Consider the following 72,089-nt stretch of genomic DNA (forward strand, 5'->3'; position numbering starts at 1 on the left):
AGATGTCATGTCTTGCAAATCATCCCTGGCCTGTGCAGGCACCAGAAATGCATCTTCAAGAGATCAGTAGCACTCTCTGTGTATTGCACTTCCTGCCAATAACCTTAAAGTGATTCGGGTGCTTGCATCAACTTCACTGTGACAGTAGTCAGTTGTGCATGGACTGTGGATTGATCTGAGAAGCTAGAGGAATAAAGGGTAGACCTTGGGATCCATTTAAGTTCTGCTTTCCTGAAATTTCTGAAGGGTGAATCATTTCACTGGCAGGAAGTGTCAAGGATAAGTTCAATACTCAGAGACTGATGGATAGATGGAATGTCCTGCCAGGGGTGATGGTAGAGTCGATTGCATTTGGAGCATATAAGGAACTCTTGGGTAGGCATGCAGATGATAGAAAAATGGAGGGCTATGCAGGAAGTAAGGGTTAGATGATCACACCCCCACCACCACCCCCCATTCTATATTCTCCCACAAGAGTGAAAAAAAACCTCTCGATACTAACACATCCACAATCCCTCAGGAGTTTTATGCTTCAGACAATTCACCTTTTGTTCATCTCAGCTTCAGCCCATGGTAGGCAATCAACTTACCTTGTTAGCAACAGGACAGTTTGGTGTCTACATTTCTGGCCAATTGAAAGAAAGCATCCTGTGTTCAATGACCAGGTTCTGAGAATATTCCGTATAGTGCGAATGGCCACTTTTCTCTTCCGTGAGTCTTAGTTTGCTCTAGAACGTGCTTTACAGTTTATGAAGATTTTTATATCATGTACGACTGCATAAATGATTACTTTCAATCCAAAATGGACTCCATACAATGTTTTTCTTCTTCTCTTTCAATGTGAAACAAGCACAACGCTTAACACAGAAAAACTGCAATAAACTGCAGATAGTTCAACATCTGGTTCACTTCATTATGTTTCCCATGTCCCCTTTTAACATCATCAGGGCCTTGTTTCCACGATTCCTTTTAAATTCATCAAGGCTCCCTTTAAACTCACTGGGCTCTTGTTCCCAAGCTCCCTTCAAACTTAAAGGGGTCATGTTCCTCAGTTCCTTTTAAACTCATGGGAATCCTGGTCCCATGCTCCTTTTAAAATTACAGCATTTATTTCCTGTGTTCCATCAAAATTCATCTGTCCGCCTGAAAAAAATATTGTACTAGAAATTAGATTAAAGATAAGCTTTATTTGTTTCATGCACATAAAACCATCGAAACATAAGTGAAATCCACTAATGACCAACATAGTCTGAGCATGTGCTGAGTGGCGCTGCTGGCAACTGTTGCCGTGCTTCCAGCGCGATCAAAGCATGCCCACGGTTTACTGACCTGAACATTTCTGGACTGTGCGAGGAAACTGTACACCTGGAAGAAACCCAGAGGGTCACAGCAGCGGCAGGAATTGAACGTGATTCCTGATTGCTGCCGCTCTAATAGCATTATGCTAATTGATACACTACTGTGCTACCATGTAGTATCTGAAACAATATGTGAATTTAATGTATTTCGGTATATTTATAGGAACAGCAAAAAATAACATGGAAAATCTGCCATTCTAGCTCCAGTAAAGTTCCAAGGGTGTCGGATAATCAGAGTTTTAAAATCTATCTGTGTTTCATTATAGTTACATCGCAGTGAGTCCCTGTGCATGATATTCTTTCTGCATTCTGGGTATTATTTCTTTCTCAATACTGTAATTAATAGCACCCATCATTCAGTCAAAATAAATCTCATCCAGGTTGCCATCATCCATACTTCAGAATCCTATGATGCAGTCTCCACGGATACAGTATCCAGAATCATTTGAAATGCTGTGGGGCCTGATCCCCTTCCACAGGGCCTTGATCCAACTCAATAGCTTTCAACCATGTGCAATATTCCCTAAGGTTGCATTCCAACCTTTTCCATAGTGTAGGTAGTCTCTGAGTTATTTCACTCGCCGTGAAATTTCTAAGCCACAGCATAAACTGGAAATCAAACAAAAACTTTAGGTAAAAATTCAAAGTTCAAAATAGATTTATTGTCAATGTATGGATATGTCACCATATAATACTCTGAACTTAATGTTCACAATAGAGCAAAGAAATACAGTATAATCAATGAAAAGCTACACACAAAGACTGACAAACAATCAATGTGCAAGAGGTGACAAACTATTTAAATACAAAGAAAAATAAATAGTAAATAAATAATACTGAGAAATGTGTTGTACAGTCCTTGAAAATGAATCAATAGATTGCAGAATCAGTTCAGTATATTTGATCTGAGCAGTGATTAATAAAGCTATTATGAACATCTGAATAAAAGCTGGTGCTATTTGGTTTTCTATAGATCTCAAACAAAAAAGGCTTTTTTGAGCCTGTTTCTCTTACTTACAAAGTTATTAAAATAATATTATATGTTATATATAATATAACATAAATAATATAGTTTCCAAAAATATTAAATATTTAGCTGTTTGTACAGTTAAAATGGTATTTTGTTGCAGAAGATTCTATTAAAAATGTATTTTAACCTTGCTTTGTGGGAGTAGAGAATAAATAATTTGCATTTTTCAGCATGCTAATGATGCTTAAATTTGCTTGCGACCATTGTTATTATTTTTTGCAAAATGGTCAGAATGCCATTGAAAATTATAATTTTTCTGGACTTTTCTCCTCACTCTCTATGACAGATAGTAAAATTAATGACTGGAATCAAGCGCTTATCAGCCAACAGCTCAATCTCTTTGCAGTCAGAGAGTGAAACAGTTGGTTTTTCTTCTGCAAAAGGACAAACAGAGCATGTTGGGAAATCACTGCTGGATTGTTAGAATCTGAAAGCATGAGATAATTTAACATTTCCTATGCCTTTTCATTAGAATTGTCATTGTCAATCTGGTGAACTTCTGATGAAGAGTTTTAATTCAGATATGATACCTGTTTTGTCTTTCAAGTGCTCAATGTTCAGTAAGTTTTCATTTTACCAGCTAATAGCCTTTTTACTGCATGGAGGACCGAGTTTGGTTTCTATTGTAGTTCTCCATCCTTCTCCAATTCATAAAGAGGAAAAGTTCAAAGTTTTGCGGGTGTTTGTAGAGTGATCTGAACTCTCAGCAACAGAGAAGCTTGTTATTTATTTATTTAATTAGCAATAAAGCGTGAAGTAGACCCTTCTGGCCCTTTAAGCCAGGCCAACCCAGCAACCCCTGACAAACTCCATCAGTGCATTATGCTGACTTTGAAATGCTCCCAGAGGCTTTGGAGTTTTATCAGAGGCAACTCCACGGCCACTGTCATATCTTGTGCTATGGAGTGATTGCCACTTGGACACAGACCCTTAACTGTCTTTGGTAGAATGACAAATTCTTTTATTAAAAATTTCTACATGCTAAATTTCTGTCCAGATTACTCAATTTAATCAAACTCCACGTTGACTGAAATATAATTTTGTCCGAATACCGCCCACTGCCCTGAATAGAAAAAGTAATCCAACTGCAAAATAAGTGAACAAGTCTTCATATCCATTTGATACAAATTTAGACCCTAACCATTGATCCAATAACAATTTTTTCCTTGAAATAACTAGCCTTTGGATACAAGGCATTTCCTTGAAAGGAACGTTGAATGTTTTATCATGGCCTGGCCCAGTAGAGTGTTTTAGAATTGACTTGGTTTAGATGCTGTCTTCTCTCTTTGGTTGTAACATCCAATCAAATGGCATGATACATTTTATCATTGGCTCTTAACATCCTGATCATGCAGTGGTAAACAATTACTGTACCATTATCACAGAAGAGCAAGCAAATACACTTCCTGGTTTTAAACGGCAGGCCAAGATAGACAAATAATCAAGTATATTTAATAGCGTATTCCAGTCAGAATTGCTCTATCAGAAAGGCCTTTCCGTAAGTCATCAAACCTAAATGAAATTTACTCTTCTCTGCCATGGTCTATATGCAGTGGCTCCCCTTTCTCATTAGACGGATCAAATTCATACTGGGTTTATGGGGTAGGAAGCAATTGTTGTTCCTGAACTCAGTTATATATCGGAGCCATAAATTGGGTGGGCGGGGTGGGGGAGGGAACGGGGAACTCAGATTGTATTAAGTTACAGCCCACGTGTTCTGTGCCGTAAAAAGAGACAGAAGTCCAACAAGGAAGTTAAATCATGCTGTGTATTCTGCGCGTTGCAGCTGCTTTCAAGCTGACAATGTGAAGTGTGTGTTTTTCCTCATGATTAAAATAGTGCAGAAAATAAATGTGTGTTTCCATGGTGCATTTTAATGGGGAACAGCTGCAAATTCAGCACGACTGAATTAGTAACTGCCATGTGGACAGGTCCCGACTCAGACTGGCATTGCCTTCTGCAGCAAGAGAGCAATGCTGGGCCCTTGTTGTGTGCTCTCAGAAAAAATACAGCTCCTTCATAAATGTCAAAGATCCTTTGAGCTTGAAAACTACTTGTATGATCCTCTAAGCTTTTGACCTATTTTCTGGTCAACTAAGAGTTAGGGAAAAAATTAAAAAGGCTAAATTGACTCTTGCTGTGAACCCCAATATCAGATCTGTAATTGTTTTTTTTCCCTGTAGAATTATGACATGATTTACTTGGATATCTACTGGTGTCTGTAGCAAAGTGCCAAAAATCCATTTCTGAGGTCAGATGCAACAATACATGTTGGTACATACAGTGCGTTTAACACATGGCAGTCATCTTGTTTAAATTGTGGAACTCCATTAGTCAAATTAAAATGGTCATAAATTGTAAATCAGCTGTATCAGTTAGATTAAAAGATGCATTTTATTGGACTGTTTCCTCAGCATGGGTGTGAATATGGCTTAAAGCAGGCCTGCTTCACCCTAGATCATATCCTGTTGAAGCCTTTTTTTCTAAAGCTGATTATTTCTTTCCCGTACGTGCCTTCAAGGCTTAGAGGAGGTAATGTTTTCTTTCCATAGCACCTTTCAGGGCTGAAACTCAGAGCTGTCTAGTAATTGTGCATTTAAAGACGACTGGGTGAATTCACAATACCCTCCAGAATTAAACGGAAAAAATTTGTAAATCATAACTGTGCGTGTTGGAGATCGTCAATGGTTTTCTTTCTTTTCCTTCCCCCGGGTTTCTCGTCTTCCCCTCTGAAGTCGCTTTCTCAAGGTTAAGGTGCCAGCTGTCATCCTGCACTTCATCAGAGTGTTCATTTTTCATCTGTGAGTGCAGGCGGTGTGCTTGGCTCCGAGTCATTCGGATGTGAGTTCAAGTCTCACTCCAGAGGAATGAGCATACAAGCAAGGCTGCATTACAGCAAGAAGGAGTGTGTTCTACACTCCTGGGGTCAAATGGCCTGTTTCTCGGAGGAGAGGCCAACCGATACAGGGTTCACAGAAGAGCAGGGAAATTCTTCCTGGTCTTGGAACTGACCCTTCCATAAGTATCAATTAATAAACAGAATACCTGGCACCACTGTGGTCTCCGAGACCTTGCTGTGTGCAAATTGACTGCTACATTTCTTACATTATAACAGTGACCAGACTTCAAAATAATTAATTGGCTGTAAAGTGGTTTGGGGCATCACTAAAGGTGCAGATTTTTGTTTTAGCAAGCTCTTGGACCATGAAAAAAATCTTTTATGTCAAAATGTCTTGTTGCACTTCATACAATGAGCTATATTTGAAGTACAAGAGTTGCCACTGCTCTGTGCCAACGGCATCTCACAAGTAGCAATGATATGAATGAGCTGTTAACCTGTAATGTTTTTGGTGATATCAGCTGGAGGTGAGGCATTGGCTAGGCACCAAGAAAGCACAGTCTTTGGTTTTGTACAGTTTAAATGGCTGGGTATGAAATGAAAGACAGGAGACAAACAGGCTACAAGAAAGAGCAAATTCCCTTTAGTTCATGTAATTGTTTAGATTAATTTGCCTTGATCTGGGTGCAGATTGAATTGCATAGTATCTTTTAAATTTTGTAAGCAATGATGTGTGCTTGGGTCACAAACAGTGATTTTAATAATTATATTAAATTGAAGTTTTTAACTTTATTTTGTTAGATGCAAGATGTCCTGAAGTCTGAAGAATGCTAAGTAAAATACCTTGTTGCCAGTTTAGCTCAATCAGCCATGCTAGGATAGGAGTCAGCAGAATGTTTTACAGTGCCAGCACAGGGGTTCAATACCTGCTGCTCTCTGTAGGAAGTTTGTACTATCTCCCAGTGACCACGTAAGTTTCTTCAGGGTGTTTCGGTTCCCTCTCACATTCCAAGGACATCCGGGTTAGTTTAGTGCAAGGTTGGCACTGGAAGCATGAATTCACTTGTGGGCTGCCCCAGCACATCCCCAGACTGGGTTGGTTGGTAATGCAAAATGATGTATTTCACTTTATATTACATTGCTTCAATGAACATGCGACAAATAAAGCTCGTCCTTCATTTTTAAAACTTTATCTTCATTTTCTTGGCTTTTATCATTTACTGCCTTTTCTTTGACAGTATTGCTAAAGGACCAAAGGCATAGAAATTTTTCTGGGGGTGGTAGGTGGCACCAAAGGATAGTTAAGGTTTAAATATTATACTAATAAAATTGAACCCCAAATTCAAGATTTCAGAACAACAACTGCAATACAAACTAACTGTTAAAGGATCGTTCAAAGGAGAGGTTATTAATTCAGTATGGCTCCATTCCCATTCTTTGGCATAAGCTTTGTGCTGCTATGTATTTGCTTGAGCACTTTTGTTTTGGAAATCATTTTCTTATTGGAAATTGATGTAGACAGAAGTATAATGTGTATTTATGTGATGACCTTTACCAAACTGGCAAGGGTTGAAGAGAGCCTCTCAGATGTTCACATGCACCAGGAAAATATGTCCCATAATTAAGGTCAATTATTAGAACAGGGCCACATTAATTCAGAGCAGCAGAAAGTAAAATGAATTATGCAATTCAAAACAGGCTTACAATGCTTATGGAAACTGTCATCGAGCATTTAAAGTAGGAGTTTAAGTAGGAGTGTTAAAAAATTCTAAACTGGAAAAGGGACATCCAGCAATATATTCTTCTTCGGTGCTCTAAAGTGTTAGCTAACCATTACGCTACCATGCCAGTTGTCCTAAGCTGGTAATAAGGTATTTTACTGCTTCTTCATCCATGAAAAGCATAATTTCATATTGAGCTGTAGGTTTTCTATGCTTTATGTTCTATTTCCCTTTCAAATCTTTTTAACTTACAATAACACACTTGCACTTTCCATCAATAGGCAAAGAGTAACAAAAAGAAAGGAATATCCTGATAGGTTGTCTAGCCAAGGAGGACTGGACTCAAGTAAGGCTCCTTAGAGATCAGCTGATTCAATAATGTTCATCCATTGACTCTGCAACCTCTCTTTTTTGTTTGAACAAGTTAGCACCATGGGAAATTTAAGCTATTTGAAATGTTTAACAAAAATGTTGCCTTGAAGAACACTCTTTTAGATCTTGTACATCATTGTTGATTTAGCAAAGTCCTTGAATAATACTACATCTCCATTCTGCCCACTACTGAGAAAATGCAATTTATCCAGATATTTAATTTCTGTTTGAAACAACTCCAGTGGTTGTCAAGAATAAATATTGAAATTAATTCTTCATTCTCTGCATTATGGTTCTTGATCATGACAATCACATTGGAAGATTTTCCAGAAAGAAAAATCAGACAGGATATTTCCATTCATTTTATCCATCACCATTCTTCAAAAAGAATACAAACTATAGATGGCACTGTACTCACACTTATGGCTGCTGTGAATCTACTGATTCTGGTAAGAGTAGAAGGTGAATGAAAAGCTGGTAAACTTATTAGAAGGAGTTGACTCAGTTAACAAGGGATTTGACTTAGTTTTAATCAATAATTTCCGTACAGATGTTGACAAACTGGTTAGTTGTCATTGATATTTCTTTTGGTTACTTGTACTGTACTTTTTTATGTTACCAAATATGTTATGTTAAAAGATGTATTTGCTTTACTTTGGTGGAAGGCAATTAACTTCACACTATTACTGAAGCTAAGGAGTAAATCTAGAGCCACAGACCAGTTCTCAACAGAGCAGTAGATTGAGACAAATCAGAGGCTTCACAATACTTCAGATTAACCCCACTCACATTATGACCCTTGGTCCCTCAAGGTACTTTCAAAATATACCTGCACTCATTTTACCTATTCTGATTCTGTGGAGGTTGCTACTTGCTCTCAAAATACTTCGAAAGCATGAAAATTTCGGTCTACATGTGCATAGAGCTTTTCTTTGGGTAGAAGAATCAAAGCATTGTTCAGGTTATTTGAAAGGGCTGCTGCTTCAAGATACATCTCCGCTAATGCTGTTGTCAAGGAAAAATGTTCAATTTAGTATCATAACGGTTAAGACCTGCAGCATCAGTACAAAGCCATGCAAGAGTGCAGGGAACCATAGCTTCAAAGTTACTATGAGACAGGTTCCAAATTCCAACTGGATTAGCATACAGACAACAATGGATAATTCTCTTGTTCTGTGCCAATCTTCCATTAAAGTGCAATTTGTGGATTTCAAGTGTCTGGAAAACTGCCTAAAATTATTTCTTTGGGCACAATATAATATATGCTTATTGCTCAATGAACTCAGCACTACAGCATTTCCCATTTTTATCCTCTTGAATTTATCAAAAATTGTGACTTTTATCATTCTGGTAATATAAATACACCTCAAAAGAGAAAATAAATGTTAACTCATTCACATGTATCAAACATCAAAACTTACTTTTAAAAGTCCACATTTTTTACTAGAAGGGTTCCTATTTTAATTTCTATAACAGGTAGTACATATTTTAGATTACCTTAAAATAGCAAATTAAACATTAAAGTATCATACCCATTAAAAGGATATTATTTGTTTTATTTAATTTTGTTTCCTATTAATTCTTGATACCTAACGATCAAAATAAATTCTTCTGTTTGAGCTAACATATATATTTCTCATAAAAAGAGGAAGTCTGGTAAAATATTTGAACAGTGCTTTACTAAAATTACAGATAATTGAAATAACCTATCCTATCAGTAGTTCAATTTCAGTAGATTCCATTTTTCTCTCATTCTACTTTAAATACAATTACATTGAACAATGCAAAAAAACTGCTGTCATAAACAATGTATCATAATAGTATTAAAATTCGACTTATTCGTCCTTTTCTTTATTATATTGCTTTGGAGTAATTAATTGAGTATTGCGATCTCTATCTCTGGTATAATTAATTTGAAAGTAACAGAATGCTAGCGATTAAATGAATCAAACAGTCAAAATTATTACTGATCAATTGTGTTGTAAGCAAAAATTTACTCCTGGTATTTGGTTTATTAATTTCCGTAGCAGCATTCACATCTAGTCTAGTCTCGCGTATTTCCTGTTCAACGTCAATTTACAGTCTTGTGAGGATATTTATAAAAATACAAATAAGCTTGTAGCATAATTTAAAGGGATAGATCGATATAACAGAAACTTGCAGTATTGACAGAAAATCTCTACAGATCTATTACCTAAATTCGCGCTCTTTCAGCAGAAGATTGAAATCTTTTCCAAAGACTTGTCATTTTTCTCCTTTTGTTCTCGACATCAATCCCATGATGGGTAAACGAAAATTTATGGTGGCAATTTTCGTTTTAACGTTTGTTTTAGTCTGTTTCTGTGACGGAAGAGATTTAACTGTTCACCGCCTTTAACACAAGATTAGTGTCGGGGAGGATCATTAGATTCCTCAACTCATAACAGGGAGATAATATAAAAATACTACCTTTCGTTCAGATTGGGAGTGGCGTTCTATGGAGAAGCGGGTGGATACTAATTGCTAATTATATCAACTATTTATGTTGTTGAACCAGAAATTGTTTTACACCTGACGTGGTTTATGATTTTATATATGAAATAAGAATGCAATTCCAAACAACGTTTCAAAAGGTCTACATTGTTGCCGGCAGTGGTCGTTGGTTGGTTGTTCTCGCGAATAAATCCAGGTTGCTTCAGCAGTACATCCCTTCACGTCAGAAGAGAAAGAATTAATCATTCTTGCTTGTTCTAAATAAGACCTATGGCTGATCGATGCAACAGATTGATTATTGTGACGAACTATTCCCAGAGGTGTGATATGTCTGTTTTAATAAATTACCGATAATACGTTTTGAAAACAAATAAAGCTGAACTCAGTGCCGTTTACGATGTAGGTTCGCGTTTGAAAGCATGGGCAAGGTTAACGATTTGTCGAGGTGGATAGTAACAACGTAGACAGCTGGACTTTACGGTTTCGGTGGGATTCGTCGACACCTAAAGCTAAAGATTTTAGTGTCATTGATCTATGGAAAAGAAACAAGGCGTGGTTCCCCGTGTTTGAAGGTAATTTGGAAACGCTCTCATAAAATACAAAATGTCGAATTGTAAGAATTAAGTGGAAATGTTCTTTTTTTACGGTGCCACACTGAAAAATAAACTTCGAAAACACAGATATATGTAATTGTGATTCCTTTCATAATTAGCGCTTTGGTATTTAATTTCTACTGCAGCAGATAGTTTATCCTCAATTGGCATGTCCGCGGACCAGAAGACCTCTGTCGCAAACACCTCTGACTTTCTGTTTCTCGCAATCAGGGTTGGAACCAGAGGATTTCTCTGCAGCATTCATATCTTTGGTCATCTAGACGGTGAGAAGCGGCCCGGGCTGTAACTGAAGAGCTCTCAACTTTATTGCATGGAAATGTAAAATACCAAAAGAAATGACAATGGGTTGAAATGGGGCCAAACGTGACTACGGATAGCCATGAATTTTAAAGTTTAAATAGTAATTTCATCAGGTGCATTCTTTTTTAAGTGTGTGATTTTATTGGTCAAATTATGCCCAAACTCTTGGAGTTATAAAAGCTTTCGTTAGACCGACAGTCACTTATCTCACGTAGGCTGAAATTAATATCTCACGTATATTAATTTCAATAGCTGCAGCCTGACCTGCTGAGGTCCTCCAGCGTTTCATGCGTATTGCACTGGATCTCCAGCATCTGCAGAATTTCTCGTGTGTATCACGTAGGCGAAGTCCGGAAGCAACGCTAGGGTCTTAGGTCACTGGAGATGAGCTGCGAACCGGGTAACACCGTGTTTTTGAGTCGGACGGCAATCTTTTTCATCGTACCAAAATAAGATTATTTTCAATTACTGTATCTTTGAACTTGTCAAATGCTTGATAAAACTGTAAAGACAAAAGGTTCTCATCTTGGCCAATGTCCTGGGTTTGGCGAAAAATAGGAGGCTTTCTATCCGCCACATACTGACAGAGGAGCGACATCCACCAGAAATCACAAAAGTAATTTGCTGCACCAACTACAGACTCGAGATTTTAAAAAAATACTTTATGAAAAACTCATCAGAAACGGTAATTGAATAAATAGTAACGTTTTCGGCATCTGTGTGTCATTTCCAACGTTCAGGATATCAAGTCCACAAATAGAAATTACTGAACACAATTTCACCAAAACATTCCAATGCCTCGTTAAGATTTAAAATTGAGGAAAATATTATTAGTCCCTAAGTATACAATTTTTGAACTATTCGTTCAAGTTTCGTTTTCCATTTCAAGGAAGTTTCCTAAAAGTGACCTTTTTATTGCAGACTCGCTCTTCGTGCTGTTGGTATCATCCACATAGCGAGAGACAATTAGGGCCAATGTACGTGTTATTAACTAAGTTTAAGTACGTTCCGTACAACATAGATCCAGCTACAAAAGTTTTCTTTTTCTGTCATTATATTTTGGATTACATATAATCATTTTGTTTACCGTGCTGAGAGGAGGCGAAATGGGGCGGAATATAATTAATTGTATGGACAATGTCGGATCCAGTAAAGTATCTGATCCCAGCTGAAGTGCCCACTTGTTCCGCAGCTCCACTCCTGATGGAGCCCTGCTATCTTTCAGACACACTGGAGAAAATAAACTACCTTATTCATGGCCTGCTAATTAACATTCTGTTTTAATTGAAACAAACATTTCAACACTTTGGTTGCACCGACTTCTAAATGCAAGATTATTGTTTTTAGATTAATACCACACCGGCGTTGATTTTAGAGGAAACCCATAGCCTGTCAATGCAAAGACGAGTTGTCTGGGCAAACAGGGAGTGATGTATCACGATGTTAACAGTAGGTGGCACGATAGGCACCAACTCCCTCTTCATAAGGCGACAGACAACTGTCGAATGACAGGAAATTTTATTTTTATATTGAATCTGTAAGCAACGATTGTGCGTTTTGTCGGATTGTTGTTGGTTGTTTCTTTATTTCGTTTGAGGAAGTTGTTAAGTTGTTATGACTTGCAGAGATGAATAAAACCTGCTGAGAAACATCGCTGATTGAATTCGCACCTTATGAAGGTCCGTTGTCCCCGTCATTGATTTCCGCCTCTCTAAACCTCGTGCGCGATTTGTTTTGTCTGTATCACAAATCGAAGAGTCGATTTCAACACAACTTTTCAAAAAGAGTTCTACTTCATTATACTGTCCGCCACTAAGGTCCACAGAAATGCTCTTTGACTAATAACCCACGGGACTGAATGAGTTAATCGCACTGACTGACGGAATTAAGCAGACTGGAGTTATCATCCTCAGTAGAAGAAGGGTTCATAGAATACCGAAATGTATCATATTTGCGGTGCATCTTTAAAACAAGGCGTTGATCGATGGAAATTGTGTTATTGTGATAAAGAATTGTTTTGAATTCATTTCTTTAAAGATTGGACGTGGTATTTTGAAGGTTGATATAAGTAGAAAGACAAATTTAGATGCAAAAATGATTTATTACAGTGATTTAACCACTGGAACTTACACTGTTAAGTCTAAATTTCTTTCTCAAAGCAGTTATGAAATACCTCAAGAAAACAAATATATTAACCGTGAACTCTACACAGATAAACAAAAAAAAACATGATGTTGGCTAGTATCTGTGGATGGCAGACGCAGCATAAGCTTATAATAAACGCCTGGGACAAGACACAGGCACACTTACACCCAGTTTATCCCTAAATTAGCGGTCTGTCTTTTCTGAGGTGGAATTTAGAGACAAAAATATTTTCCTTACTTAGTCAGATTCCATCGAATCAATATTTCTTTCGCCGGAGCTGATACCCAGGATAAAACGTTCGCTGTTTGTTTTCCAGTTTTACTCTGTTAAATAAACACAATCGAGATTTCAATCACAAATAAGAGAAAACCTGCAGATGCTGGCAATTCAAACAACACACACAAAATGCTGGAGGAACTCAGCAAGCCAGGCAGCATCCAGGGAAAAGAGTACAGTCGATGTTTCGGGCCGAGAACCTTCAACAGGATTTCAACAGAAAAAATACACCAATATTTTTTCCTATGGAAGTCATCCGGGAGAGTTGATATTCAGAATTTACTAGAACCTACAAATTGCCCAGTGTTTCAGCTGCGTTCTATTAAGCCTGATGCTGTTTCTCCTTCACCCAAAACAAAAAGGGCCATATAGGTATTAATGTAGCATTTTATATGAAGGCTTTGCTTGCATAATGAAAACCGCTGGCTGTCAGTCTGTTGGGATTCCAATCCGTGGCACTGCGATCAGTTTAATTTATCAAACCGGTGGCTAGCAGGATCTAGCGGAACACACACAACATGCCAGAAGAACTCTGCAAGTCAGGCAGCACCTATGGAAGTGAATAAACAGTCGACGTTTCGGGCCGAACCCTTTCATCATCAGGGTCCCGCGAGGGGTCTGTGTATATAAGCTATCTCGTGTATTTGTACTTTGTCTTTTTAAAAAAAAATAATATTGTGTTCTTTTGTGGGGCATCGGATCCTGAGCAACAATTATTCCGTTTTTCTTTACACTTGTATACAGGAAATTACATTAAAAAATCTTCGCCAAACTAAAATATTTTTAATTTAACATTTCTATTTTTTTTTCAAAATTAACTGTTAACTTCTCCGTGTCAGTTTAAGATAGGCTTTAAAAGCTAAATATTCCAGGAGGGCCCAGAGAATCTTCAATATCTGAGGAATCTGTGAAGCCTACGGATAAAATCGAGGAAGACCTGCTAAGTGGAGAAACTGTTTGGCAATTTGTGTTCAATCAACAGAAAAAGTAAAGCTAATTGTTCCTCCGTTGATTTGGTAGTGCAGGCCGGTTATAGGTCCAAGTAGGGGATTATGTATTTTGGGTTTTTCGTGATTCACTTTGGGTTTGGTGGAGATGGTTGGTTGAAGCTATCGTTGCTGTGTTCCCGAGTACCGTGGTTTGGAGCTGACCATGGATTTGGCCGCTGCAGAGATGTCAACGTAGCTTCCATGCCCCGAGAAGGTGAGACGGGCTGTAAAGGGCTATACAATGAGTGAGTGTTGGAAGTGGACAGGGCACCAGGAGAACGAAGAAAAGAGGGATGGTATGGGAGGGGGGGGGGTGGGTGGGTGGAATCGCACCGCATCTGAGCGAGGAGAAAGTGTGAATGCCCGCAAGAAAGTGAATCTCAGGGTTGTATATGGTGACATATCTGTACGTTGATAATAAATTGACTTTGAACTGAGATTTGGTGTAATTACATTTAATTAGAAGGACGCTGTCTTTATCAACTCGTTTATCAAATTTCAGTCATAAAGTTGGCAATTAGCTCTGAGAGAGACGGCTGAGGCACGGATGGGGACGAGGTTGAGATTAGGGTAGGCTAAGATAAACTGAAAAGAATGCATGAAAAGAAAAATGAAAACACAGAAAAAAACATTCTGTGACGCGGCAAATATTTAGAAAAACAAAATTATTCGATACATGCAAGATTTATTTTAATTCTGCGCGTTATCTTTAGTATACAAAAACTTAAAGAACTTCAGTTTATTACAATTAATTGTTTTCAAAACAATTATTGATTTCCTTTCGAAAAGAAAACTTATTTGAAAGAATGATTTCTTTTAATGTTCCGAAAACCGCTTTCTACGTGCGATGTATGTACATATACAATGAAGATACAAGCAAATATTAAATATTTTCCCATAGCGCCTGGAAATTGTAGGGGATGGAGGAATAGATTGAAAAGTCAGTGGGTTGTGAGGGTTATGAATTTACAAAGAAGACTACCGGAGTGGGGAGATGGCTTAGAATAAATACTCTTTCGCAGAAATTCAGCAGATCGGGACATTGCCATGGGAAATAACTGCGGCGGAGACCTCGCATTTTCTTAAGAGAACATTGTATATTTATTTGAAGCAGTGAAATCTTCTGCGAGAATGCACGGCGGTAAGAGCGGTGAAACAAGAAGCCTGCGCGGGCATCATGGTCGTGTATCGTATGTTGTAAACTTAGCTGGCGCAGTATAAGACAACTGGAAATGTTCACAGACGCATTAAGATGTTTCTACCCTTATCGAGTTATCGGACTTCAGCTAACAACCTGAATTAAGTTCCGATATATTGGACTTGAATAACTGTAACATTATCTGGGTCCAGCTGAAGTGACTTAGGCATTAAATTATGGGAAATTCTTGAACAATAGTTACTGAAATATTTCCTCCAAGACGCGGTTTGCAAACGGGACACTGAGAGCTGCTAATGACTGAATGTTGTCAAAGCAGATTTCTTTGGTTTCTTTATGGATCCACATTTGGCTTTTGCCATTTGCAGGGTTCATGTGCTATTGACGGCGCGTTGAAAATCAACGGATTGTTTGGGAAACTCTCTGCCTCGTTACTGGTTTCAATTTAGATCATCGCGCGCACACATTTTCTTTTAAACTCGTCTCTTATCCGTGAAACGCGAAAATATCTGCTTTGTCTTAATTTAAATTGTATTGTTGGGCCAGAATTTTTTTTTGTTAATCAATCTGACTATTTTTCTGGTAATTGTCTTACCACCAGCATTTATTGCTCCGAGTATTAGGACTTGTCGACATATTTTGACACACTACGTTATTCTATAAAGACGTCTCACTAGGCATCTGCCGATGATTCACTACCCACAAAATATATTTTCCGCTCACTCAGTATACGTCTACAATTGAAAAAAAAATCACCTCTGGCATCGTGGAACACGCTACTTGCCACAGAAGGAAATCCTTCTCAATTCTTATCTGGACTTTTTTTTTAACTTCATGACAAGTTAATTCAACAAAATAATAGGGATGTATCATTTTAGGAGAGTCCGCTATTAACCACTGAATGAGACTTTTTAACCCCCCCCCCACCCCCACCCCCACCTTGACTCTTACCCAACTAGGACTTTGTTCTTGTTATTGGATTTATTTGAAACTTTGCTTTGCTGAAACGTAATTTTTGTTTACACTTATTAATAACGAAGGCTTGTGTCCCGCGCTATCAAAACGCTGCTGTCGGAGACTTAATGGGAAATAAAAGTACTGCTTTGAATCGTTAAAACCATTAGAACACTCCAAAAAGCGGACTACAGTGAAGCAGAAACCTGTTGACTGATACTTAGACCATGTCCCATATTAGGACAAAAGTAGAAAATGATAATTATATGTGCACTCACATTGGTCCAGGAGGACAATCGCCGCCAGCTGATAGGGCGCTAGCGGCGTGATTGACAGGTTACCGCCTCCTGCCGTCTGTAACTGACACGCGTGTAGCTGGACGGGTGAAGTATGTCCACCGCTCTCCTGCTTGTAAGTGCTGACAGATCAAGGCAACAAAATTCAATTACCAGCCCTAATTGCGCTCAGAGTCCACCCGCGGCGTGCCCAGTCCATGTCACTCCATTTGGCCCATTGGACAAGACGGAACCCCCGTTTCTTTCTTTCTCTCTCTCTCTCTCTCTCTCTCCCCCCCTCCCCTCTCCCTCTCTCCCTCTCTCTCCGTCACTCTCAAAGCCCTTATATATTTTTTTCAGTAATAATCTTCACACTGGATTCCGTCTGGGAGTTTGGGGAAAAGAAACTTATAAAAAAATCTGTCTCCTGCACACATACAGAGCAGAGCCCGACGTGGAATGGCTGAGAAAAGGAGGTCGCCGTCTACAATGAGTTTGAAAGCTCACGCTTTTTCAGTGGAAGCGCTGATCGGAGCGGAGAAGAAGAGGAAATTGGACGATTGCTGCATGAATGGTGTTGAGATAAAAGATGTAATAACAAGCCAGCCTGTGAATGCGTCGGGGAAGGACAGGAACTCAGACGACGAGAGAAACTGTGGCACAGACTACAGCGAAAGATCGGGTGAGTTTTCGCACATTAAATAGCTTCCAATTTGCCCGTGATTCGCTCTCGACGGTGCAATTAAAGGAAGTCACCCGGTTACACGCCGAATTGCTACTTTGGCACTCGAATTTTGTTAAGATTTCATCAAAGAAAATCTGTTTTTTTTACCTTAACAGCCATCGGTTTCAGATTATAGAAAGTGTAATGTTAGCCACTCGTTAGTTGCTAATAAATCAACTAAATCATTTGCAATATAGTCCTTGCTAGACTATAAATACAATTGAAATATATATGCGTTTACAATGCCCATATAATTAACTTATACTATATAATTTTTGTTTGCATTAAGTATAATTTCAGTCCTATCGTGTGTTTCATGTTTGACCCTTTATGCTTTAGTTCTGAACGGGGACGATACACTGGAGTGTCCTTCCCCTCCAATAGTCACTAAGGCCTATATGCCGCCCAAGTGCGGCACCGCTCACGAGGATATTCACGCCGAACTACAAGGTGCTGACCTGTGGAAAAGATTTCACGACATCGGCACGGAGATGATCATCACCAAGGCGGGAAGGTCAGTCTGACAGCGGTTCGCGAAACACCCAACAGTCAAGGTGCACTTTTTGTTGGTGGTTAGTTGACAGTTAGACCTAGAATGTTGGTCCCTTCATTATAGAGAATGCTTTGTGAACTCCCAGTGTTAACTCTTTCTCTTTCGGTCTCGTAATTGTTTTAAAATATTTAATGGACCTCACTTTGCTTGATATTGCACTGAAGTTTATGCTATTTATTCTGTATCGAGGAACGCACATCGTGATTAAACCCACATGTGCCCGCTTGTAAACGTTTTAAAAGAGCTTCCTTGCGTATTGCAAAAGGAAAATCGTAACTTAGTATCGGAAAAATCCATATGTTAGGAACCCTTTTTTGTTGTTAGTCTGTTCACGAAGCTCGGTTGAGTTACTTAATTCCCGCGCAGGCTGAGTGAGAATCATTATTTTTAAAAGCTGCGTTTGGGATCCGTTCTCTGCAGTTAAATTGTCTTCTTCCCTTTTTGGAATGGCGGGTGTTGGTTCTGCTGTCATTTGCTGACTTACTATTTGTGCGGCTCAGGGTTTTATGTCCGATTTAGCGTGGTCTACACTATTAGCAATAGCTAACTGTGATATTTTTGATCATTTCCCGCCTTAACGTTGTTATGTTTATTCTTTTTTAATCGATTCCAGACGAATGTTCCCAGCTATGCGGGTTAAGATCACTGGCCTGGATCCCCATCAACAGTATTATATCGCCATGGACATCATTCCAGTGGATAACAAGCGTTACAGGTAACCAGCTTAAAATTCAGAGTGGAGTGTGTGTGTGTGTGCGTGTGTGTGTGTGTGTGTGTGTGTGTGTGTGTGTGTGTGTGTGTGTGTGTGTGTGTGTGTGTGTGTGTGTGTGTGTGTGTGTGTGTGTGTGTGTGTGTGTGTGTGTGTGTGAGAGAGAGAGAGAGAGAAGAAAGAGGGAGAGAGGTTGCGATGGGCGCTAACAGTTGGAATTCGCGCCCTTATAGTCTGCTGCCAAATGAAACAGCCAAATTTTAAAAAGACATTCAAGGAATATCAAAGTTTTAAGTATGTTGTTTTTGTGTTGCGGTTAGAAGACGCGATTGGACGGATGTAGGTAGTTGCACTGAGGGGCTCTGGATATACCTGAGACTGCCAGCTTCGTATGCTACTGGGCATAAATCGGAAAATATAAGTTGTGCGCATAGAAGCTTTGCCAAAAATCCCAAATAGCCGGCTGGTTTGGCTTCTCGACCCTGGTCGCACTGTGACGACCACGACCATTCAAAGAACTCAATCAAAAATAAGAAATAGACACCAAGAAACTGCCTGCAACAATACCAGTCCTCTCGCGTTAGGATGCATCTCTCTTGGTACTTCCTTCCGGGAGTGATGAACATCTTGCAGCCGCTGTGCATCATCCTCGCTTCTAACCATCTCGGACTGTGAACGCCGAGCAGCAGTGGTGGTCGTCTACTCGAAATCTTTATTATAAGATCACCCCGATTCATACACATTAGTGGGTATCTCTAGACTTCCTTCTCTAACTCCACGCAGAATTGTGCATGTCGGCTACAGTTCACATTATCCAGTAATTAATCTTAAGTTCATTCTTCGGTTGCAGCAATAGCAGAATGAATGATTTATTTTCTACTTAAAATTTCCGCCCGGATATTGACCATGAAGTTTAATTCAGTGTAGCCTTATATTAATAAATTGCGACAATGTGGTATGGAACCTCGAGTGATGATTAGATATGTATATTTTTTCAGGTAAACTGGAAAGGCTGTATATCGAGATTGCTTTTAACCAGGCTTCGTGATTTTGACAAAGATTCCTTGATAGTTTTGAAAATGATAAATTGCAAGCTCGAAAAGAGGAACAATAAGGAAGGTGTTTGATGATGTTTAATTGGTATTTTATCAATGAGTTTGGAAGCAGTAGGCCATTTTGGATGTGGGCTTAAACTATCGACATCTTTTCAGTCTTAAAGATTTTTTTCGTATTCTGGGTTTTTCGCCCGATCTTTCTCGTTTTATTTTTTTGTGTGGGGGTGGGGGATTTAGGGTCGACGTGCTTGTTCTACTTTCGTTCGATTCTTTGTGCGGGGATTTTGGGATTGATGATCCTGCTGCCGTTCTTTTTCTTTCTTGGTTTCGTGGCTATCTGGAGGAGACGAATTTCAGGGTTGTGCACTTTGGTAATAAGTGAACCTTTGAAAGACCCGTTTCTATTCTGTACGGCTCTGACTCTTGCTCTGGTATCTTCCCCCGATGCAGATATGTGTACCACAGCTCTAAGTGGATGGTGGCAGGAAATGCTGATTCTCCAGTCCCACCTCGGGTCTACATCCACCCCGACTCTCCGGCCTCGGGAGACACCTGGATGCGTCAGGTCATCAGCTTCGATAAGCTCAAACTGACCAACAACGAGCTGGATGACCAGGGACACGTGAGTGTTCACTCTCCGTCCACTCCGCTTCCTCTTGTATGTACTGCAGAACAGATTTGTTTTCGCGTAATTCGAAGCCACCGGAGATAACTGCTTATCTTAAAAAATACAAATCGACCTAGTAATTCTGTAATCGATTGCGAGCAAATGATTCCTTGCACTTTAAACCGGCAAAAAAAAATCGGTTGCTGCCCTGTTTCTGACGCCTCCTCTTGGCAGAGTTTATTTAAAATTACCTCGAACTTTATGAGATGGATTCAGATTAGGTAATGTGTTTATTTAAGCAAGGCCAGGCTCATTAAATAGACATCCAATCATTTTTAAAAGGACAAATAATTATTTAGAATCGACTATTTAATCTACAAGCAAATGTGGCACAAACTCCGGTAACAGACTAGAATCGAGATAAGAAAGAAGTTTGCGTATTATTTTTAACATTCATACGATAAATTTACATTACGGAATATTCTGCAAAATATGGATATGTGAATCATTTAATGTTTGAAAATTTAACGTTATCTTGCGAAATGAAAAACCTAACTCAGCAGAGAAATATGCGATATAACATGAACAATTCTAAATATATTCTGCTCTGACTTCTGAAAACCATCTTTACCGGAACCATATTTTATGATTTGTATTTCCAATTTTAGCAAGTTGGTTCCATTTTACAAAGCCTTCCATGAAATCATGAACATTATTTTGCTATTCGCTTGTTTTTGCACTATCCTGTCATTTATAGTAATTTGCATGTCTTGGCACTGTACAACAGCGCAGACGGCATAGTTCACGACAGTAGCAGTCAATGATAATAAACCTGATTCGGATTCGAACTGATCCGAATAAACGGGGATCCCAGGACGCTATGGGGTTGTTTGAATAGTCGAGGCTGGCAGGGCGTCACAGCAGTGAGGTGAAGAAACGCGGGGAGGGAGGTAAATGGGTAACCCGGAATCTAACGTTGAAGACATTGTATTACTGAAAGCGGGCTGCTATTCTAACCAATGCAGCTAAAATAATAAAAAAAATACGTTTTATTCCGAGAATGCGGGCATCGATTGCGAGGACGGGATTTGCTACTAATCCGTGGTTATTCTGGGAAGATTGTGGGGGACCTTTTCGAACAGCTGCAGACCTAATCCTTTGTAGCAGTCTGAATCAGTTGCGTGGTTTAATAGGCCAGTTCAGCGAAGAGTTAAGAACCAACCACACGTAGGCCAGATTGGATAAAGGCGGTAGGTTTTCTTCCCAAATAAACTTTTTTTATTCGCAATTGCAAATCTTTCAATTTACACGTCTAACAATAAAGTAAACTCACATTCAAAAATCAAGCTCACGTCTTCCGAATTTTTAAACTTAATCTCATCAATATTCATATGATTTTTAATCATTATGTTTTGATTGCTACAATTGCCATGGTGGAGTGGGAGAGCTTTCAAAACCAGGTTCTCTGTCGAGGACAACTTTACACTGAAGAATCCTTCAAAACGCTTTCCGTTTATTACACAGTAGTGCAAACTTTACAGTTTGAAAGCGCTGTTCCTTGATCAGTATTCCTCTCGTCGCATTCTCTGTATATGAGAAGCCCTTTGCTTCACCTACGAAGTGCGATTGATGAATATTTTCACTTGATTTACGGCAATTTTGTTGAAGGCGGCTGGGCGATGTTCGGAAATAAAACAAAGTCGCTCTGGGTAACCGGCAGTTGAATATGAGAACTAAAGACTTAAATTTTTTTGGCTGATCGGTTCCCATCTCGTGTTCGATTTGAGATTCTGTGTGTAAAGTTAACAAAACGGTTATCATATTAGTGTGCTGATATTTGTTTGAAAATTAAATCAAAGCTTTACATTGAAATATAATTCTCGGGGAGGTTAAGTTGGTGAACTTGTAACATCGCAGAGGGAAAAGTTGGGTGTCGAGCTGTACTGTAGTACTTAAGGGATATTACCCGCGAATGTCTGACTGAACACATCGTTTCATAACAACAGGGTATCCAATTCTGTATTTACCACTAACTATTGGCATCTGTCAGATTACCGATGCTACTGAAAGCATGCGGTAAAATCAAAGTTCAGCAAGAACGAATAGAGGAGTACTTTGGGGAAAAAAGTTTATTTCACAGGGACATATAGGAGAAAATTTGGTTTGGGTGGAACGCTGAACGAAACCATTGCATCTGAAATGATCAATTTTCCTCAACTTTACAATGTGGAGACAGGTAATTAGTCCTGCTCTGGATATTTGCCCAATGGGTCACGAACAATGAAGCGCTAAGGATACTGCCTGATTCCGTCCTAAATTAACCATTTCGTTTTCTTGTTGTTGAAACAGATCATTTTGCATTCGATGCACAAGTACCAGCCCCGGGTGCACATCATTCGGAAGGAGTGTGGAGAGGAGCTGTCCCCCGTCAAACCCATCCCAAGAGGAGACGGGGTGAAGCACTTCTCTTTCTCAGAGACCGTCTTCACCACCGTGACCGCCTACCAGAACCAGCAGGTGAGAAGCGATCGGAAAATCCACCCTTACCCTGGCACCGTGCGCACCGAGTAATGTTCTCCGGTACGCTCGGATCCATCTTCGCTGATTTGGAGTTTTGATTTAGAATTTCTGTTCAATTTCCTCTGACCACGTCTTTACAGAATGGTGTGTAACCGGAGTCCAATGGGTCCGCTACACACAGTTTCCCTCATTTTAAAAATATCGTTGAGAAGGTGTTATATTTTAGGTAGTTGTGTCCAATGATTAACAAAGCAAAACTGCTGTTCTGATTTTAAAAATTTCCCATTTTAATGGGTCAAGTATACTAGAATGACTTAAACTTCTGTCTGAAGTAATCTGTATACGGTGTTACTGGTGTAAGTTTAGCTGACGTCAGTTAATTGGATAACTTTTCAGAAAACGCTCGTCCCACTAGACTTATTAACTGAACATTAACAGACAAAGCCGGGTAAAAACTCAGCAGGTCTGGTGGCATCTGTGGAAAAACAATTTTCGCTTTGAAAACACAAGGAATTCTGCAGATGCTGGAAATCAAGAGGCACACACGTAAAATGTTGGAGGAAATCTTCTGGTCAGGCAGCATCTATGGAGAGGAATGAAGAGTCGACGATTCGGGCCCTCCCCTCAGCTGTCGGACCTGCTTAGTTGTTCCAACATTTTGAGTGTGTTAGTCAACATTTCGGCATTTCCACTCTACAGTGCTTTGGTCAGTTCTGGTAAAGTGTGTGTGTGTGTGTGTGTGTGTGTGTGTGTGTGTGTGTGTGTGTGTGTGTGTGTGTGTGTGTATGATGTGAGAGAGAGAGAGAGAGAGAGAGAGAGAGAGAGAGAGAGAGAGAGTGGGGTTACCTTAGAGTGTGTGAAAGAAATAGAAAAATCGAGGCCGTCAATGTTCCGTCTGCTGCAAAATACATGGAAATAATGTGATTCGTTTTCATTTATAAAGAACTGCGTTACGGAGCAATGTGCAAACTTAAACCGACTCTTTAACAATGATGACCCTAATGCCAATTCCCATTCTATGTCAGATCACCAGGCTGAAGATCGACCGCAATCCGTTTGCAAAGGGTTTCCGTGATTCCGGGCGCAACAGGTAAATCGTTTCATTCTACTGAAGGAGTTATGTGAAATCTGTCTGCCAGCAGTGTAAAACGCGCACGCGATATTAAAACCTTGAGTGCTACAGTAAAATTTCAAACCGACCTCACACTTCCCACGCGTTCCATACATCGAAATAATTAGAACTGGCACCGCAAGCCCTTTCCCCAGAGCAAAGAAAAAGATGCTGAGATCGACGCAGCAGTTCCCTTACAGTCGGATTCCTGTGTTTAAAGTTTAATTTTCTTTACCAGGCTTTGGTCTCTTAAAAAGTACAGGAAAAGATGGTTTTATCTGCTAAACAAACTCGACTATTTGATAGCCCAAGCGCTGCAAGTGATAAAGTAGGAAAAGCTCAAGACATCTTGTGTAAATTATCGCCTTAGCAACATCTCTCCAGGAGGCGACTTTTATCTCGACACTAACTAGGACGCAAAAGCTCTTATTCCTGGGGAAAGTGAAGCCGAGGTCCGCCCAATAAACTTTTTATTGTAGCTTCTTGCGAAACGTCTGTAACCCCCCCCCCCCCCCCCTATAAAGGCAGGGTGTATTGGCGAGCAAACAACTCGCCCGACTTCTTGGTCCTTTCACGGTCCTCGTCTCGTTCAACTTGGGCCAATTACGCTTTGATTTAATTCCTTTGCCAGATATAGAGAGGAGACGGTGACAGTTGCCTCCGTATACCTGGCCCACTGGGATGTAAGCGTGTCCAAACCGCTGGCTCCAGGTTTTGCGGGCAGTAGCAGAGTCTTGTTCGCGCCGCGGCGCTCAGTCTGGAAAGCGCTGAGACCCGTTGCTGGGAAAATGCTATACTGGTGGCAGAGTATTTGGGAATGTTTCCGCAATCTACGATCCCCGCAAAATTAGCGTGGACTGCAGGTGTTGTTCCTTCTGCGGCGAAACACGCAAAATGCAGGAGGAACTCAGCAGGTCTGGCAGCATCTATGGAAATGAATGAATAGTCGCCATTTCGGCTGAGACCTTTCATCAGAACAAGCTGGTAAAACGCTCAGTAAAAATTACATTGAGTCTGTTGTCAATCTGCCCCCCCCCCCCCGTTTTGTTCTTCAACCCGTGCAATGGAAATGATAACTGAAAAGAAAATTAATTTTCAGTAAAACATTTCGACAAAAAATAGAAAATGCTTGAAATATTCAGCAGGTCAGACAATGTCTTGGACTTAGAAACAAAGTTAACACGTTCTGTCCTGGTGAAGAATCCAGGCCTGAAATGTTGACTACTTATTTCTCTCCTGAGATGCTGCCCGACAAGTCGAGTACCTCCAGCATTTTGTATGTGTTACTCTGGATTACCAGCCCGATGGCTGGTGCTTATGTTCAGGTATATGCTGGCTTTAAAACACTCATCTCCATCCATTCCACAGTTTGACGACAAATATTGGAGGGGAGGAAAGTCAGTGGAGGGTGGAGCATGGTATTGTCACAGTTAGAATTAAGTTAAAGACTTTTCCTTATCTCAGCATCCTCCCAGTTGTAATCTGCTCCCTGGAAATGGCCAGATCAACACTTGCAGGAAGGTAACAGGGCTCCTTCCATGTAAATGTAGCTAGCATCCTCTGCTGATTTCCTCATCATTTTCTGCTAAACCATTTACTACCCTCACACACCCTGAAGAGAACAGAGTACTATTCATTCCCTGCTTCTGCAGTCTAGTGACTGCAGCCCCAATGTGTTTTTGTGTGTATTAACCCCAAGTCGTGCCTGTTCTTATTCTGTCTTTTGCTCCCCCCTTTTTTTTCTTATTTATGATAACAATGCCCCACCATTTTCCCTTGCTATTTCCCAAGTTCATAAATATTTTCTTGTAGCTCCCCTCTCCATCTGGAACAAGATCAGTTCTATTCATAGGCTGCTTAGGTCTACACTATCACCTTGGGAGATCTCCAAGATCATAAGACCTTTTCTAATCAATCTCTCCTCAAATACAAATAAGATATATCATCTCCAGAATCAGTCCAGTGAACAATCCTTATAATACAACTATAGATTTTCACCAATAAAGATATCAACATTCACACATTTCTACCAACTCACATCACATACCTGTGAAGAAAGAATTTTTGTATTTGAATTCTTTTATAATAAACATTAACAAGTCACCTGTTTTCTTCATCCCTTGCTATTGCTGAATTTGGACTTTTTTAGATCAAGTACTTCATCAAGATCCCACTGAATTGCAATCTTGAAACCATTTAAATGTTATCTTGTGTTTCTCCTTTTCTTATCAAATCTATCTTTCCTCCACCTTGTATTTTACCTGTCATGTTATTTCCCATCCAGTTAACTAACTTGCCTGTATTCCTTTACAGCATCTTTCTGTCCTTCCTGCATCTGGCTTTATATTGTCAGTAAACCTGGATTTTTTATATGCAATCTCTCATTACAGTCATGAATGTAATTTGTGCTTACCTGAGGTTCAAACACAGATTTGTCCTGACATTATTGCTCTGCCATTTCAGTTCAAGCCTATGTTGTCTCTGCAATATAAATCCATATTCTCACATTCAGCCCTAATATCAGCTATAAATTCCTTTGGCCAGTTCCAGAAAAATCCAAAATTAGCATTAGCTTTAGACATTTTACACTGAACTCGTCTCCTGTATTGGCCATTGTTTCAGGCTTCACATATCATATGAGGGTTCTATTATATTTTTTACTAACAGTATCATAAAAAAATAGCACCTATCTCTATCTCTTATAGTATCACTCCTTCTATTGATCAGCTCTTGCTTAAATGAGCAGCCAGTCCTTCATCATCTCAAAATTTCAAAACTGAGGAAATGTCTTTATTTTGTTTATATATAGCAAATCTCATCTTCAAAATTCTACTGTCATTGCTCAATTACAAATCAAATACAGTTACTTAGCACATTTGGATACTTGCATAGGTATTTATCACCAGCTGATGGCTCACACTTCCCTATTTGAGTCACCTACCCAAATGATCCAAAATCACCTCTCTGATGTAGCCCTTCACTGATTTTCTCTTCCTTTGGCTATTTGGAAGACTTGTCTTCTCTCAAGGAGAAAGTAGGTCTAGACTACCAATAGAACAGAAAATAGCTCTAGCTGAATATCATCTCCTCATGCAGCTCAGCAGTAGGTTTATCCTTTGAAGCTAGAGACTGCTGGTCTGGTCAAAGTCAAAATCAAGTTTATTGTCATATGCACTGATACATGTGTGTACCAGTCTAAAGAAATTCTAAATGCAGCTGCATACATTGGCACATTGCATCATATACACAGCACTCACAAGAAAAAGATAAACTAAACAGAAATTATGCACAATTTTTACAAGAAAGATCGCAAAATAATGAAGTCCGTTTTAGTGCAAAATGATCAAAATAACTGTTCTTGAACGTGGTCATATGGATTGTTAGGCGCAATGCTAGCTGCAAGAAGTTGGTATGGCCTGATGGTGGGGATCAGGGGTGCAGTGCTAGCTGGAGCACATCCGACACATTTTTAAGAAAAAAAACAAACTAAACAAGCTAATTAATTAGGTGCCGCCCAGGGTGGTTTGTGTATCTCAGAAACTGCTAATCTTCTGGGATTTTTACACACAACGGACTCTGGAATTTTCAAACAATGGTGCCAAAAACAAACAAAAATCTAGCGAGTGGATTTAACAAGATGTTTTTGCTCACAGAACAGCAACTCGCTGGATGTATTTTTGTTTTTGGCAACATTCTTTGTAAACTCCAGAGTCTGCTGTGCGTAAAAATCCCAGGAGATCAGCAGTTTCTGAGATATTCAAATCACCATGGGCGACACCTAATTAATTAGCTTGTTTAGTTCGGCTTTTTTCTTAAAGATCTGCCAGGTGTGCTCCGGCTAGCACTACACCCCTGGTGGGGATATTTGATGATGTATGCTGGCTTCTTGAGGCAGTATTTCCTGTAGATACTACCAATGGTGGGGGGGGGGGGGGAAGGGGGATGTGTCTATGCTACTGTATGTTGCACAGAGTCCACTTAAATTACCATGGCAGACCATGGTACAATCAATCAGGATACTTTTAACAGTGTATCTGTAGAAGTTTGTTAGAATTAGGAGTTTGGTTTGTTGGGATCAGGGCAGCCTACTACCAACCTCATTTGTTAGACTTGACCATGTTTAAGTTTCACGATTTTATGCCCACTAGCTTGCTGGAAGTGCAAACTGAAATCTTTGCACCAAAGGCAAGGGAGAATCTGGTAAGTATTGGTTGCTAACATTGAAGAACTTCAGCTAAGTACTATCCACATTTTCCTTGGAAAATGTGGTTTATCACTCCATTCATTTACCAGGTTATAATTGATCATGTTTGTGGTCAGCCAGTAGAGGCTGGCCAACGTTAGTTTGTAGGGTTTGAAATAATGTGCAGTATGGCAGTCGTATTTGACAAACTGAATGTGGAATTCCTAAGGCCTGAAGCACAGAGATTTGGCACATAATTGAATAAAAGAGATTAACAGGCAATCATTAACCATTGATAAGCTGCTCTTACATTTTTAATAAATATTCTAAATTTTCTAAAGTGATTTGATTATTTGGTTTTAAATGGTGAAACCATAAAAATTGTGATCTATGTTTCATAGCTCTAGTGGATTGAATTTATTGAGGAATAATATGATGAATAACAATGTTCATCACTTTTCCTCACTGCATGTTGCTTGCTGGTTGCTCATTAAAATGATGAGTCATTCCACTGCATTTACTAGTAGCCAAATCTGTGCCTGTGTTCATCTGTTTAAATCAAATTAATTTTATTTTCCATCATAATAGAAAAGCAGCTTGCAACTACTTTAACAGCCAAATGCAGAAATACAAATGCACATGAATATCCTAGGAGACCAATATTGGTTGCACACTTTGGAAGGACTTGATTACAATGAAGAGGAAGTAGAAGATGGATGTTACAGTTATAAGGAGAGACCGGATAAGATTAGGGTTGTTTACCTTGGAGTAGAGGAGGCTGAATGGGTTATTGAGAGAGATGTACAAAATTATGAGAGGATTAAACAGAATAGATAGAAACTTTTCGCTTTATAAAATGTGCATAAGGCAAGAAGGCATAAGTTTAAGTTGAGGGGTAAGGGATTGAATGTTTTTTCACTCAGGGTATTTGCTGTCTGGAATACACTGACTGAGAAGCTGCTGGAGACAGGTATTCTCACAACATTTGTGAAGCATCTGGATGAGCATTTGAATCACTGAAGTATAGTAGGCCATATGCTGGCAAATGGGATAAGTATAGATCAGCGATGGCCAACCTATGGCACATGCGCCAAAAGTGGCGCATTGGATGATTAGAAGCGGCGCATTGCACTCCAGTGATAATAATAAAAAAGTTAGCCTGCTCATGCAAAAAGTATTAACCAAAAACCGATTTGTAGAAAAAAACCTGTAACAGGAATTCAAGTAGCTTAGAGCTAGAAATGGGTTTTACTGAGAATAAATCTAAAACTTAGCAATTATTGTTAGAGATTTTATTATTTCATGCACATCTTTTGGCAAATGTTATCTTCTTTCACATTAATCTGTTCTCAATTAAAAAAAAATTTCAGTGAGTCAAACTAGGAAAGAAGGACTTTTGTTCTGCAGTCGTTCCATAACTGTTCAATACATGTTTGGTACTTGTTTGATCCTGAGGCGCCAGGCGTCTGCACCAGCGGTGTGTCACAGGTTTTTGCCAGTCAGTTTACAATTGACACTCGTGCGCTACAGAGTTGTGCTTTGTTCGTCCTTTATGAACATTTGCAGTTTTATACTTTTTCAAAAATTAAGCCATGTTTTAACATTCAGTTACCCATTACAGTGCTAAAGAAAATGAGCAAAAGAAAAGCAGAAAGTGATAGTAAGCGTGAATTCAATAAACAGTGGGAAAATTAGTTCTTATTTATAGCGGGTCCATCAGGAAAACCATTGTACATTGTTCGTGAAAACATTTTCTGACATAATAGAAAACATAATCTTAATAGACACTATAAAACACAACATCAGACTGAAATAAAAGGAAAACTGAAGCTAGTGCTTGGGTTTGAGGTATGGAAAGAATATGTGATTAAGAGAAAGGAAGAAATCAAAAGAAGACAAAATATATTTGTTAAAAGTCTCATTAAGGTAAGTAATGTTTACCTTGTTTTTATATTAAATCAATATATCATGTAAAAATGCTAAATATGTCTATATTAACATATTTTTATAAGAATTGAATGGGGGTACTAGAGTAGTATGGCGCATCTGAACTCATGCGTGAAAAAAATTGACGATGGAATGTAAAAGATTGGCCACCCCTGGTATAGATGGATACTTCATTGTTATGAACAGCTGAAGGGTCTGTTTCTCTCTTTGTAACTTAATGACTTTAACACAGGTATCATAAAAGAAAAGCTGAATTTGTACTGTGGCTGTATAAACGATGGCAGGCTTATATTAAACTATAACTGGCTAATGCTAATTTATATTTCTGTTGTCAATGAAAATCTCATTGGTTATAGTTATATTCTCCAGCTGACTTTACTGGAGCTATTTTTTCATCTAACAATATTGCATCAGTTTTGCCTACCAGACTATGTTGCGGCAAAAACAATTTGGATGTTGCTTTTAAAATCGGTGTAGTGTCTGAAAAGTTTGCATGTGAATGGTGCTAAATATGATGTTTAAACCATTTGTGTGATATTGCAACATGGGCTCCTGATGGATATAAAATTACCAGCATGAAATGGAAAAAATTAAAAGTGATTTATTCTCATTTCAGTTTTGGGAAGAAAAATACCAGAGGTTTTGTTCCACTGTTATTTAGATAAACAGACATAGTGCCTTAAAAGCTGGATTACATTCACACATTAGGAGGAAGAATGCAATTATTTCCCTGAATGACTTCATGCAAAGCTAATCTTGGTGAAATAGTAATATGTTGGGACTGGCTTAAATATTAAGAACTTTTTAAGAATTGAATGATGTTATAATTTTACATTAACTGTCCCAAAGGCCATGAGCCAAGAGGCAAAGATAAAAATAAATTTTAAACAATTAATATATTGTTCAAAAAGATTAACAAATCAGGAAATAATACTGTATGTATAAACATAAATCTAGCTGTTATTTGTACCATTCTTACTTTGTACTGATTTTAAAATGACTATCTCTTAAATTGCCTTGTGAATGTTCCTCTGAGACTGGGAGAGAATACGTCCTTATTTATTTGTGGTGGTAGGTTGAAGGTACATCTCTACCAAGGGAGGTATAAAACACTTCGTCATTCCAATAGCCTGCAGGTTGCTTTTGGTCAAGGTGTAGCACCCACTTAGTCCCCCGATCAGGGTTCATATGAAGTCATGTGAGCAGGTGGTGGGTGGTCCTTTGAGCAGCTGGTGCATATCACAAGTCCTGGTTATGTGACCACTGACGCCAGGCAGACAATCTTTGCAGAGTATTGATAATGGCTGGGATCACTTGTCTTTTAAAGGCGATGCCCAGAAGAAAGGAAACGCAAACCACTTCTGCTGAAAAACTCCCCAAGAATAATCATGGTCATTGACCATGATCACCCACATCATACAACACAGCAGATGATAATAATGATGATGATCTGTAATAACAAATCAAGCTAAGCTTCATTGCTTAATTATTAGAGATGGCTTTTTAGAGCAGTTTGCGTTGAGCCTGTTAGGGGATCAGCTATACTGGGTTGCGTGTTTTGTAATGAACCGAGGGTGATTTTGGAGCTTGAGGTTAAAGAACCCTTAGGAACCAGTGATCATAATAGTATTGAGTTCAACTTGAAATTTGAGAGGGAGAAAGTAAAGTCTGATGTAGCAGTATTTCAGTGGAGTAAGGGAAATTACAGTGGTATGAGAGAGGAGTTGGCCAAAGTAAATGGAAGGAGCTGCTGGCTGGGATGTCAGCAGAGCAGCAATGGCGTGTGTTTCTGGGAAAAATGAGGAAGGTGCAGAACATATGTATTCTAAAAATGAAGAAATACTCAAATGGGAAAATAGTATAACCAATGCTGAAAAGGGAAGTCAAAGCTATTGTAAAAGTAAAAAAAAGGGCATACAACAAAGCAAAAATTAATGAGAAGATAAAGGATAGAGAAGATTTAAAAAAAAACTACAGAGATCAACTAAAAAAAAATCAGAAGAGAAAAGATAAAATATGAAAGCAAGCTAGCAAAAAATATCAAAGTGAATAGTAGAAGTTTTTTCAAGTATGTTAAAAATAAAAGAGAAATGAGAATGGATATAGGACCGCTAGAAAATGAGGCAGGAGAAACCATAACAGGGGACAAGGAGATGGCAGATTTACTAACTGAGTATTTTGCATCAGTCTTCTCTGTGGAAGAGACTAGTAGTATGCCTGATGTTGTAGTGTGTGAAGGGAGAGAAATGGGTGCAGTTACTATTACAGGAGAGAAGTTGCTCAAAAAGTTGAAAGACCTAAAGGTACGTAAGTCACCCGGACCAGATGAACCGCACCCTAGGGTTCTGAAAGAGGTAGTGTTAGAGATTGTGGTGGCATTAGAAATGATCTTTCGAAAATCATTGGACAGTCTTTAAGAAAGGAGTAAGGAAGCAGAAAGGAAATTATAGACCAGTTAGCCTGACCTCAGTGGTTGAGAAGATGTTAGAGTCAATTGTTAAGGATGAGGTGATGGAGTACTTGGTGACACACGACAAGATAGTACAAAGTCAGCATGGCTTCTTTCAGGGAAAATCCTGCCTGAAAAACCTGTTGGAATTCTTTGGGGAGATTACAAGTAGGATAGATAAAGGGGATGCAGTGGATCTTGTGTATTTGGACTTTCAGAAGGCCTTTGACAAGATGTCACACATGAGGCTGCTTACTAAGTTAAGAGCCCATGGTATTACAGGAAAGTTACTAACATGATTAGAGCATTGGCTGATTGGTAAAAGGCAGCAAGTGGGAATAAAAGGATCCTTTTCTGGTTTTCTGCCAGTGACTAGTGGTGTTCAGCAGCGGTCGATGTTGAGACCACTTCTTTTTATGCTGTATATAAATGATTTAGATGATGGAATAGATGGCTTTGTTGCCAAGTTTGCAGATGATACTGTTATGAAACCCCGTAACTGGGTCACTTACCAACAAAGATAGAGAGGTCTGTTGAAGAATGATGGTACTATTTTTAAAAGTATGTATTGATAAAGGGGCACAAAATAAGATTAATGCAAACATACAGATAGTATACGTCGTCAATAGTAAATCTAAAAGTGCGGGTATAATAAAAACCAATAAGAAATAGCTCTATCGTTGTCCAGGGGTTAATGTATTGTCCGATGGAAATATAACAGTCACTGTTAGTTCGTTCAAGCTGCAGCATTTTGGGTTTAAGAGAGAGGCGGTTTAAACTTGCCCAGGTCTTTTATGATGCCAATCCTTTTAGGCAGGGGAGTGGTTTCCCCATCGTTAGCTAAAAGCCATTTTCCGTGGTTCCAGCCATCAGTTCCAGCAACGGAACTGAACGCACGTGGCCTCCTTCAGATGACTTCCTGCTGTTACGTGGTCACTTAACGTTTCTTCTGGTGCATCTGAGGGGCTGTTCCTACAGACCCTCTTCTATCCTGACTTGCAGGGTCATAGATGTCAATCAGGTTGGGGGTGATGCAATCTCTCCCTCAACCAGCCCACTTTGCCTGAGGGCGTTCACGTAGCATAGTCGCCAATCCACAAATTCACCTTCCAGAGACAATGGCCATGTCCCGTAGCTTTACATCGCCAGGGAAACTAGACATTCTGCATGTCTCTCTCTCATTTCCTGGGCCCCCTGACCCAACCCAACAGTGATCTTGTGGTTCTCACAAAGGAGGTGGCTGTGGTACATTCATAACACCCCCTTTCTTCAAAGCGTTTTCACTAACGGTGAAAACAAAGTAGTACAGAGTCTTACAGGATTTTAGAATCTAACACAATACAAAAGTGGTTTTTTTACAGAGTAATACAGTTGTCCATTCAATTCAACATCTAAACAGTTAATGATTACAGTGTCACTTCCTTTAATATCTTAACGTCTTGTACCTTACTAAAGTCTTGTAGCATCAGACTTCAATTTAATAAGCACCTATTTTTATTTCCTCCCCTCAGCAACAAAACTAAGGAGTTGTGATCTTAGCTTACGTGCATCTACAAAAGTTTATGTAAATACTAATCTTTCAGTCGTTTCAAACTTAACAGGCAGGCTTCCATGGGGTTGTCTTTATTATTCACATGCTTTGTCGAAATCCCATACAACCGGCTTTTGCTATTTAAAAATGGTGCCCCCATTAACCGTCGCCTCTTTTCCGGTGAGTTCCCATGTGGGGAACTTGGGTAATTGGGCGAGGTAAACTCCCGCCCGCCTCTTTCATAGGGTTTATTTTATCAACACCGTGTCCCAAACTTAGACCATCTTCTGAATTTCCACCCAACTCTTTAATTTTACACAGGTGGCTAGCCCTCTCGTCAGGACCCTTCAGGCTATGTGTTTTCAGTTCGAGCTCTTTGCTCAAGCAGCATTTCAAATTCTGCCTTTTCACACCACACTCTGGAATAACAATAGCGTGGGGGGCCCCCGTCACCTCCCGGCTTAATCTGTAAGCGATCTGCAGGGTTTAAAACTTCTTCATTTGATTTGGGAACTACAGATTTCTCGTTTCCTTCAATAATATTTATCTCCTCATTTTTGAGCTCCGCATTAACTTTTAACACACCTTTGAGCACAAACACCTGGGAACTCTCACCTCTCACTATTACCAAGGTTAACCCTTTCTTCACTGAACCAAGTCAATCTGACCCACCAGGACGGCCGTCTCGTTCCACTGAATCAAATACCTCAGACTTTTTCTGAGCTCCAGTACTAGGTTCAGTACCACGTGCATCCCCATCTTGGGCACGCTCAAATGGGACATTGGCCTCTTCCCAGCTTTCAATACCCGTACCCTTTTCAAATTCTAAGTTCCCCCGATTCTCCCAGTTACTTTCTGGGCAATTCCCTTCCGGAGTAAACTCAACCCCGCGGGCTGAAACAACCTCATCTGCCAACCCAGCAGACTTCTTCAAGGCAAGGGCACCCTTTTCATCTAGGACTGCCCTCATTTCATTATCGGGAACACCTTTAGAATTTTAAACTTCTTCAAATAGTTTTACCAAACCAGACAGATCATCCCTGTCTAACTCCGAACCTCTTAACCGCTCTATCGGTTCCTCATCTTTATTTTCTGCCTCTAGGACCTTTCTCCTCGCTAAGGGCAGATCTACCTCCTCTCCCTTACCCCTTTTCACTTTACTACTCTTCGTTTTACCACCCTCTATATCCTCGTGGTACAGGGTCGGTAGAAACATCTTGGCCAAATCGAAACTGGCCAGATTTAAACTGCTCTCGTTCTCAGCTGCCTCTCTCGACATGCTGGGAGTGACCGCGCATGCGGGATAGGTCTTGGAATCTAGGGGTGGGGCCGCAACACTCACCGGCTGGCTTGTCATCGTCATTGCTGCCCAAACCTTACCACCTGCTAAATCGTTACCGAGAAGGACATCCGCGTCAGTTTTCGGGAATTCTGATCGCACCCCCATTTCAACTGGTCCCGACACCAGCTCACAATCCATAATGACCTTATGTAAGGGCACCATTTCTGTCCCTTTACTTATTCCTTTCACAGCTACCATTCTCCTCTTGCGACCAAACTCTAGTACCTTACTGCTGATCAACGACAGCTCAGCCCCCGTGTCTCTCCAGATCCGTACTGGTACTGGTGTGTCTCCCTCCCTCACAGACATGGTTCCGTGTGACAGACAAGTCTCAGACCCTTCTCGTACTCTGTCTACCCAGGGCTCTCTTGTCTGATTCACTGCCACCTTTTCAAAAAGCAAGAAATAACTATCAACATCCGTCTCCTCAAACGGAGGTACTAACCTCAACTCTCGAGTAACATTGAACCACTCCTCTCGGTCTGACCCCGGAACTTGTGGCTCCTGCCGTAAATTCTCCATCTCCAAGTCATGCTTCCTCTGTTTCTCTGCCTCCCTCTCCTTCTCAGCTCTTTCTTTCTCTTTCTCAGTTGCTTCCAGCTGTTTTAACTGAAGTTCATGCTCTCTTTTTTTTCTCAGCTCTTTCCTGCTCCAGTTTCACCTCTAACTCCTTTAGCTGGAGCGCATGCTCCCTCTCTCTCTCGGCTGCCTCCAGCTGCTTTAACTTAATTGCATGTTCCAACTTTAATTTCTCCAATTCTACCTGAGTTGTCCCACTTGCGGGTGCCTATTCAGGGATTTTCTCCAATACCGCAGCCGCAAACACATTCTTCCCAATATAATATTGAGTTATTGCCCTTCGCACCTCCCACTTTTTCATTGACAACCTCACCTCTGCGAGGTTTAACCCCTTCGCCAAATTTATCAAGTCTGATTTGGTGGCCGCCTCTAGCGCCTTCAGAGTCGGGTTTTCTATAAATTCACCCACGTCCATCTTTGCTGGTTTCCTGTCTGGCTACTCGCGTAACCAGATCCAAGTTTTGGACTTACAAGCCCGATTCACTGGCATCCCAATTTGGTGTCAAATCCCGAGACGAGAACCCCAATTTTGTTACGAAACCCCGTAACTGGGTCACTTACCAGCAAAGATAGAGAGGTCAGTTGAAGTCTTATGCCACTATTTTTAAAAGTATTTATTGATAAAGGGGCACAAAAATAAGATTAATGCAAACATACAGATAATATACGTCGTCAATAGTAAATCTAAAAGTGCGGGTATAATAAAAACCAATAAGAAATAGCTCTATCGTTGTCCAGGGGTTAATGTATTGTCCAATGGAAATATAACAGTCACTGTTAGTTCGTTCAAGCTGCAGCATTTTGGGTTTAAGAGAGAGGCGGTTTAAACTTGCCCAGGTCTTTTATGATGCCAATCCTTTTAGGCAGGGGAGTGGTTTCCCCATCGTTAGCTAAAAGCCATTTTCCGTGGTTCCAGCCATCAGTTCCAGCAACGGAACTGAATGCACGTGGCCTCTTTCAGATGACTTCCTGCTGTTACGTGGTCACTTAATGTTTCTTCTGTTGCGTCTGAGGGGCTGTTCCTACAGACCCTCTTTTATCCTGACTCGCAGGGTCGTAGATGTCAATCAGGTTGGGGGTGATGCAATCTCTCCCTCAACCAGCCCATTTTGCCTGAGAGCGTTCACGTAGCATAGTCGCCAATCCACAAATTCGCCTTCCGGAGACAATGGCCATGTCCCGTAGCTTTACATCGCCGGGGAAACGAGACATTCCGCACGTCTCTCTCTCATTTCCTGGGCCCCCTGACCCAACCCAACAGTGATCTTGCGATTCTCACAAAGGAGGGGGCTACCCCGCACCCTTTGACCCCTCAGAGCTGTGGTACATTCATAGCAATACAAAGATTGGTGTAGGGGCAGGTAGTGTTGTGGAGACAAGTAGGATGCAGACGGAATTAGACAGATTAGGAGAATGGGCAAGAAAGTAGCAAATGAAGTACAATGTTGGAAAATGGATGGTCATATACTTTGGTGCCAGCAGGCTGGGTGGAGAGCGAGGTGTCTCCCAGTGGAAGTTGCTTGTAGGGGATTTGCAGCCCATTTCTTAGCCAGAGCCTACAACAATTTGGGTATCGAGGGAGAGAGGAAGAGGAGAGCCATCCGCAGTACCACTGATGCGGCAGACAGGGCTTCAAGGTGGCTGTGGCTCAAGAGAGGGGAGCCATGGAGTCATGTGTAGCTAGCCATCTGGACACAAGCTGGGGTCTGATCAGCCCCGGCTGGGTCACCTGGAGAAGGGTGTATGATGTTGAAAGACCCGAAACACCCGATGATTCCAGGAACATCACTGATGATGAGTCCAGAAGCATCAGTAGATGTATGCACACAGCGGTAGTAGAAATAAATGGGGAGAAATAATTTCTCCAAATGGGGAGAAAATTCCAAAAGCTGAGATGCAGAGGGACTTGGGAGTCCTCGTGCAGAACATCCTAAAGATTAACATGCAGGTTGAGTCAGTGGTGAGGAAGACAAAGGGCATGTTAGCATTCATTTCAAGAGGTCTAGAATACAAGAGCAAGAATGTGATGCTGGGACTTTATAAGGCACAGGTAAGGCTTCACTTTGAGTATTGTGAGCAGTTTTGGGCCCCTCATCTTAGAAAAGATGTGTGGCATTGATGAGGGTCCAGAGGAGGTTCACAAGGATGATTCCAGGAATGAAAGGGTTAACATATGAGAAACGTTCGATAGCTCTGGGTCTGTACTCACTGGAATTCAGAAAGGTGAGGGGGGATCTCATTGAAACCTTTTGAATGTTGAAGGGCCTAGACAGAATAGATGTGGAAAGGATGTTTCCCATGATGGGAGTATCTAGCACACGAGGGCACAGCCTCAGGATAGAGGGGCGCCCTTTCAAAACAGAGATGCGGAGAAATTTCTTTATCCAGATGGTGGTGAATTTGTGGAATTTGTTGTGACATGCAGCTGTGGGTGCACTTAAGGCAGAGATTGATAGGTTCTGGATTGGACATGGCATCAAAGGTTATGGGGAGAAGGCTGGGAACTGGGGTTGAGGAGGAGGGAAAAGGATCAGCCATGATTGAATGGTGGAGCAGATTCGATGGGCCAGATGGCCTAATTCTGCTCCTATGTCTTATGGCCTAATTATAGGACTGTCTCTCCCTATTCTCTTACATGTGAAACTTACATGATTTATTTCCTAATGTGTGGCTATTTTGAAAATAATTTGCCACAAAAATTTATTGATTATTGAATTATATCTTGAAAACATAATAAATACTGGGGTTGGTACTTGAGATGTACTATGCCGGCCCATGGAATTATACAACAAAATGTAAGATATTGACATGGGTCAAGATTCTACCTCAATTATTGAAGAAATCTTGTAATTAATGATCAGCTGTTAAAATAGTTTTAAGTAACCAATAAATTAAGTTCTCCAAATGTATAAATTTATTTAAATTCATTGTACATAAATGATTTAACATATTTCATGATGTAATTTTCCTGACCTAGAATGGGTTTAGAGGCGATTGTGGAATCCTATGCATTTTGGAGGCCCTCTTTGAGGACCCTCAGCTTTGAAGATATACCTGGAATTCAGAAACAAGGTAGTACTTTGGCTTCTTTTTGCAATCGTTCTCTCTGTTAATAATCATCAGCAAATTTAATCACTATTAAAGCAATAGGCAGCCAAAAAGTATTTCAATAAACAGTAGCACACACAAAATGCTGGAGGAACTCAGCAGGTCAGGCAGCGTTCATGGAAAAAAGTACAATCCATGTTTCAGGCCGAAACATCAAATGGCTGTCCTGCCAAAGAATTTCTGCCCAAAACGTCGACTACTTTTTTCCATAGATGCTGCCTGGCTTGCTTAGTTCCTCCAAGATTTTGTGTGTGTTACTCGGATTTCCAACATCTGCAGATTTTCTCTTGCTTGGCAATAAATGGTGCTTTATTTTACACTAATTTCACCAGAAATCCTTAAAAACTAATAATAACAAAAATTTTTTTTAGTCATTCTGGTACTTTAACATATTAATTTCACTTTGCAATGCAAGATAATCTGTAAAGGATTAATGCAGTTTTTCCACCTGCCCTATACCAAAGTCAGAGTTTAAAGGAACAATTTGGTGGTACCTTCAAGATATAACTACCCTTTCAAAGCAGCTGTGCAAACAGCAAATTTCAAATTCAAGGGTGTGACTACACATTGCGAGTTTTAGATGTATAATATTAAGTGGAGCATGAATAAAATTCATGATATATAGTTCTTGATAAAACTCCTAGATTCTAGTTGGGGATTACACTTGCAGGGGCATGCAAAATGTGTGCATCTAGCTGAGGGACAAGATTCAACCATACACTGTGTTTTTCTTAAAAAACTGTAACAGCATTATATAATGGCATTGCAGCTTTAAATAAAACAGAAATAAGAGGTAAATTTAGCAGGATAAGCAAAACAGTAAGCTGCTGTTTTTAACACTCTGGATCAAAATAAAGCAATATTCTGAATCAGAATCAGGTTTAATATTGCTGAGATATGTCATGAAATTTGTTGATGTGCAGCAGCAGTACCATGCAAAACTGAAAAACAAACAATAAATTACAATACAAAATAAATACAGAATATTATAAAAAATAAATGAAATAAGTAGTGCAAATGGAGAGCAAAATAGTGAGGTAGTGTTCATAGATTAGTTGATTGCCATTCAGAAATCTGATGGTGGTGGGGAGCATGAATTTTGTAAATTTTGTCTTTTGTTGAAGACACTCATTCTTGCCAGGTTATAAGACCATAGTGGTGAACAATTAAAGTTTCCTCACTTTTTGTCAAAGGAGTGATTTTGTACTGTCCTCACCTGATATCTACTTACCACCATCTGGTGCTTGAAAGATTTGGAAGGTGACTAAGGGTCAGGGTTGGGGATGATTACGAGTGGAGGCAGGAGTAGAGGCAGGTGGGTGGAGCAGCAGCAACAACCACGCCACCTGTTGTAGCAGCAGATCAGAGATCCTCTTTGCCAGTTGTTTAATGAATAATCTCTGATTTACCGAGCATGCAGTTGTAGACCATTTGTGCTCCTCTACAATGCTTGTTGACATTGTAGACAGCATTCCACTGTGCTAAAATGGCTTGAAAGCTAGAAATTTACGAAGGACATGTATTCAATTAGACATGAGTGACAAATGATTTTAAGAAACTATGTAACCTGAAAAACTGTTTGTCACTTTTAATTTTCATATGCTAAGTCAGCTTTCACATATTCAATAGTACTTAAAAGATGTTTACTATAACAAACTTTGCAAAGAGACTATGCTTTTCTTAATAGGTGGTAGAGTACCTTCAACTGCCCACCAGAACCCAGGAAGTGGTGCTCCAGCTCATCGTCTGCCTGGCTCTTCCTGTTCCTCACCAGCTTTCCATCTGGCACAAAATGGCGGCCAACTCTGCAGCCTGAGCCCAGCGGACTTCACAACCTGCAACCGCACGGGCCTGGCTTTTAACAGATACAGCAGCAGTCTTGCCGAAACCTACAACCGCCTGACCAGCCCGGGCAGTGAAACATTCGCAACTCAGAGGACACCTTCTTACATTGGTGTGGCTAACACTGCAAGTGTGAACATGTCAATATCAGGCAATGAAGGAGAAGCATTCAACTGCCACCAACCTGGGTTGCCAGTGCCAATCTCTGGAATATCATCTCCACAGCTACAGTACATCATGCCTTCACCATCAAATAATGCTTTCACTGCCAATCAGACCCACCAGGGTTCCTACAGTACCTTCAGACTGCATAGCCCATATGGCTTATATGGATATAACTTTTCCACGTCTCCTAGACTGGCCGCCAGCCCTGAGAAAATAATTTCTTCCCAAGGAGGTTTTCTGGGTTCGTCTCCCAGTGGTACCATGACTGATCGACAGATCTTGCCCACTGTGGATGGGGTGCATATTCTTAACAGCAGCCAGCAAAACATGTTTGACACACGGTCTTTAGGGAATTTAACAGCTTCACCATCTCAGATTCCAGCACATTTAGTCTGACAAGATAGCTCTGCTGCCTGAAACTTGCAGTGTTACATAATGAATTGTTCATGGAGATCCTTCCATTTATCAACATTTTCCCCAATATGAAATGCATTTCTGACCAGTGCCAGTAGTAGAACTTCTACCGATTATGCTGGGGATCAGAACAACTTTAGACTTTGCATCTACTGAAGTGTTTGTTCCCATTGTACATATGGCGTGTCAGGTGCAATGGTGCTCCAACTGTGCTCTCAGAAGAGATTCAAAGGACAAAGGAACAAATGAAATGGAAAAAAAGGCCAGTTGCTTTCAAGAGTCACTGTCATTGACAATGTATCTTGTATATTGATGCCATCTTGTGAACTGGCAATTGAATTCACTAACTGTGGCAGATAGTGAATGGACAGTTACAATGTGAAGTCAATCAAGACACTAGGATGCAAAATGAATCGGTCTCAACATTCAACCTCACATAAACTTTCAATCACCATTCTTTGGCCATCTGGTGGCTTTTCTTCTTTGCCTTCAACTTTCTTCTATGCAGTCCTGGGAGTGTTGTCCTCGAGTGACATATAGTCTTATGTACTTTGGCTCCTTTCAATTCTCGCCAAGTAACCTTTCTTTTCCATAAGTCTAAACTGTGATTATTAATAGACTGCCAAAATACTGGGTATCACCACAGCAAAGGCTGATCCTGTCTGACCCTGATGGCCGCACAAGTGCACTTTTCATAGGATCACGTGTACAGTGACATGTGTACAAGCAATACTACATGGATGATCTTCCCCATATAGGATACTGATCTTCCCTTTAAAGAATGGTCTGATCTCTGGAGCTGGCCCTTAAAATCAAGGCACTCAATACAGAGTACAGATCGTTTCCACAATCTTCTTGGATTAATCTTTATTATATCCATGGAGTCAAGTTTAAATAATACTTGATTTCTCTTTTCTCTTCTTGTTTTTTACATTATACTTAAAAACTGCCTGTTTGATACTCTTCCAACTTAACATAAAAGATGACAACCAACATGCCAACTTATAAGGCAGAAACAAAGAAGTGATTTACATTCATTAAGATGTAATCCGATATGAAAATTTCCCCAAAATATAGAAAACAAACTAAAATGTAGGGATATCCAAAGTTACTTTCATTTTATGGCAGTAAAATAAGCAGTGGACTTATTCAGGGGGAAAAACAATAAAATATTCCAACACTTGTACAATCAGCCATGCCTTCCCTTATGTTTACTTTTGGGAATAATCACAGAGCTAACTTAGGAGCTAATAGTTTCTGAGATCTCTCTGATAATATAAGTACAATTTGATATAATACTATTTAGTTGTATGCCTATACATAGGGATCTTATATTTCTCCAATACCTGGAAGATTAGTTTCCCTAATTATGCTGATTGGAAATATAAAATGTAATTCCAGATAGCCAATAAATACATTTCGCATCAGGTGGTAATGTTTGAGAATCACATGTCAAATGTACTGAATAGAATTAGTGTTACATGAAAAATATACAAGATGTTCTCCCTTATTGGTCTGGGATAAAGCAAATAACATAAGAGACAACAATGGATAGCTTTGTGACAGACATAATACATAAGCAATATTTAAAAATATCGTTGAAACTAATCCTAAATAAGAGACATAGGCTGGTGCTCATAAATTGATCATGCCCCCATTTTAAGAAGCTGCTAAAATAAGATAAAAGATTTTCAACTTAACTCTTAGTAAATGGTGACTGTATTATCGGAAATTAATGCCCTAGAAATATAATAATGCCCGTCATAAAAAAGCACTTGAAATGACTACGATAAATAATAATTCACAAAGAATATATCTGCAAATTATCTCCCATTTGGGATGATTTTTTTATTCTCAAGTATCTTGGGGTTATATATGCAATAGGATAAAGAAAATAAGATATGATTCAAGATTATTTCAACTTGCTTAATCTACTTTGGGAAATATAGATGCATATATTTACAAGATTCTGGTGTTTGAAGCAAATTTGCCAGTTTAAGAGCTGCATGATAAAGTCTTTTAAAATAATAGAGGTAATTTGGCTAAGATTATGTTCTTATTACATAGAGAACATTACCAGCATCACAAGGACTACTTTCACTCCTTTTCTGAATTACACCGTACCATAAGTGCCAAATTTTCTTCTCGTTTTGTTATTCAGCAGTGAGGACATACTGCTAAATTATCAATCGTGAATAGCTTTGTCAAATATTGTTAAAAAGCTGTACTTTGAAATTATTTAGAAGTGTAAATATGTAACAATGATACTGCAAAGATTTACTGGCAATAAAAAATGTAGACTTTACATGAATACATGCCTACAGCATTCATTAATGTTAAAATTTCAAAGTATTAATTAAAATCACCAAGGAGATTCCAATCTCTCTAGATTAGCTCATTCATCATGTTTAAGGAAATAGAGACATATTGAAGCTGTCATGCATTTCATATGTTATTCTGATGTCTACAATGAAGTAGTATTGCTATGGATTGCTTTAATATTAACAATAATATTGACATCTTCCACTTTCTGGAAAAATGCAGTATGTTTAATATTTAATATCTGTTAATGGAAATGGTGCCTACTTTGGATTTCATTGGTGCAGTTGTGCAATTGAAGTGCAATAAAAGGGAATATCTGGCATAGCTTAATCAGCAATCACAAAACACCTTGTTGAGTGATTGCTGCATGATTTAAAAGGTAAGAAGACTAGCTAGGTTTTGCTAGGTTCTACCTGCTGTTCCACATGGATTCAGGTGTCATATCATGCTGTCAACAGTCCTTCATTTTGGGAGGGATTGCCTGCTGCTGGCTGGGATGAAATTGGGTGTCAGTGTGAAGGAGCAGGCCCAGTTCTTCTGCTCCTCTTAGTTCAGCAAGCGCAAAAGCTGCTGTCTAGTTCTGGGTGAGGAGGGTGCTTCATTTGGTACACATATATATTTTTTACCGGAGAACTGCTGAAGACTTTGGAGTCTTAATTTAGATATTAAAAGTGTTCCACACCTATTTTCGACAGAGAGCCAAAACACCTAAATGGAAACACCCTTAGATTTCCTAGTAAAATTAATAACTTCCATATCAGAAGCAGGCCAACCCAGTCTTAAATTGACTGTGCCTGGTCTATGTCACAAAATAAGGTGGATATAATCCTAGTTTATACTGTCATCTACCTGAAATGTTGACTCTGCTTCTCTTCCCACAGATGCTGCCTGACCTACTGAGTGTTTCCAGCATTTCTGTTTTTGTTACAGATTACAGTATGCTCACTGATCATTATGTTAGTGAAAACTGGCAGCCTAGGATGTCGAGCGTCCAGCCACTTTGCTAAAAAAGAGGTGAGGTGTATTGCAACTCCAATTAAACATAAGGCTAATATAATCAGTGCATTGATTAGAATTAAGAAGCCAGCATTTGAACACTACTGATCCATACCCTTAGCTTAATGAGAAATAGCAAAATGACCTAAGCAAACATGAGCTGAGGAGCAAGGGTCCATCGAGTGTAGGAAAGAATCTATACTATCTATCAGGCATCCCTTGATGTCACCACCTCCAAGAATTAATAGGAGTTTTGACTAACCATGAAATGATGTTAATTATCTATAAAGCAATCCAGTCAAAGGGAAGTATTTGAATTGAAGGGATTTAAAAGAATAAATACAGTCAGAATGCAGTGGATTTTAGTTAGTTGGGCAGGTTGCTTGGGCCCACTCTTAAAGAACAAAAGCTAATTGACAAAATAGCCAGGATTCTCTTCATTTATTTGGGACACAGCTGCTTAATTGGGACAGGAGACTGTGGCCGAACAGTTTCTAACTAGTGTCAATCACATGCATTTGCCTGGCCTTCAGACACTACACTGTGCTTAGAGTGAACTGTTTTTAAATAGTGTCAATTGCCTGTGTTCAAAAAGCAGTGATTTTTGTCACTAAGAATTGGTGAGAAATAAGCAATAAGACAATTTAGAACTGCTTTGTTCACTGCGGTTTCAAACATTTAGATTTGGAGATACCAGAAACAGTAGGGAGTGAAAATGAATGAATTTTACTACTTCAACAAGGTAGGAACAATGAAGAATTTGAAGGTATCGACAATCATCTTGAATATTACAGTGCAAATGAAGATTTGTAAAATTCAATCATCAATAGCATTTCTGAAAGCAGTCTATTATCTACACTGATTTTGTTCATTTACAATCAATCAAAAGAATGTGGCAGCATACAGGTACACTGATGAATTCCTCTGGTGATAAAAATAAGAACTAATACACAGTTTTATAGAACAGTAGTAATGTTGATATTGTTCTAATTTATTCTGTTTTTCATTTAAATACATAATTTGTTACTTAGTTAAATGGTAGTTTGTCTTTTTATGTGTTTACAACTATTTTCATGAAATTTCAGCTAATTGGGACAGCTGCTTAATTGGGTTGAAAGGTATCGGTCCAACTGTGTCCCAATTAAACAGAGTCCACTGTATATTGTTTATAAAGTGCTGTATAAGCCAGTCTATTACATTTCTGTGTTTTGCATATGGAAAGTTGTGAGTGTAGTCTATAACTTCCAGTGGTGCACAGTGGAGAGTATCCACTAGTTGTATCATGTCCTGGTATAGAATCACCAATGTCTAAGAATAGAAAAGCTTACAAAAAGTGCTGGATGCAGCCCAGTCCATCACAGGCAAAGCCCCTCAAACCCCACCATTAGCACGTCTACAAGAAGTATTGCCACAAGAAAGTAGCACACATTATCAAAGACCCTCACCATCCAGGCCATGCTCTCTTCTCACCACTGCCATCAGGAAGGGGGTAAAGGAGCATTAGGTCTCACGTCAGCAGGTTCAGGAACAGTTATTTCCTCTGAACCATCAGGGTCCTGAACCACTGTGGATAACTTCACTCACCACAATACTGTACTGATCACTGAAATCAACCTATGGAGTTATTTTCAGGGACACTGCAACTCATGTTCTCAGTATTATTTATCTATCTATCTATCTATCTATTTATTTATTATTATTTGTAGTTTGTCTTCTTTTGCACATTAGTTGTTTGTCAGTCTTAGTGTGTAGTTTTTCATTGATGCTGCTGTTGTTCCTTGCTCTACTGTAAATGCCTGCGCAAAAATGAATCTTAGGCGAGGATATGGTGACATATACATACTTAGATAATAAATATACTTTTAACTTTGAACTTTGACCTTTGACATCAATAAAAGTTGCCACTTCCAGGAGTTTATAAGAGTTTTGACTGAATATGAGTTGGTGTTAAAAATATTAACAAAGCAAACCAGGCAAAGGAAAGTCTCTGGACTGAAGGGATTTAAAGGGACAAATAAGACTAAATATATTATTTATAAAGCCCCAGCTAAGCTGGTCTGTTAGCTGTCAGTTCATTGCATAAAGCTGCATATGGAAAGTGCTTCCATTTGTGAGTATAGTATACAATCATTTTCATGTTTTCAGACATTTATGGAGGCATAATGATAATAAACTTTGTCCATTAAATTTGAAATGTAAGCATGATCATATAAACATAATTAAAATATATCTTAGGCCTGATAGGGGCAAATCTTGGGAGAAATTTAATTTCAACAACATGCAAACATTTATTTTTGTGTATCAATCTCTTGTTACAGACAATGACCAGTTTTCTTTTCCAAGAAATAAATAAGTTAAAATACAGCCGACATCAAATCGCTAAGTAATGTATAAATCCCTACCCTTATTTCCAAAACTATATACATTTCCACCATCATACCCTGTCCCTACCCTTTTCCGATTCTTTATGATATGTAGTGTGATGCAATCACTGAACTTCCACAAATACTGGAAAATTCTACTTCCTTCAGACAACTGTCTCAGCAAATCATTCTAGATCTCATTCCTTCCATGTTAAATTTAGCCATGCCTGTAAGTGCAAACGCCCACTGTCATTGGAAGGTGAAGTCCGTGACAAATGAGAAACACATGAAGATTTAAGTCCTGACAGCCAGGGAAGGGAACTTCCAATTCGGGACCAAAAATATAAAAAACTTTGTACTGTTGATTAACAAGAGATGAGCCCTTGGCTGCTTTGAAGTCTTGAAATTAGCTGAAATGACGTACCTGCTATCATCCGTAAATCTTCAGACATTAACACTTGCTTGTTGGCAAGTAGAGAAGCAAAGGATACAGTAGAGTGCTGAAGCTCAGAGCCATATGATCCTTTAATATGTAAACTATTTACAAAATGCTGGAGAGCACTCGATAACATCAGGCAGAACCCTGACTTGGGCAGTATTTCATGTTAGTTCTGACATTTAAATTGACGGCATCTCTTTTCCATTACACTTGTTCGGTCTGTATTTTCAGCCACTAGAATATTTGAAACTCCTAAGCTTTATATTTCACGACTAGTATACCTTTCATCTAGTCAGTTTTTAAACAAATTCCGGTGGAGTAAGCAATCTGGCCTAAGTCTGTGGCACCAATTAACATATCACCTTTCCTGAAGGAACTCCCTCATTCCGTGGTAGGATTCCATGGAAGAGAAGTACCATCCAAGACGGTGTAAGTGAGGCTGGACTTAATAACCAGAAACTTTCAGTTAATAACTCTATTTCCATGTGCTGTCTGGCATATTGAGTCTGGATTTCCGAATTTGTTTCAGATTTATTTTCCTGCAGCTGGAGAAAACATTTGTAACTTGGTCACTTTGAATTCAACATGTCATAATCATGTAGAATCTAGAACAGCAGGAGAATTGGAAGAGCTTTAATCCCAGCCGCCTTGCTCAAACTTATTTTCATATCTGGACTATGGTTAAACAGTGTTTTTGCTCACTTTACTCATGATGTCTCCAAATTGTGTTCTTGATATGATCAATGTTATTGAGCAGTGGTCCCCAACCACTGGGCCGCGGCCTGGTACTGGCCCAAGGCCCGATGGTTGGGGACCACTCTTATAGAGGATCAAAAAAAAATCAAGGTCATAATTCATTGCTTTCCATGTTCTGTGATTTTAAAAAAATCTCTGAAATTTTCTCCTATTGATTATAACCTTAAAATATTGCTATAGTCCTGGAAAGCAAATGAAGCTGTAATTCAGTGAAGTCACTACCTTCAGGTAAAAGCTGGGAAGACAACACCTACATTTTAAAAATCCTCATTCATCTGCAAATAATGTACAAATATTCACTGGAGTTTTATTTTAAACGGACACAATAAGAAATAATGAATGATTTTTAGGGTGGAGCCTTGTGGTATTTGCTAGTTAAGGCTTGCATTGCAACTTCTGTGCCCTCTTTTCTTGTTTTGAGATAGTCCCTCAGGGTTGGGGACGAGTTGCTTCTACTCCATGTCTGTGGGTTCTGAGGTGATCAAAGAGTACTATGTGGGATTTGGAGGTGGGGTATGAAGTACTTAATGTGTCAACTGGTTAAGTTTGTTTGTGATGGTTTCTATTCCTCTGCAGTTTGTATATGGTCTCTAGGTAATAGTGCCAGAGACTCAAGGTGCTTAATACTTTCCCATATGCTCCATCACTCCATTTCCATAAAGAAATCATGAGACTTCTATGTAGCAGGATGTTACCAGTTTTCTACAATTGTTTTGTGAATTTCCTGGGATGTAGCACAAGCTAGAGCACTTATTTCAGGTTTGAAGCTTGTGGATAATATTCTCTTCTTGCTACTACCATCAGGCAAGAGCCTTAGGCCCCATACCACCAAGTTCAGGAATACCTAATACCCTACAACCAACAGGCTCCTGAACAGGAATGGGTAACTTAATTCACCACTTCACTAACCTGATTCTATGATCTACAGACTCACTTTCAAAGACTCTTTACAAATCATGTTCTCATGTCTTCATGAATAGTTTGCACATTCTGTTGCTTTTTGTAAAATTCTGTTGTATTTTTAAAATGGCACTAACCAGTAACTCCTTTGCTTGCATCTTCAGAAACAGCTCTACTTCCATCTTTAATATCTTTATTTTGCCCTTTCAGGGTCATTTGAAGACCCTGATCTGGAGTTACATGCTGACTTCAGTTCTTTGTGGGAATGGGACCTGTTCTCGGGGTTTCAGGACTGGCTGTCGTTCGGCATGCCAAGGGTTCAGCTTGAGAGTCCAGCTCGAAATCAGAAGCTTAAGATCTCGAGCTCTGGAAACGGGCGGATCGAGGGTCGGTGTCATGATAGGAGATCCATATGCTGTCGGGAGAGTCAGGGCCCGAAGACCCGGATCTTTGTGATCTTCGGGCACAGAGCTCGATAAAAGCAAAGTAACAGACTTTTTAACATCATAAACCAATGAGTTATTTGTTATGTTTCCCCTCTCGCTGGGAAAATGGAGACACCTTTTTCTCCCTTATTAGGGAGAGAGAGAATCTGTGGTATGTCGAATGCTGGGTGTAAGGTGAAGTCTTCGGGGTAACTGCAAGACTCTGTCATTGCTATTGCTTTGCTCACACTTGAGTGCTTGGTGATGGTGCCGATAACTGTTTTTTTTACCAGTGGGGGGAGGAGGGATCGTTGCTTGCTGAGCTTACATGGATTCTTCATGGATCTTCATTGTCAGAGGTCAGTTTTATGTATTGACGACAGGTTTTCTTTCCAGATGTTTAATGGAGGGCTCATTTCTTTGAAGGCTTCAGTGGAAGTGTTAATAAGTTAGAGCTCAGCCTCCTATTCCATTGAAATGTAATGACAGCACCAATTTGCCAACCACTGAAATAGTCATTTATGGAGTGAAGTTATACTTAGGACAGGAAAATGATTTCACTTTTACTGACTGAGAAAGCTGATCTCAAATAAAGGAGTTAATTTTTCATTTCCCTGCTGCTTAAGTGAAAATGAGGTGGAGCAGTCAGTGTGATGTAATTAAAAGTATCAAAGATAGAAAATGAAAAAAATAATTTGTATTTTTCCAGTGGTTTATACCATTTGATTGCAACTTTCCAACCAGATTGCATCTATAAATGTCCTATAAGTACCACAAGGGACTAGGTGAACAGTTTGTTATGACATTAGTGGGGGGGGGGGGGAATAAATGCTAGCCACAATTCAGGGAAAACATCCCTGTGTCTGCAGGTTCAGACTTTATTGTTAGACAAAACTGCTTCTCCCTTGGTGCAGAAACATCTACTCAAGAGGGACATGATTATGATAATTGACTATAGTACTGAAATCAGTAAGCTTGCAGTCTGATTATATCATTTCCTCTCTTTGAGGAAATTCAAGACTCTCACTATTGGTGAGGGGGGAGATTTTTTTTACTCCTATTCCTCACTTCCCCCTATTCCTTTGAGTCTGCTGATCATAGTGGTTGAGGAATACCTTAATACTCTACTTAAAATGGTTGAACAAGCACTTGTAAGTCCTCTAGACTGAAAATCGGAATGCGAAGCAGGTGTCATGCTGACATCATTCCTATTACATTACCATATAATTTGCACATTTTTCTGAAAGAAACAAAAGTAAAACAGAGGGAATAAGACCCATTAACCTTTTTCATACTGTTTCCTTATAATTTGCAAAATTTTGTTGCTCCTATCTGTAAAATCACTGACATGCAATATTTTTAAACTTTTATCTTCCATGTTGCATTTGTAAATTTAACTTAAGGCGTGACCTTTAATTTATTTACCCTTCCACGCTACCTCAATCAGTTACATTTTTCTTCAAGAAGAATTTTGAGCTGAAACTGTCTCTGGCTCAGCTGTACAGCATGGAGTGATTTCTCCAATGACTTACAGTCTGAACAGATGGCTAATTGCCATGGTCTAAGACTGCCTGAATGAGTAAAGCTGGCTGCAATGTCCAGCATTAAAATGTCATTAAAATGTTCAATAAAATTGTCCCCATCTACAGTCTAATAAAAATTGCAGTTGTGTAGAAATAAAACCTACCCTCATTCAATCATTAGATCAGAGTATATTTCTTCTGGTATTAATTGGATTAGTACCATTTTTGAAATGTGCTCCGAATGAATTGAACAATGGCTCAATGATCCACGTGGCAGTGACTTGAGAATGATCTTGCGGGCAGATTTTCTCTGCGGAAAAACATTGGCTTTGAACTTCATGGATGTGGGTTGGGAGGAGCTGTTAACACATCAAATCCATTCAACAGCCTCCTTGCAAATGAGAGTTGTATTGAAAAATGCTGGATGGCTACTTGCCAAGTCATTTTATGGAGTCCATAAAATATTCACAGACTATAATTTCTAGTGTTTCAGGAAGACATCTATGTACTTTTTCCATGACACCCAAGTCTTGTCTCCTTTTTCTCTACTGCTTTGATATTGTTCAACATTTGGAGGTCAAGAGAAAAGATGCAAACAATTTGAGAACCAGTCAAAAGGTGCTTATCTATTTCCTCTAAGCTTTATTTCTTGATGTGAAAAAGTCCAAACTTTCTACATTTTCTGATTAATCCTGATGTACAGTAATTTCTGGAGAATTGGTTTATAGGTTATTGCAATATGATCACCAAATTTCAAAGTTCAAGGTTAAGTTATTATCGAAGAATATATATGTCACCATACCAGATTTATTTTATTGCAGGCATTCACAGTAAATACAAAGAATCAGTGAAAAAACACATACAACAAGATGGACAACCAGCGTGCAAAAAGCAACAAACTGTGCAAACAAAAAGAAAAAAAACCAATTTAATAATAATAAATAAATAAACAATAAATATTGAGATCACGAGATGAAGAGTCCTGGAAAGTGAATCTCTTGGTTTTGGGAACAGTTCACTGTGGCCCAACTAACAGTGTTTCTCAGTACTTCTAAGAAAGTAGAAGTATTGTCGTGCCTTCTTTGTAATAATACTTAGGTGCTGGACCCAGAACAGAAATGGTAATGCCCTTCAATCATATTGTTTGTTAATCTTGATCTCCACTTATATTGAATCTACATGTAGATAAATATTTATACATTTCTAATTGAGTTATCCCTGTGAAAAAAATAAATGTAGTATTATCAATGACTTTACACATTTTATTCAGATGTTAGGATTTCTGTAAAGTTCCATTCAACCTCATTTCTTTATGAAACTTGACATTATAAATTTCCAGGAAAATAACTTTGCAGATGTTGTGTATTAGAAAATGTGTGCATTTTGGAAGATGCAAAGGACATTCAGTACACCAGGAGTTCAGTACGTGTTTCATCACAAGCAAAGGAAAATTTCTTTCTCCATTGTCACCCCTCTGTCCTCTATGTTTTGATAGAGTCAGTGTTACTCTCCTGAAAATGGTGTCACCAAACAATGGAATTCCCAGCCAGAAAAGAGAAACACTCATTGTCTGATGAATCACGCTTTAAATTGTAAGCTGCAACATGTCTGGTAGAAATTGGGCCAAGTAAGAAGACACTCAAGCCAACTTTAATTGGTGTTTTGCTAACATACAGCACACTTATGGTCTTTCGTTTTTGTTTGTTAATTGAGTCTAATCACTGCAGTAATTTGAGTTATCTCATGGCAGGAGTCAAGCTGCTAAAATTGGCTGCAGGGAGTTCATAATGAAATGCAGTTCCCTGGGCTTCCCTTCCCTCTTAGGTTGTTTGATGCTGCCCTTTAAAACTAGGTCTCCTGATGCAGCTGGTGAGGAAGATGATCTTTCTGGCCACTGTTAAGGGTTTGTAGTGATGGGAGTTTGCTGGGGGTAGAACCCATAGCAAAAGGCAGCAGGTTGCAACTGGTCATCCTGCCCCTGTACAATGAGTGCTGACCATTCTTATGTGCTCCCCCAGGGTTGATTGAGAAGGTGGAAGATGGTAGCTAGCTAAAGTCACACTTGACCAACACTGAATGACCTAAATTTATTTTCAAGCTTTTGTAGTAGGACTCTATAACTTGACTATAAAGAATCAATCTCATTCCAAGATTTTTAAACCCTCTTTATCTAGCAGTAACTTGTTCCCTTACACCTGGGGTAGGTTATTATATCGAATTCAGGGTTGTTAGAAGATTCTATGTTGATTAACCATAAGATTTTACTTCTCAGTTCCAGCCAAATAATTGAAATCTGTGCAAAAAAAATGACATTCATTGAGACATATTAAAGGTTCATAGACAGAGGTGTAGAGTCACCAAATCAACATGGCTCATGTCAAGAAATGGCTTGTTTCCAGTACAATGGTCAGGAGTTAGCTTCCTCTCTGCATTTGCAAGCATTTGTTCATTCTGGAGCTTCATCAGATCACAAAATGGTTACAGCAAATAAGTAGTCTAAACAGCCTGTGAGTCTCACATCCTTATAAACCCAAAAGTGACTTCCTTTCAGATGGTTTTTCACCCACAGCGTCGCAGGAGTATTGATCTCAATGTAGGACTGCCTTAGGGGCTCCAGCTCAGGAATTTTCCTCAGGGTTTACTCCCAAAGCCTTTCCTGTGAGTGAGTATAGCCATAAGATGGCGGAGGTTTGAGATCAGAATTTTCCTTCTCCTAGATGAGCTGCCAACCATGAACTTCATCTGGACTAAGATGAAAGGCTAATGAACTTTAGGCTAATGGCTAATGAACTTCATCTGGACAAAGTGACTGGTTTTAAGGCACCAGCAACCTGCCTTTACCCCTACTCGTGTCAGTAGAAGCAGTTCTACTAGGCTTAGTAGCTAAGCACACTTGAAGGTAAGAAGCTGGACTTGGTTGTCAGAGGCTATTTGTGAAACACACCACTGGGAGCATATAATAGGTAGTGTGAGCTTATCCCCACTATTCCCCTTCCCCCCTGGCTATGACAACCTTAAGAACCAAACTGTATCAGCCTCTGCCATCCTTTTGGATTCATCAGCTGTGTGGAGAGGGGAGCCTGCTGTGCGGTCATCAGCATACTCTCCATATCGTACTGCCCTGGCTTGCATATTACATAGAAAGCTCGGATGCAACGTCCATGGTTAACCTTGACCAACGGAGGGCCTCAGTGTTGAATGTGTTTCCATTACTAACATTGTCAGTGCATTTCTGATTCTAACCATTTTGGCGTTCTAACCTTTGTTGGAGTTTTAAAAAGATCCCTCATGCCATCTTTGGTTCATTACCCAATGACCTTCATTCCAAGTGCCTGATTCAACAAAGAGAATTGTTTTTTCTCTCTCTACCCTATCTACTGTATACTACTCCTGATTTTAAAGCCATCACATTTCCCAGCTTTGGGAAACACAAACAAATGTTAAAACATCAGTTGTAAAATCTTATGGAATGCAAATGATCTCCAGGCTGAAGATATCAGTGATCATAAGACTGATTGCACAGCTTTGTCCCTTAAGAAAAAAAAGAAAAAATAAAATAACTTCTGATGTCCAAACAATAGGGAATTTCCTTCCCTGTCCTAAAGCTGTTCATCTTCACTGAGTGCAATTTTTCAATCCTTTCTCCAGAACCTCATCCACTGTATATTTGGTCAGTATCCAGCATTGATAAAAAGTAGAGATCAGTTTAATGTATTTGTTGCTACTCTTATTTCACATACTGCTGTCAAACAGAATATAGAACGTAGAACATCACAGCAAACAAACAGGCCCTTTTGTTCACAACGATGTGTCGAGCAAAATAAATTATTAATCAAATGATCAACTAAATTAACCCCTTATGCCTACTTAATGATCATATCCCAATGTTTTCCTCATATTCATGTGCCTAACTAAACGTCTCTTAAAAATCCCTAATTATCTGCCTCAACCAGCATATCTGACATCACTTTGCAGACACTCACCACTCTCTGTGTTAAAAGATTGCCTCTCACATCTCCTTTAAAATTACCCCCCTCACCTTAAATGCATGCCCTCTGGCATTCAATATTCAACCCTGGGAAAAAGATATTGTCTGTCTGCTCTATCTATCATAATCTCTCATTATCCTCTCATAATCTTATAAGCTTCCATCAGGTCAACCCTTAGGCCCCACCCAACTTTGTCCATCTTCTCGTTATACCACATAAGAACATAAGAAATAGGAGCAAGAGCCGATCATCTGGCCCAACAAGCCTGCTCCGCCATTCAGTAAGATCATGGTTGATCTGGCCATGGACTCATCTCCACCTACATGCCTTTTCCCAATAACCCTCAATTCCCCTGCTATGCAAAAATGTATCCAACCTTATCTTAAATGTACTTACTGAGGTAGCCTCCACTGCTTCATTGGACAGATAATTCCACAGATTCACCACTCTCTGGGAAAAGCAGTTCCTCCTCATCTCTGTCCTAAATCTACTCCTTCGAATCTTGAGGCTATGTCCCCAAGTTCTAGTCTCACCTACCATTGGAAACAACTTTCATGCCTCTATCTTATCTATCCCTTTCACAATTTTATACATATGTTTCTATAAGATTTCCTCTCATTCTTCTGAATTCCCAGGCAATTCAATCTCTCCTCATAGCCTGACCTCCTCATCCCTGGAATCAACTTGGTGAACCTCCTCTGCAAAGCCAATATATCCTTCTTCAAGTATTGAGACCAGAACTGCATCCAGATATGGCCTCACCTGTACCCTGTACAGCTGCAGCATAACCTCACTGCTCCTAAATTCAATCCCTCTAGCAATGCCTGCTGTACCCTCAAACCAACCTTTTGTGAATCATAATGCCCTCTAATTCAGGCAGCATCCCGGTAAACTGCTTCTACACCCTCTTCAAAGCCGTGGTATCCTTCCTTTAATGGGGGTTCCAGAACTGTATGCAATACTCCAGATTTGGCCTAACTCTATAGAGCAGAAAAATAAGTTCCTGACTTTTATACTCAAGAGTTTGACTAATAAAGGGAAGCATGCCATAAGTTTTCTTAACCACCCTATCAACCTAGGTGGTCACTTTCAGGTAGCTATGAATTTGAACCCCAAGATCCCTCTGTTCATCAGCACTGTTAAGGGTCTTGCCCTTAACAGTGTACTCACTCTTTGCATTTGGCTTACAAAGGTGCAACAATTCACATCTGACCAGATCAAGCCCCATCTGCCATTTCTCCACCAGTATCTGCAACTGATCTATATCCCACTGTATTCTTTGCCAGCTATCTACACTATCTGCAACACCACCAGTTGTCATATCATCTGCAATGTAATTAGTTTGACAGCTATGTCCTGAGAACAAGGGATGCAGGCTTTGATGCTAATATGGCTAAATGATTGAAAATGCTTCTATGACAGTGACCATAGATTAGTCCTCATGAACACATCACTGATCTCACTGAGTCAGAGACTGACGACACCCCAAGTGAGAAGTGCCCCAGCCTAATGACTAAGAGGACAGGAGCTTGGGTGTCTTTAATTTTCAAAAGGTGATTGAGGAGAAACATCACTGATGTTCAGAAGTTAACAAGCCACTAGAAGTGATTTTTGCATCAAAAACAAGATGCCATCTTAATCAAGCAAACAAATATTACACTCTGTCCTACAAATTATTACAGTATTTATAACATCCTCTGATAGAAAGGAAATATAAAAAAAAAACTATCAGACTATTCGTCAAAGATTCATAATGTATTCTTGATGGATTTATCTTTGGCTGCATAATGTTTTTCAACCCTGTAATCTTTAAAATTGTACCTGCTTTGTAATTTTTAAAAATAATTGAAAAGCAAAAATATGTGGATTATAGCACTCTTTAACTTCAAATTTCAAACCGTGGTTCTTTCTATCTTACATTTTTTCTCTCTCATCTCAGTTTTCATTCACCTCTTTCTATTTATATCTTGTCTCTAGATATTGATGGCTATTAACACACCTTTCCAGTCCTTACTTAGCCTACCATACCACCGCTTGCTTCCCTTACACTTTCTTGGTTGCCATCCTGCACTAACATTTGCATTCACTTCCTCTAATCATTAAGCAACTTAAAACATAATTGCTTTCTAACTTTTCATAGTTCAGGTACTGTAATTTCTTTTGTTGGGAAGGTGGTGAAATGTTAGACCATTGCAAACCTCTGGGAAAGGTACTCCACAAATCTGTTGGGTTATGACAATAAAAGAAGTCATACATTTCCAAGTTTGTGACTCGAAGGACAACTTACAGATAGTACCTAATGCCCTTGTCCTTCTTGCTTGTGGAGGTTTCTAGGTCTGGAAATTGCCATTGGAATAGCTTGATGGTCACAGAATGTCAAACAAGTGAGCTGTTTCTTACTGCCATTTTGATTTAGCAATTCTCTGCCTTCAATTATGCAAGACAAATGACTACTTACACTATTAAAAGATCAGATTAGCTTTATTTGTCATATGCACATTGAAGCATACAGTGAAGGGCATCAGTTGCATCAAATGAGATCAGTGAATATTGTGCTGGGAAGCCTATAAATGCCGCCATGCTTCTGCCACCAAAATAGCATGGCCACAACTTAATAACCCTAACTCGTACATCTTTGGAATGTGTGAGGAAACTGGAGTCCCTGCAGGAAACCCACAAGGTCATGGGGAGAATGTGCAAACTCCTTACAGACAGCAGTGACAATCAAACCCCAACCTTACAGCTGGCTGCTGTAAAGTGTTGCACTAACCACGATTACAATGACATCGACAGAGTAAATGCTACAGCAGATATGGAAGATCATAATCCCTGCTGGAACTCATGCTAATGCTTAATGTCTGAGCAGTCCATTATCAGACTCTTTAACAGACCTCTCCTATACAAAAACTATCTCCCAGTCTACCTCACAGTGGATCTAGCTCTTTATTTGTTTACCTTCACTGTACCTTTTCTGTGATTGCAATATTGTATTTTGCATTCTGTGATTTTTTTCCATTTTGCCACCCTTAAGTATAACATGATCTATCCAGATGATGCTGAAACAAAATCTTTTCACTGTAACTTGAGACATGTGATAATATTAAACCAATTTCAATGCCAACTGCTGGAGAAACTCAGCAGGTCAGGAATAAACAGTTGATGTTTTGAGCTGTGATCCTTCAAGACTGCAGCATCTCCATAGACCTCACCCACCCTAGACATCCTCTCTTCTCCCCCCTCACATTGGGAATAAAAAAGCCTGAATACACATGATAGCAGGTTCAAGGGCAGCATCTTTCCTGCTGTCACAAGACTTTTGGACAGTTCCCTAGTATGATAAAATGGACTCTTGAATTCACAATCTACATTGTAATGACTTCCACATTATTGTCCACCTACAATGCAGTTTCTTTGTAACTGCAATACTTTATTGTGCAATTGTTTGTTACTTTACCTTATAATACCTTAATACACTGTTCTATTTAGTTGAGCTGTAAGAAATATGTGCAAGACAAAACTTTCACTATTCTTCAGTACAAGCTAATAAACTAATTTACCAATTTTCCAAAGGTAATGGACGTACCAGTAGAAATTAGTAAATTGACAAGTGAGTAAACGGCTCTGCTAAAAGAAGCAAATGCAAAAACATAGAAACATAGAAAATAGGTGCAGGAGTAGGCCATTCGGCCCTTCGAGCCTGCACTGCCATTCAGTATGATCATGGCTGATCATCCAACTCAGAACTCTGTACCTGCTTTCTCTCCACACCCCCTGATCCCTTTAGCCACAAGGGCCATATCCAACTTCCTCTTAAATATAGCCAATGAACCGGCCTCAACTGTTTCCTGTGGCAGAGAATTCCACAGATTCACCACTCTCTGTGTGAAGAAGTTTTTCCTCATCTCGGTTCTAAAAGGCTTCCCCTTTATCCTTAAACTGTGACCCCTCATTCTGGACTTCCCCAACATCAGAAACAATCTTCCTGCATCTAGCCTGTCCAATCCCTTTAGAATTTTATTCGTTTCAATAAGATCCCCCCTCAATCTTCTAAATTCCAGTGAGTATAAGCCTAGTCGATCCAGTCTTTCCTCATATGAAGGTCCTGCCATCCCAGGAATCAATCTGGTGAACCTTCTTTGTATTCCCTCTATGGCAAGAATGTCTTTCCTTAGAGTAGGGGACCAAAACTGCACACAATACTCTAGGTGCGGTCTCACCAAGGCCTTGTACAACTGCAGTAGAACCTCCCTGCTCCTGTACTCAAATCGTTTTGCTATGAATGCCAACATACCATTTGCCTTTTTCACCACCTGCTGTACATGCATGCCCACTTTCAATGATTGGTGTACAATGACACCCAGGTCTCGTTGCACCTCCCCTTTTCCTAATCGGCCACCGTTCAGATAATAATCTGTTTTCCTGTTCTTTGCAACTTGCATAAAAATATAAAGCTAAAAATACTCAGGAGGTGAGGGTGCAGCTGTGGAGAAAGGAGAAGTTACCACTTTTAGTCATTGAACTTCCATCAGACTCTGAATTGTTCTGAGGGTTCTGATCTCTACATTTTGAAAGCAATACACATAGAAGCTATTTGATGATAGTTTGTAGTGACCCACATGAGGTCAATACAAACATGTATCGCAGAAGGTATGTGAATGTATTGGAGATGTGTCTGGTCTTTCAACTAATGTTGTTGTGGAGCCTTCAGAAATAGTAAATGCCATTTCTCTTGTGTGTGAGCAGGAGCGTTCATTATTTAGACCAATATGGCTCAGGATTTTACTGAAGAATAACTGTGTGTTGCTTCACTGTTAATATCATTTGAGTGGGCTGAACAGCAGAAAGTCAATTAACAGTTATAAGAAAATCTCACAGCGCAAAGACTAAATGTTATCAACAATTGCCATTAATTCTCACTAAAGCAGGAACAAAATTTATGAATGCAGCCTTAATGCAATTTTTAATTTTTTTTAAAATCACATTTAAAATGTAAACAAAATTTTAGAAATTAGCATAAAAGTTAGGAGCAGAAGAAGCCCACATGATCCTTCAGATCAATCCTGTCCAATTTAATAAGGTCTGATTGTAATCATAGCTCCATCATCTCATCTGCCTATAATACGCTTGTGTACATGCATTTTCCAGTATCACATAGACAACATTTCTAGATCTTGAAAATTTTTTAAGGCAAAATAAAGGACCTTTTCACAGAAGTGGTTTGGAAAGAGTTACTTTTCATTTTTATAAAGTGTATAGCATTCACACAAAAGAAGAAAGAACACAAAAAAAAAGGAAGGTCAAATTCCCGCACTACGAAGAGAAACCACAAGAAATTATGTACTTGAGATATGCGCCATTTTTCCTGGATCTCCATGGGTGGCTCTTTTCTTAAATTTACAGCAGATGAGCAGGAAAATCCCAAAGGAAATTCAATCCCCACCCTTGCTTTTTTCCCATAGAATATAAACAATAAGCTGTCTCAGTAATATATAAATAATTCACCCTTAGATGTGCTTGTTTCTTTTGTGATCTCGAAGAGTGAAAATTGGAAACAGATACCGGCTTGAACCAAGGTTCAGCAGTGACTGCAAAATGGTTTGAAAAGGTAAGAATATTTTGTGTTAGGTAATCAAGATGACCTACTGCTGTGTAGAGGTATCCCATTTTCAACATTTAACAGAATTATGAGAAGACAAGCTGGTTTAAATGATTCGAGCTGTTGGTGAACATTATTGTCCATATCCACACAATGAAAGGAAACTACTTTTTAATTTATATATAATTTTTTCATCAAATATTTTCCTAGTCTGACATTAAAAAGAAACTAGAAGAAGACTTGATGAATGCAGCAAATCAAACAGCACCTGGGAGGGAAATTGACAGTCAATGTGTTAGTTTGCGAATCTTCATCTAGACTGAAAGATGGTTAACAGAAAGACGTAAGGGGTAGGAGTTGACTTAGAGATAGCAAGTAAGAGGTTTATTCAGGTGAGGAGAGGTGATAAACAGATGGGGGAGATGACAGTGAGATTAGCACCAGGAGCTGGAAAGTGTAAACTGGAGGCAGCAAAAGGCAGCAGATGATGGAAGCTGTCAGGAAAGGAAGGTGGAGCATGGAGTCAAAAAATGAAAGAGGGTGGGGAGATGGGAACAGTAGTGGGAGGGGTCACAGAGGGAGAGGAACCCACCCCTTTCTGGCCTCTGCAGGAATCACTCTATGACTTTGTTTCACGCGTTCCTCTTCCCCAAGCACTTTGGCCTACAACTGTTGGAGTGTAAAGCACGTCCGTAAACAGCCTTTCCAGGCTTGCAGAGATTCATGTGCTTCTTTTCCAATTTTATTTATTTCATCTGGTGTTCTGAATTTGACCTCCACTGTAGGATGAGACCAATAACACACAGACCTACACTTTGTCCACCATGACCATCTGGAGCTCTCAGTTGCAAGCCATTTTAATCGTGCTCCCTATTCCTGCCAGAGTGAAGCTAAGTGCAAACTAAAGGAACAGAACCTAATGTTTACTGAACAACACTCGCAAAATGCTGGTAGAACACAACAGGCCAGGCAGCATCTATAGGGAGAAGCGCTGTTGACGTTTCGGGCCGAGGCCCTTCGTCAGGACTAACTGAAAGGAAAGATAGTAAGAGATTTGAAAGTAATGGGGGGGAGGGGGAAATGCGAAATGATAGGAGAAGACCGGAGGCGGTGGGATGAAGCTAAGAGCTGGAAAGGTGATTGCCGAAAGTGATACAGAGCTAGAGAAGGGAAAAGATCATGGGACGGGAGGCCTCAGGAGAAAGAAAGGAGGTGGGGGGAGCACCAGAGGGAGATGGAGAACAGGCAAACAACTGAATATGTCAGGGATGGGGTAAGAGGGGGAGGAGGGGCATTAATGGAAGTTAGAGAAGTCAATGTTCATGCCATCAGGTTGGAGGCTACCCAGCAGGTATATAAGATGTTGTTCCTCCAACCTGAGTTTGGATTCATTCTGACAATAGAGGAGGCCATGGATAGACATATCAGAATGGGAATGAGACGTGGAATTAAAATGTGCAGCTGGGAGATCCTGCTTTTTCTGGCGGACCGAGCGTAGGTGTTCCGCGAAATGGTCTCCCAGTCTGCGTTGGGTCTCACCAATATATAAAAGGCTACACCGGGAGCACCAGACGCAGTATACCACACCAGCCGACTCACAGGTGAAGTGTCGCCTCACCTGGAAGGACTGTCTGGGGCCCTGAATGGTGGTGAGGGAGGAAGTGTAAAGGCAGGTGTAACACTTGTTCTGTTTATAAGGATAAGTGCCAGGAGGGAACCTGTCCAGGTAGACCTATTGTCTCAGCTTGCTCCTGCCCCACTGAACTCATTTCTGCATACCTTGACACTGTCTTATCCCCCCTTGTTCAATCTCTTCTCACCTATGTTCATAACACTTCTCATGCTTTGAATTTTTTCAATGATTTTAAGTTCCCTGGCCCCCTATGTCTTATTTTCACCACGGACGTCCAGTCCCTATATACCTCCATCCCCCACTGAGATGTTCTTGAAGCTGTTCGGTTTTTTTTGGATTCCAGACCTAACCAATTCCCCTTTACCACCGCTCTCCTCCGTCAAGCGGAATTAGTTCTTACTCTCAATAATTTCTCCTTTGGCTCATCCCACTTCCTCCAAACCAAGGGTGTAGCCATGGGCACCCGTATGGGTCCCAGTTATGCCTCCCTTTTAGTTGGCTTTGTGGAACAGCCCATGTTCCAAGGCTATACCGGTATCCATCCCCCTCTTTTCCTTCACTACATCGACGACTGCATTGGTGCTGCCTCTTGCACGTGGGCTGAGCTCGGCGACTTCATTAACTTTGCCTCCAACTTTCACCCTGTCCTCAAATTTAACTGGTCAATTTCCGACACCTCCCTCCCCTTTCTTGATCTTTCTGTCTCCATCTCTGGAGACAGCCTATCTACCGATATCTACTATAAGCCTACAGACTCTCACAGCTACCTGGACTATTCCTCTTCCCACCCTGTCTCTTGTGAAAAGGCTATCCCCTTCTCCCAATTCCTCAGTCTCCTCCGCATCTGCTCTCAGGATGAGGCTTTTCTTTCCAGGATGAAGGAGATGGCTTCCCTTCGTCCGCCATCAACTCTGCTCTCAAACGCATCTCTCCCATTTCCCGCACATCTGCCTTCACCCCATCCACCTGTCATCCCACTCGGGGTAGGGTTCCCTTTGTCCTTACCTAACACCCCACCAGCCTCCAGGTCCAAAGTATAATTCTCTGTAACTTCCGCCACCTCCAATGGGATCCCACTACCAAACAGAACCTAATGTTTATTGGGTAGTCTACATCCTGAAAATATGAACATTGAATTATCCAGTTTCTGGTAAACTGTTCCTTCTCTCTCCCTTTGCTCTCTTCTGATCTATCCAGTTCCTCTCACACCCACCCCAGAAGCCCATCACCTTCTTTCTTTACCTTCCTTCTCACACTCCATCAGTCCACTCTTATGCTCTGAAAAGCCTTATACAAAGGTGCATACTCAGGATTCTCCTTACTGATTATATTGACTACAGCTTAACGTTCAATACCATCATCACCTCAAAACCCATCAATAAGCTCCAAGACCTTGGCCTCATTACCTCTTTGAGCAATTGGATTCTCTGTTTCCTCACTTGCAGACACAGGTCAGTTCAGACTGGTGACAACATCTCCTCCACGATCTCCATCAGCACAAGTCACCTCAAGTCTGTGTGCTTAGCCCCCTGCTCTACTCGTTTTACACTTATGACTGTGTGGTCATTATTCACATTCGCTGATGACACTACTGTCCTTGGCAAATCAAAGGTGGTGACAAATCAGCATACGAGAGAGAGATTGAAAATCTGACTGAGTGGTGCCAAAGCAACAACCTCTCATTCAACATCATCAAGACTAAGGAGCCGATTATTAATTTCAGGAGAGGTCTATGAATCAGCACTCGTCAGAGGATCAGAGGTGGAAAGGGTTAGCAACTTTAAATTCCTTAGTGTTATTATTTTGGAGGATTTGCCCTGGGACCAGCTGAAAAGTGCAATTACAAAGAAAGCACAGCAGTGGGTCTACTTCCTTAGGAGTCTGCAAAGATTTGGCATGACATCTAAAACTTTGATAAGTTCTGTAGATGTGTAGTGAAGAGTGTTGACGCTGCATCACAGCCTGCTATAGAAACACAAACACACTTGAATGGAACATCCTGCAAAAGTTAGTTGATACGGCTCAGTCCCTCACGGGTAAAGCCCTCTCCACCACTGAGCACATGTACATGAAACATTGTCACAGGAAAGCAGCATCCATCATCAGGGACCACCATCACCCAGGACATTCTCCCTTCTTGTTGCTGCTATCAGGAAGAAGGTAGGGAAGCCTCAGAGGTCACACCACCAGGTTCAGGGGATAGTTATTATCCCTCAACCATCAGGTTCTTGAACCAAAGGGGATAACTTCACTCAACTTCACTTGTCCCATCATTGAAATGTTCCAACAACCTAGGGATTCACTTTTAAGGACTCTCCTTTCTTTTTGTATCTGCACAGTTTGCTGTCTATAGTACACTGAATGCCCAAGATGGTGTGGTCTTTCATTGATTTTGTGGTGCTTAATATTATATAACTTTATTGAGTAAGCCCACAAGACAATGAATCTCAGAGTTGTATATGGTGATGTATATGCAATAGGATAATAAATATACTTTGAACTTCAATATTCAGTTTGTAGCACAAGGTATGTCATTGTCACATATGCTACTGAGGGATTATGAAAATTAGAATTACAGTACAGTGCAAAAGTCTTAGACACATACATATAGCTAGGGTCCCTAAGCCATTTGCACAGTCCTGTAGTAATTTTATGTATTGCACTGTCCTGCTGCGGCAGAAACAAAATCATGACATATGTGAGTGATGATAAACCTGATTCTGATATGGGTCTCTATTGTGGGCTGAGAAAGGGAAGGGGGCAGGGAGAGGGGAATCACAGTTAGGAAGAAGGGAATGTAGAGAAGAGGAAAGAAACCAGGAAGCACCAGAGAAACGTTCTGCAATGATCAATAAACCAATTGTTTTGGATCAAATTACCTTGTCCGTTGTCTCAGGGCTGGATGAGTTTGCACCAGCACCACACCTGACAACCCTTTGCCACCCTCCTACTGCGGTGATCCACCCTCAACATTCCTAGCATCCTTTGCTCCTGCCACACCATACTGACAAATACAGTATTGTGCAAAGTCTTAACATCCCATCTACCCAAACCTTTGCACAGTATTGTATATTTTTAAAAGATTAGCTTGCTTGTCAGGAAGAAATTTTGAATATCCTGTGTTTATTATGAGTTGGAAGTTCTTTTGTTTTATATATTTTGGTATCAAGTACACCGGGATTGACTGATTGATTAACTGGTGACTGTAAATTGCTTTTCGTATAAGTGGAGGGAATTGATGGTCGTAGGAGAGTGAATAAGTAATATTGATGGGGAATGGAGTTGATTGGATTGCTCTGAAGACCAGCATAGATTTGATTGGCTGAACAGCATCCTTCCCCATCAGGAAAAATGAAATCAGAGTAAAATGCCCCCAGTCAACAACCTCAAGTACAAAGACCACCAAACAAAGTGGGAACTTCAATTTCCCCTCTGAGTCCGTTCAAATCCTCCTGTGCCATTGCACAATTAAACCTGAGCCTGCAAGTCTGCTCTTTCCTGATACATTTAAGTGGGAGAAATACTCTCTGGTCATCAGTTTGCAAGTGTCTTGGTCATCAGTTGAAGCTATCTCCACATGTTCATTGTCACTAAGTCCAGAGGAGGTGGATAAACAGAAGGTAAATACAACTGATGCCAGATACTTTGGGTATTCAACACTACCAAGGAAAGACTAATGTTTCCACATCCCTCCTCCGGAGCTCTGTACTGAAACAGATTAACACCACAGTATCACAAAATGGAAGGCTTTGTGGTGTAGACATTTGCCTTCAAGGAAGGAGCATTAGAATAATCTAACTCACAGCAAAGGAAGTGCTCACATTATGAGTGAGAGCAGGCTCTGGTTTTCAAAAAGGTTACTTTTTTGAATTCCTCTTGACTCACGAGTCTTCTGAAGACTCTAGCTTTCCTTACAGAAGTTAGAGTTTTCAACATGTCAGGCACCTTCTGTCATCTGACCAGGCAAACCTTTTACCTGAGACTTGGCTGGGAATAGCAATGAGAATCTGAAGCATAGAAGATGTCAGAGATGAATCTCATTGAGCCACAGAGAGAGACAGCATTGACATAAACCCCTCAGCCCACCAAGTCTGAGCCAACCATGTGCCCAAAATCTGATCCAGTTTTCTCCATGGCCAGAATTCAAAGATCATTTAAAGTTTTGCTCAGTGCCCAGAAAATCTTCGGTGCCCAGTTTGCTCTCCTGGCTGATATCTTCTGCATCAGGGTCTGTGGGTCAAAAAGGCTGAACTCAGGTTTCAGAAGCAACACCTCAAACTCTGTCTGGTTAGCATCTAACCCAATGCCATGAACACTGATTCCTCTAACTTCCATTAATTTCTCCCCCTCCCCCCTTTTACTTTTTTCTTAGTTCTTCATTCTGGTTACCCCTTTTCTTCTCCTCACATGCCATTCACCTTCCTCTGGTGCCCCTCCTCCTCCCTTCTCGGTTCACTGGCCTCTCCTGTCAGGACTCCTTCTTCAGCTCTTTACCTCTTCCACCTATTACCTCCCAGCTTCTTACTTCAGCCACCCTGTACCCCACCAGGATCCCCCCTCAGCTGGTCCCACCTATCACCTGCCAGCTTGTACTCCTTCCTCACCCCCGCCTTCTTATTCCGGCTTCTGCCCACTTTCTTTGTCTCACCTCAAAAATTTGTGTTTATCCCTCCCCTCCCATACTTGTTACCTGACTTACTGACTTCCTCCAGCAATTGGTGTGTGTTGCTCTAAATTTCCAGCATCTGAATGATCTCTTTTGCATATGTTGGAGAACAAACCTGCCAAGTTCCTGGGGTGCATAGCTTGGCAGAACATTCAGGTTCTAGACTCACCCATCAAATCAATCGCATGCGAGCAGCCTTTCATGATTGTGACACCCAGCATCAGCAGAAGAAAATCTGAAATTTCAGAAGCCAAAGATCTGAGACGAAAGCAGAAACTGCTGGATTGTTCAGTAGGTTAAGCAGTGTCAAGGGAAAGAGGAACAGAGTTAAGGTTTCAGGTCCTATGCCCTTGGACACAACTGGGGAAAAAAGAAAACACGTTTTTAGTAGCTGAGGGAAGGATAGAAAAAAGTGAATATCTCTGATATGGTAAGACACATCGGGTTAATGGGAGATTAGAGGGCTATTTTGCTTCTTTGTCTGTGAATGTGTTTCTTACAGCAAGCCCACTGGATAGGCCTTGCAGGTTAAACGATACTAATGGAAAGAGGAACTTGAAGCCAGAGCCATAGATTGACAATAGACAGAGATAGCCAGTTCTGATAAAGACACGAGAAGTGAGTGATTTATCCAAAGATGGAGAATTCAATATTGACGAGATGGGATGTTGTTACTCAAGCTTGCACTGAGTTGTGTTGTAACAGTTCAGGAGGTCATAGACACGAAGGTCAGACTGGGATTTGGATGTAGAATGGTATCAGGCAATGGGATGCTATAGACTGTACATCGGTGCTCTGTCAATCAATCACCAATTGATTTCTGTAATGTGTAGGAGACCATGTTGTGAACATTGAAAGCAGTATCCCAGACCTGATCCTAGTGCCGGTAAGTCAGTGCTTTAGCTGGAAAGAATGTTCGGATCACTGGATGGCAAGAAAGGAAGAGGTGAAAGGACAGGCATTGCATTCCCTTAAATTGTATGGGTAAAGTGCAAGAAACCAGATTACTTCTCTGATAGCAGTTTAATAATGTATACTATGTAATAGTGTAATTGTGTGCAAGTATGTATTCCTTTGCATGCAATTATGCATAAGTGCATTGTGGATTTTAATAAAAGCTATATCAGATGTGAATATAAAGCTCCCAAAGTTGAGAATCCTACCAGCAGTCACTACCTATGTTCATGTAAATTGCTAACTTGGTAACTTAGTTTATTATTATCACATTTCCAGAGTTACAGTGAAAAATCCCTGTTATGTATGGCATCCGCCTGAATCATTTTATTACAACAGTGCACGGCAGTAGTTCAATGGAAAGCAAGAATAGAATACAGAATTACGTATTCCAGTTATAGAGAAGACTGTAAACCACAAGAACAGAATTAGGCCATTCAGCTCATCAAGTCTGCTTGCAGAGCTGCAAACACTAAGGTGCAAGGCCAACTTAAAATCATAGAATATAAATTTAAATGCATGGAACGATTATAATAAAAGTTAACAATTTGATCTGCACAGTACAGATACAATAGCTGCCATTGATCTCCTATTAATAGAAACATAGAAAACCTACAGCACAATACAAGCCCTTCGGCCCACAAGGTTGTCCCTACCCTAGAAATGACTAGGCTTACTTATAGCCCTCTATTTTACTAAGCTCCATGTACCTATCCAAAAGTCTCTTAAAAGACCCTATCGTATCCACCTCCACCACCGCCATTGCCGGCAGCCCATTCCACGCACTCACCACTCTCTGAGTAAAAAACTTACCCCTGACATCACCTTTAAACCTACTCCCCAGCACTTTAAACATGTGTCCTCCTGTGGCAACCATTTCAGCCCTGGGAAAAAGCCTCTGACTATCCACACGATCAACGCCTCTCAACATCTTATACACCTCTATCAGGTCACCTCTCATCCTCCGTCAGTCTAAGGAGAAAAGACCGAGTTCACTCAACCTGTTTTCATAAGGTATACTCCGCAATCCAGGCAACGTCCTTGTAAATCTCCTCTGCGCCCTTTCTATGGCTTCCACGTCCTTCCTATAGTTAGGCCACCAGAACTGAGCGCAGTATTCCAAGTGGGGTCAGACCGGGGACCTATATAGCTGCAACATTACCTCTCGGCTTCTAAATTCAATGCCACGATTGATGAAGGCCAATACACCATAAGCCTTCTTAACCACAGAGTCAACCTATGCAGCTGTTTTGAGCATCCTGTGGACTCAGACCCCAAGATCCCTCTGATTCTCCACACTGCCAAGAGTCTTACCATTAATATTATATTCTGCTATCATTGTTAATGTTAATTAATGTTATAGAAAATAAGCCACAGGACACCCCTTTGAATGAGAGTTGCCGCTTTAGATGCAACAGCCATAGTTGATGTAAAGGTGAGAGGTGCAATGAGCTGCTCAATGTTCTCTCTTAGGAAACATGTCTGACTGTCTGACTGTGGCCTGTTTATATGAAGCAGTAACCTGGCATTGGTTAAGGGCATCACCAGACTATTACAGGACCCTCCAGCTGCTCCTTGATGCTGGTCACAGGGCTTGTCAGTCATTGTCCTCTGACACCCAAGAGCAGATGTCCCTTTCACTATGAGATGCAACATCTTCAATAACACATGACAGAGAGTTATTTCTAATGGCCCATCTGTTGAAATGGAAAGGTTGAGGAGGGGCGGGGAGGCGGTAGTAAAACCCTAGGACAGTCTCTGTAAGCCCCCTTGATAGCTGGCAGGGTATTTGATGACAGTAGCAAGAATTTGACACTCGGCGGTGTCCTTTACAGCACTTTAAACTTTGTCATCAAATCCTCCAGTAAATGAGATTTATGAACGATCACGATCTTGTTTTGAACGTTGTATATTTGGCAGCCGTGAACTTTGATCTATGATAGGCTGCAGAAGTCAGTGTGAAATAATTCTTTCCTGTAATCCCTCCAAGAAAATAAATAGCAAAAATGCTGGGAGTTGAAATTTGATGCTGTTTTTGCCTGTTCAGTCATGCAGTGACTAAAATATATGTAAAATACTCCACTTGCATGCCAGGCTTGAGTGGGGTGATTGGTGGTGTAGGCTCTAGCGGTGAAGCCTGATGCAGCAAAATAGGGTGCAAGGTGATCAATCAGCATTAGCGCTGAGTCGTTGACATGTCCGACATGATCACTATTCCTGCTGAAGAGACAACAACGAGGGTAGCGAGAAATTGAGAGCAGTAAGCCATTCCTGCCAAAGCTTGAGAGCAAAGGCTTAGCAGCCATCTAAATTCAGAAGGAAGAAAATTTTGCATTGATACCATGCCACTCTCAGCCTCAGAATGTCCCAAAGTGTTTTACAGTCAATTAGGGTCTTTTGATGTGTCAAGGTTGTAATGCAGGAAATGTAGCAAACACTTTGCACACAGCTAGGTCTCACAAACAGCAATGTGATAATGACAAGATAATCTGTTTCCTTTAGTGCTTGTTGAAGGGATAAGTATTCAGCAGGCCACCAGTGAGAGCTCACTCACTCTTCTCTACCACAGTGCTTCAGATCTTTTATACACACCGTCACATCCAAACTAATACTGAGGGCCATACAGTGTTATTTGGCCTTCTGTGTTATTTTGTACATGGTGGTGGTTGTAGTGGTAGAAACGGTGCTAGCAAGACACCGTGACACTTTACAGGCAGCAAACAGAACTACTAACTTTTTTATTAATTACACTATTTCTGGAATACAGTAACTGCAATCCACAGCCTGTAACTCGGCTTTGGGAGCTGTGCTTTTGGACCATCTGTATGACCCGGTATTTTTATGGTATCCTGAAGATTCAGTCAACTGGACTCTCAAGAAAGCAGGTACGGCTGTAGCGACCATTGCTGGAGCGGATTTCAGGCTGGATCAAAATGGCAGGTCCTGCGCCCAAGAGCAAAAAAAAAACTGACATTTGGCCGATTTAAATGCCAAACCAGATTAAGAAGATCAAAGCTTCAAGGCCAAGGGCAAATGACGAACCAATGTTTAACTCACTACTCCATGGGTTTACTTACCTCAGCACTGAACTGGCTCTATGGCTGTGGACTCACTAGACTTTATGTTCTGTGCTATTTGCCTACTTTTTATTGTTTGCACAATAGGTTCTTTTTTTTTGGGTGTTTGACAGTCTTTGCTGTGTGGGTTGTTTTAATGGGTTCTATTGTATTTCTTTGTTTTGTGGCTGCCTGTAAGTAGACAAATCTCAAGTTCATATATAATATACATACATTGATAATGAATGCACTTTGAACTTCGAGCAAGGAGGCATGTTAAGGCCCTAGAAAATGTATGGCACACACTTGGCACATGTAGGATATCAAACAAGTTTCTGTGGCCACATCTTTAAAGTGACTCTAAAACCTACAGCTACCTGGCTGAAAGGAAAAATACCGTGATCTATCAAAATTAATATGCTGTCTATGAAATGGATTTGTTCTCTGGAAAATTTTAAATGCCAAATGTATGTTATTGCTTATCACTGACATCCTTTCACTTCATCATTCTCCTTTGCCTTGTAACGCATAGGCTTTAGTTATCAATACCCTGAATGAGAATATCATTATTAGCAAATCAAATATTAGAAATCAAACAGTGAGCCTGTCCCGCACCCCTCTCTGTCCATTTCTTTGCAGCAGATAGGAAGATGCTAACATAATGGGAACTCTGACTTAGTACGGTGATAAGACTGTGATCTCTTCACAGCTAGACAGACAGAAAACATAAACAGAGACCCAGAGCTGCCAGAAGGGCCCCGAAAGAGATGGCAGTGAGATAAGGAAGAAACACAAATAAAAAGGCCAGCTGTAATCCGATAACTGAATTCTCTTTGTCACATATCCATACTGCTCCCTAAACAAGGATGAAGAAGGAAAAGAAGTGCAGCATGAAAAAACACAAACTTCAGGCTTAGACAGAACACTCGATTTTTGAAAGATTCTTCAGGAAATCAGTGATGCGTCTTGCGAAATGGATCAGTAATTAAAATGCCTGCTTCCCATGTCTATGTTTACACTTTGAATTGCAGCCCCACTTTGGGGTTCATGGAATTTTCTTCTGCTATTTGTCATCTTACTGAGTCATGCAAATAGAATGCTTCAGCCCAAAGTAAGGAATCATGTTCTGTG

General features: G+C 40.1%; 1 protein-coding gene across 1 annotated transcript; it reads left to right on the forward strand.

Annotated features, from left to right (window-relative positions):
• Nucleotides 1-16,960: 16,960 nt before the first annotated feature.
• Nucleotides 16,961-41,322, forward strand: tbx18 (T-box transcription factor 18). The gene is made up of 8 exons (XM_059981274.1): nucleotides 16,961-17,183; nucleotides 17,565-17,739; nucleotides 18,392-18,493; nucleotides 19,993-20,164; nucleotides 22,499-22,666; nucleotides 23,695-23,759; nucleotides 38,789-38,883; nucleotides 40,607-41,322. The coding sequence occupies exons 1-8, from the start codon at nucleotides 16,961-16,963 to the stop codon at nucleotides 41,320-41,322; spliced, it is 1,716 nt and encodes a 571-aa protein (XP_059837257.1).
• The last annotated feature ends 30,767 nt before the right edge of the window (nucleotides 41,323-72,089 follow it).

The sequence above is a fragment of the Hypanus sabinus genome, chromosome 10 (genome assembly GCF_030144855.1).
Source record: "Hypanus sabinus isolate sHypSab1 chromosome 10, sHypSab1.hap1, whole genome shotgun sequence".
Taxonomy (NCBI): domain Eukaryota; kingdom Metazoa; phylum Chordata; class Chondrichthyes; order Myliobatiformes; family Dasyatidae; genus Hypanus; species Hypanus sabinus.

What these genes read in the sequence shown, in the direction of transcription:
- tbx18 (XM_059981274.1), top strand. Translation starts at nt 16,961, where the DNA reads ATGGCTGAGAAAAGGAGGTCGCCGTCTACAATGAGTTTGAAAGCTCAC. An exon ending in GTGGATAACAAGCGTTACAG is followed by an intron (nt 18,494 to 19,992) that starts GTAACCAGCTTA and finishes CCCCCGATGCAG; the next exon opens with ATATGTGTACCACAGCTCTA. An exon ending in AGCTGGATGACCAGGGACAC is followed by an intron (nt 20,165 to 22,498) that starts GTGAGTGTTCAC and finishes TTGTTGAAACAG; the next exon opens with ATCATTTTGCATTCGATGCA.